The sequence below is a fragment of the Leucopleurus acutus genome, assembly GCF_964270905.1.
Source record: "Leucopleurus acutus genome assembly, chromosome: 14".
In the NCBI taxonomy this organism is placed as follows: domain Eukaryota; kingdom Metazoa; phylum Chordata; class Mammalia; order Artiodactyla; family Delphinidae; genus Leucopleurus; species Leucopleurus acutus.
The window spans coordinates 62056435-62128523 of record NC_139156.1 but is presented as its reverse complement, the minus strand read 5'-3'; the positions used below and the strand labels follow the sequence as shown (position 1 = coordinate 62128523).

Genomic DNA, 72089 nt, shown 5'->3' with positions numbered 1-72089 from the left:
CAGGCCTGGTGTTAACGTTCCATGGACATCACTTCATTTAGCCCTCACAGCTGCCCTATGAACTAGGCACTGGTATTATCTCCATTTTGGATGGTGCATTTGAGGCCCAGAGAGATTGAGTAATTTCTCAAGGTCACACAATTAGTGGCAGGAGCCAGGGCAAACATTCTCAGCATTTTCCTTTACTGCCTCATTTGATACCAACAATCCTGTCAGGTGGGGGGGCAGACATGATGCGATTTCATCCCTCTGGGTCCCTGTTTACATAAATGCCAGCACTTCTATAACTCTTACTACGCGGCAGGCTGTTCCAAGACTTTACATGTCATGGGAAAGCAGCTTAGACAGATGCAACAAATTGCCCAAGATTACACAGGGGCTTCCTACTACACACTGCAGGGGTAGCTCCCAGCAGACCTGTTGCATTCCCTAGGACCAAGAGTATGTGGGGGTAGGTGGAGGGGTAAGGAATTGGGGACCACACGCAGAGGAAAATTCTCATCATCAGTCTTCCCTATAAAGTCATGGCTGTCCAGGTGGCTGCCAGAGGGGACTCTATGGCAAAGCCGGGCTGGGTTAACCTCGGGAGTTCAATAGAGGCATTTGGAAAGGTCTGGGCTGAGAGGCTGAGCCAGGGACAGAACAACAGGCATTAACCCAAGGAGCATTAACACCAAGGCGCAAACACCAAGTCTTTGCTCTGGCCTAAGTCAAGCACCTGGGACTACAGAAGAAACAGAACATGTATTAGAAAACCAAGCCAGGAAGCCAAGGCTGCTGTCTCCACTGTCACAGCAAGTCAAAGTAAAGGAGGGTAAGAGTGCTCACCCTGCAGAGAGGGAACAAATGACTGTCTGAAGTCCCAACCTGGCTGCCAAGAGCACTCAATGATTGTTCAAAATATACTTGCCTGGCCCCCACTCCCACATTCTAATTAGGTGGAACCGCGTATCTGTTCATTTTGATCCAGAAGGGAAGTTCTGGTTAAGATCTAAGAGATAAATCAAGTAAGAGTAACAGGCTCCTCTCCTAACCCAGGAGGGTAGCATCCTGGGCCCCTGGGGCTTCACTACGGCATTCAGGGGAAAGAGGGCAGGGTTAGGAAGACTCTGTTCAAGGGCCTCTGGTGTGTGGGTGCAAGGATGAGACAGAGAAGTTGCCCAGAAGGAATTCAGACTGGGAGGGGGAGCTAAAAGATGCCTAGCCAGGGATGCTGGACCACCCCACAGTTCCCCAGAGTTGCTTGTCATCTTGCCCAAGCCCCATTCACCCCTTGCCAGGAGGTCCAGAACCCCCTACTCTGGGGTTCTGGGTGCCAAGGATGAGGGGAGGGTCCCAGGTCTCTAACCACACTGCATCACCAAGCATTGAGCCTGAGACCAGAAGGCCTCCATAATCCTCAGGATTATGACCTGAGACCTGGGATCCAGATATGACAGCTGGTGAGGGAGTGGAGTGGGGGCAACCTTGTGGGCCTTACTTGGGGGTGGTGGAGCGCACCAGGACCTTGGCCGCCTCCCGAGGGGCCACGTGCCGACAGGTCACCACGAGGCGGGGTGCCACGACCACTCCGGAGCCCCAAACGGAACCGCACTCCACCAGCACGGCCGCAGCTGCCCAGGGGGGTCCGGGGTCTCGGAGGGGCAGGCCCCACGGGGAGCCCATCTCATGTGGTAGGAAGGCGGCCAGGGCGGCGGCGCCGGGGTGCAGGCGGCAGAGGGCCGCTCGGGCGGCGCAGAGGAGAGGGGCGGCGGCGCAGAGCAGCGTGAGGCCCACCCACTCGCGGGCCTTCCAGCAGAGGGGCGCCGCCACCAGCGCCACCAGCGCCCCCGCAGGTCGCGCCTCGAACACGCCGCCACCCTCGGTGCCTGGCAGGCAGCGCGCGTCGGTGAGCAGCAGAGGGCCGGCCGAGTTGCTGAGGACGCCGCAGCTGAGCGTGTTGAGAAAGATGTCGGGGCAGAAGGCCCCGAACGGGGAGCCGCAGGCCACCAGCGGCTCACCCTTGGGCACAGCCCCGAGAGGCGCCACGGCCAATACCGGCCCGCGCTCCTCCGCCTCCGCCTCCTTCTCCGGGTCCGGCCGCACGCGCAGCAGAGCGAACCAGCCCAGCGCTCTCAGCTGGTCTTCCTCCTCCTCCTCCGACACCTCGTCGTCCGGTGCGGCGCTCGCGAAGCTCCACTGCTTGGCCGCCTCGCCGCCGAAGAGGCGCGCGAAGTGGCCCCGGAAGGCCGGGCAGCTCAACAGCAGCAGCAGCTCGGCGGGGCGGGGGAGCTGCAGCGGCCGTCCGCGGAACCGGGCGGGCGGGCCGGGCTCCAGGCCGGCGCACTGGGGCGTGCACAGCCCCGGGCGGCCCCTCTCCGCGCGGCCTGCCGGACTCGCGGCCGTTGGGCCCCACTGCACGTGCAGGCGCAGGTCGTCGCCGCAACTGTCGCCGGGCAGGAAGACGGCGCCGGCCGCGGTCAGCGCCCCGCTGCCGGCCCTCAGGAAGGGGGTGAAGATGCCCCCGTGGCACAGCACCAGGCCCAGGCGGCGGCTCAGGATCACCCCGCTGCAGCTCCACGAGCCCGCCTCGGGCTGCCCAGCCCGGGTGGCGCTCACCACGCAGCCCGCCTGCTCGGCCGCCCTCATGGCTGGCCCCCACTGCCGCCCCATGGCCTCGGGGACGGCACACCAGGGGCTTCCCGGGGAACAAGCGAGCGAGCAAGGACCGCGGCCGGCACCAGCTGACCCCACGTAGCGCCACCCAAAGCTGGCAGCGAGAAGCGCAGGCACTATCCCAGGTCTTCCTCTTCCGGCCGGATTGGCTAAGCCCCAACTGGCCCGGCCCGATTGGCTGGGCTAAGGGCCGAGCCCTGATTGGCTGCCGAGGCTGACCCCGCCTTTCCGCGCCCTAGATGGTTCAGATCACCTGTGCGACGTTGAGGGCGAAGCGGGACCGGAGGAAGAGACACGGGAGGGTGACAGGAGTATGGCTTTACTGGGAGATAGGGGCGTTCTGGTCCCTCGGAGCCTAGTCTCGTCTCTGTTCGCTGAGCTTCAGGAAAGGGAACAGAAATGCGCCCTGAGGTGGCTAGACTTGCCCAGGCCTTGACAGGACCTGTCAGTATCTGCCCAGGTGTAGGAGACATCCGACCTCTGATCCCTGGGATAAGACGGGCAAAGAAGCCGTTCAGGGGATTTCCCTGGTGTCGCAGAGGTTAAGAATCTACCTGCCAATGCAGGGGACACGGGTTCGTGCCCTGGTCCGGGAAGATCCCACCTGCCGCGGAGCAACTATGCCTGTGCGCCATAACTACTGAGCCTGCGCTCTGGAGCCTGCGAGCCACAACTACTCAGCCCACGTGCCACAACTACTGAGCCCGCTCGCCTAGAGCCCGTGCTCCGCAACGAGAAGCCACCGCAATGAGAAGCCCGCGCACCGCAACGAAGGGTAGCCCCTGCTCGCAGCAACTCAAGGAAGCCCGCGTGCAGCAACAAAGACCCAACACAACCAATAATTAATTAATTAATAATTATAAAAAAGCTGTTCAGTATTTTGAAACTTTGTAAGTAAACCGTACAGTAATCCACTAGGGGGGATAATGGAGCTCGTAAGATTACACCTCTGGTCTTCTGATGCCAAAGCCACACCCTACATATCTCATGGAAACTGGATTTGCTCCAAAAATTGCATTTTAAAACTATGATAAACAGTAGCTGAAGTCAAAGTTTTAAATTACACAACCCTACAGTTTGCATTATGCACATTTCATATAATGATTTATAACCATCAGCCAGGATTTATCTAGATCAGGGGTCACTTTTTCTGTAAAAGGCCAGAGTGTAAATAAATAGCTGAGGTTTTGTGGGCCATACCTTCTTTGTCCTAAATACTCAGCTCTGCTGTTGTAGCATGCAAAAGCTAAAGAAATGGGGTGGCTGTGTTCCAATAAAATTTTACTTATGGGCCCTGAAATTTGCATTTTATATAATTGTGGCATGTCACAAAATTTCATTCTTTTTTTTTATTTTTCTCACAGGCCATACAGAAACAGGCAGCAGGCCAGATCTGGACCACGAGCTGTAGTTTGCCATCCCTGCTCTACCCTGACATAAAACATCCTTACTTTTCCAATGAAGTCACCGTGAGGACAGAGGAACATGAACAAGTATGTTTTGGGGGGCTGCAGGATATCCCTGAAGCAGTCACCACAAGCTAGACATTTTATGAAGGTCTATCACAATGTCAACTAAAGTAATTTTAATAAGATTATTTTAATACCTATTTATGTCAGCATTAATGAAAATATTCAATTACTACTTAAATTACATAGCCTTTCTGCCTCAAAATTTTGAATAAACTAACACTGCTTGGTGTATCCCAAGCACAACACAGGGTAATGCTCAATGCTCCCAGTGACACAAACCTGTTTGAGAAAGGAGAATGATGATCCATTATAGCATGAGGCAGGACTGAAATCAGCAGTCTTCCTATAGCAGGTACTGTCTTCTTTTGGTTCTGACATAGAAGATGGCTTGATCGCAGTAAAACCTATTAACTATCCAACTTCCTAGCAATTGCTTCTCTCTCTCTGGAGTCCAGTGATTCTCCCTTAATGACGCCCAAGCCTCCAGCATGAACTGTTTGCATGTTTTTCTGTTTACGGCACATCACAGTGGAGTCCCAAGTCACAGTCAACAGCCAAGGTGAGACCCCCTAGTGCTGGGCTCATTGACTCAGCCTTTAATTTTCATGTACTGCTCTGACTCAAATGACACAAACCCATATAAGCGTAAAACACATGGCATCATTCCACTGTGTTAGTTTCAATCTCGATGCCTCCAGTAATTTAATACTCAGTCAAAAAGAACCTGGTGCATTTTGCTTCCCATTCTGTTTTATTCCAGTACTTTAGTTTTAGAACCTCATTTGGGTTTTTTAAAAGCAAAGCTTCCTACAAGCCTAGTAAATGCACAAGCACAGGTTTCATTACTTCTATTTTGTCAAATGTAGCATTCAACCGGATTCTCTCCAATTTTGTATCAAATGATGAAACACAGCTAAACTGGACCCAGTCCTTGTTAGCATGTTAACAGATTTTGTTCAAAAGTCTGCCATGTCATTCCTGTTGCATAAATGATCACCAGTCCTGGGACCACTGCATGTTCCAAGGCTCTCAAACGGTACTAAATGTATTACTTCCAGTGGAATGTGTAAATTGGCCTGGCCTTTCCACCCATACCCCACGACCCCCCGTAGCAAAGTCTGTCTCTCACACCCATTGTAAATATTTCTTCTCATAAGTATGGAAGAACTTTTGCCACACCCCCCACAACAAATGTCATGCTATGTTCATACTCAGAACAAACCAATGCCAAAAAAAGGAGCAAGATACCAAATTTGTTTTAACTTTTTATTAAAACACTTAGGATACAGATTGACTTTCTTTTGTAAATGACTGTTTTACTTTTCCTGAAATAGGACATATATGCACTCTGATAAAACAGAATGAAAAGTCTCAATTCATGGGAGTTCCAGTACAAAGCTCTGACCCTAACTGTCGAGCCAAGTTCCTCACAGCGGCTTCTTTCCTCTATATTATTTCTGTGGGACAAGAAATAGACTGCTGCCACTTGATTTTTCAATCCCGACTCTTTCTCCAGTGGCCAAAATAAACCACCTTCACAAAGAGCTGCCCTGTGTAGAATCCAGTTTTCTAGCTTGCTAAAAAGTGATTAGGGACAAATATAAAAAAAAAACACCAAAAACCAGAAAACTAACACTGAAGCAATCATACCTCTCGTATCTCTGGAGAGAGAAGTATGGGTTACCTTTAGCCAAAGAAAATTAGAAGTATGCAAGTTAACTACCTAGTTCATTCACTGTTAGCTAGATTTGTTTACTTAAGGCTTTAACCCCTTTCCAAACCAGCTATGCTTGCTAATAAATGAAAGGCATGCTCTTCCCAGCTTTATACTTCACTGAGCCTCTGCATTTGGTACCTAGCAGTGAAAAAGCATGCTTTCCCAACAGGTGAGTACTGAAGAATGGGAAACATTCTTCAGTACTCACCTGGGAAATCCAACTAAAGAACGATACTCTCTCACCCCAGGAATACATTATCCACACCTTCCCCACCCTCATATTAGAAGCAACAATCCACTGAATTTAGTTCAGGCCTCTGCAAATACACCTCAGAATTACAATTTTCAGTTTTGAGGAAAATACCTCTTATCTTTCATTAAAGGAAAAATGAATGAAGATATCCTCCCACATGGAGACCATCTCCTATCCCTTCATCCTTTATTACAAGGGTAAAATATTGGTTAAGATCATGATAATCCAATTTCACACGTGGCATTAGGAAAATGGAATGCTATAAAAATAATCCTCATCACACTACTGGGGATGCTGAGGCTTTTACACCAGGTGCTTACTGACAAGTGATGCTGGCCCAAAAGAACAGCTCAACACAAAGTTCTTGGCTTAGAGTTTCCCCAGATTATTTCTGGACTGGAGAAAGGCAATTTCCTAACACCCCCCACCCCACCCCAAAAAATCTGGAAAAGCTACAGATGTTAACCTTTAACATCAAAAATAAGTTGATAACCAATTTAAAAAAATAGAGCTCATGAAGAGTCCAATAAAGGAACCAAATTCTGCAAGTGGAAATTTTAAAGCCCAATGAATGAATCTTTCCTAGATTCAAACAAATGCTACAATACCAGATTTTTAAGTTCTCAACTCACAGAATTAAGAGCCTTAAGCTGCTAACTTCATCCTGTGTGACTCTCCTATTCAGAAAAATTTCCCCTAGAATCTGCAAAAATGGCTGAGACACACCTGCAGTGTGTGACAACAAGGAATGTGTTCTCAAGTCTTTCATGAGGCAAAAGTCACTTTTACGACTGAAAATGAAAAAGGTGCTACAGAGGGAAATGAAATTTCACAACTACATAAAAGTAAAGACTGGCTAAAATTTGTAACTTTATGAGTAAAAATAATAACAACCCACTCTACAATTAACTCCTCCACAGTGAACAATCTGCTATGCATGCTGGGATGAGGAATGACGGTAGCCCGAGACTGTGGGAACTGGCCTTAACTGCACGGCCGGGGTTCTGCCCTTTCCTAGTGCTCTGTGCACAAGGTGGTGCCACCTACTACAAGGCAGTTAGTGAGAGGGGAGCCTCTCTCACCAGCCTGCTGTTCATTTGACTGAGCTCTGGCCTCCAACGTGTATCTGTGCATAATTTTATGAAGTATCTAAATGCCATTCACTAGTTAAAAAAAAAAAAAGCAAACTCTGGACCAAGTAAATTGTGAACTCAAAAAGTTATTAGGAGGGTCACCAATTACACTAATAACACTTTCTTTAAAAAATAGAATCACTTTCTTTTGAAATCAACCACAGTGGTGAGACGTGTTTTTCTTTCCAGGTGCTCCATGATGGCACACAGCTCTACCTGGCAAATCCTGCCACTTCCAAGTCCCGGGGTGCTGACCTGCACCAGCACGTGGGGCAGCGTTACCTCCCAACAGTGTGGAGAAGAGCACATGTCACCACTGGGCGATGAGAGAGCTGACAGAGACTCTTGGCTTCTCAACGCCAGACATGGTTGGAGAGCTTTCCTTGTTCTATTAGAAAAGTTCATGAGGAAGCTGTGAATAGGATCAGTCCAGAGAAGTAAAACTCTTTTATTTTCACTGTCCAAACATCAGTCAATATACTGGGAGAGCCAACGGAAGCCCTCGCCATAGCCTTGCCTCTTGAGCACACTGCACATGAACACTTCCATAGGGCGGGCATTCAGCTCCTTCAGGGTCACATTCCCCTAGGGGAGGCAAGATCAAGAAAGGTCCATTAGCGTCTCCATGTGGAAAAGCTTGAAAGGGTGACAACAAAAATCACTTTCTCTTTCCCTCAAAAGAAATCTGAGTAGGGATTAATTACAGAAATGTGGTCAAGGCCATTGGGGTTTGTGCTTTCAGGACAGATAAGCAGCCCAGTCCTATTACCAGGTTCTCCCTCTCATTGTGAAGAGCCTTTGCTTTGAACACACCAACATGCATCTGGAAAGCTATGGCAGCAAACCAAGAAAAAGGCCACTGGGACCCACAGAACCAGCAGGCTCTTTCATGGACAAAAGAAATCCAGGACTTCTTAGACATAAGGACATCCTCATTAACACAAGCATTCAGAAATATACACTAATGACAGGTTACATTAAGAAAATTAAAAATTCATGTGCCTGTAAGAGGGAAAACTTAATTAATTAAAGGAAGCATTTCTAGAAAGAACTAGATAACCAAGAAGAGGCAAGACTAAGGAGCCATGCAAAAAAGTCAGGAAGTTAAAGATCCCAGAAAAGGACATTTAAAAAAATTAAATATGCCAAAACCCCAAGCCCAAAAGACCAGATTCCTGTAATTATGGCTGTTCTAGATTTTTCTCTCCCAAGCATACTTTTCTGCAACAGGGTTCTCCTTCCTACTGGAAACAGCATAACCTACTGACCTGGAAGACTTGGGTTCTATTCCTGATTTCATCACTGACTTGCTGTGTAGACCTGAGCCAATAACTCTCAGAGTTTCCTCATCTTCAAAATAGAGGTAACAGTCCTACCTCTTTCAGCAAGGAGCACTGAGGATAACCCAGTGCTGATTTCAATGCTTGGAAAGTGATATAAATGATCACTCTTCATAATCTGAAATTTCCAGTGGAAAAAAATTTCTAAGGAGGGCTTTCAAAATTGATTTCTCAGAACTGGATTTGAAAGACAGTCAGAAAATTCTTAAAATGACAAGTTTGCTTTTTCTACCATTTCCTTCATCCTTATATACCCGAGGAAACTCTCATTAGAAAACAGTTAAAAAAAGAACATGCTCCTGCCTTGAGAGAATCTAAAATCACCTCTAGTTAAACAAATACTAAGCCCAGTTACTTTTGAAAGACAAGTAAAATCTAGATAGCACAACATGAATGTTTCACAAGCTGTGAATTTCCTTTATAATATGTCCCCTGAAGATTCTTCTCTTGCCTTTCCTGTGGTCTGTCCATAAAGCCCAAATATCTCACGCAGTTTTTCTTCACTGATTGCATCTGTTCTGTCAATTTTGTTACCCAAGATAAGGATTGGCACGTTGGATATTGTTTCATCAGTCATTAAAGCCTAAAGACAAGATAAAAAATGGGTTGAGTGAGGAATCTATAAAAGCCCACCAAATAATGAAAACAACTTTGACTTTCACTTGTCTATAAGGTATCAAATGTAAAGTGAAAATCTGACCATATTTATACCTGAGTGATTAACTAAAAGTTAATCTTGACATTATAGCCCCTAAAAATTACCTTGACATTAGTTAGAAATCCCCTAACAGCTGCAAAACAATTATAATGTAAAGCTGTGTCTATTTGCAAGGCAGCAAAACTGCCCAACCTTAACTCTGAGCTAAATCACTCAGCCACAAGCCATCCTCAGCTCTCCCCTGAGCACTGTCCCAGAAGAACAAGGCTCTGGCTACAGAGCCTCAAAGATGACTACCAGAGTCCCCAGATATACACTAGATGTCCCATGTGCACAAAGCACTATCTCCGACACTGAGAGGAAGACAAAAGGAAAGGTAAGGGGCTTCCCTGGTGACACAGTGGTTGAGAATTTGCCTGCCAATGCAGGGGACACGGGTTCGAGCCCTGGTCTGGGAAGATCCCACATGCCACGGAGCACTGGGTCTGTGAGCCACAACTACTGAGCCTGCGCATCTGGAGCCTGTGCTCCACGAGAGAGGCCGCGATAGTGAGAGGCCCGCGCACTGCGATGAAGAGTGGCCCCTGCTTGCCGCAACTAGAGAAAGCCCTCGCACAGAAACGAAGACCCAACACGGCCATAAATAAATAAATAAAATTTAAAAAAAAAAGGAAAGGTAAGACATATCCCTGGCTCAAGAAATCCTCACTCTATATTCATCTGTCAGCAAAGCAAGGCAAGTGGATGATTAAGTGTGGCAATGAATAGGAAGAGAATATAAATATTAAAAGACGTTCAGGAAAATAAAATGGCAATGTGGGCTTGAGGAAAGTCTTAGTGAAGATGTGGAAACTAAACTGGACTCTGAAGGAGGGGCAGCGTGTGGACAGGCAGAATCCAAAGAAGGAAGAATATAAGCAATGGCTTTACGGCAGGAAAAGAATTCAGGAAGCCACATGGAGTATCACCTGGCTGGATTAAAGCATTTATGGTGACATGTGTTGACAGAGTAAATGGGTTGGGAAGGGATGACAAGCATTATAGTGCCAGTCTGAGAAGTCAGCTACAAGAGATCCCAAAGACCCCCAATCCAGAAATTATTAGATAGAATCTACCCTTTTAGTACAATGAATTTGCAAATAGTATCTACCTGTGGTGCTCAGGTAAGGGATGATGATCTAACCTAAGCTAGCAGCATGTAATGAATAGTGCAGCAGGCATTCTGGAGAAAAAAGTGAAGAGACTGATATCTAAATGATAAGACAGATAACACAGGAGTCGAAGCTGGCAGAGATTTCAAGCCTGGGAATCTATTTCACTGACAGGAAAAGCTAGGAAAGAAGAGCAGAGTTGAAGAGAAACCTACTTTGAACATCTCAAGTTCCAGGAAATGTTACACAAAATCAGAGTAAGAATGTCATTCATTCATTAAATACTAACAAAGTGCGTATTATGTGCCCGAGGCTTTACTAGGTACAGGGGTTTCACAAAGAAATAAGACAAGGTCCCTACCATCTAAGTTCACAGTCCGATGGGAGAGTCCTAAAAGAAAATCAGCAAAGACAACAGACACTGAGAAGATGGAGAGTTTAACAGTCTGAGAGGTCAGAGAAGGTTTCCCAGAAGCAGTCATACCTGAACTCTGAAATCTCTTAAAAGGACATTTAGAAATTTACCAGCAAAATGGGGTAAGGGTCAGGTGAGAAAACCAGGCAGAGACAGTTACTTCTGCATACGCAAGGGAAAACAAGTTGTTATCTATGTTTGGAATGTAGATCAAGGTAGGTAATAGAGAGAAAAGCTGAAGAAATAAACGAGGAAAGATCATGAAAGATCTTATGTGCTAAGCAAAAGATCTGTGGATTTTATCACCAAAGTGGTAAGAGACCTATTCAAGAATATTAAGTAGGGCAAAGACAAGTCTGAGTAAGTTCCTTCCAGCATTAGTATATGGCAGGGTGGTGGTGGAATCTACAGTAATTCACTGCATGTCCACGTAGATGAGGGAAAATGAACAGTTCCATTCTGGGAGAACAGAAATGGTAGGTAGAGTTTCTAATAAGTAGCATTATGTATGAGGCTGGAGCACAAGAGAGGTTTAAACAAGAGAAATCCATCACTGGCATGTGGGTTGCAGATGAAGGAATGGGAGAAGCCTGGACCAGCCTGGGAAAGCACCAAGACTTAAGGGCTAAGCAGGGGAACGGGTGCTTGTGAAAGAGTCTGAGAAGTATCAGCCAGAGAGAAAGCACCAAAACCAAGAATGTGAAGGGGAATTTAGAGAGAGAATGACCAGTGCCAAGGGGTCAAGTAAGGGAAGGACTGCCCTGTAGGCGATTCTCCATGAGACTAGAGCTTCAGATTCAACAAACATACTTAAACCTGAGAGGTTCAAATTGCCAGGAACAAAAATGCAGAGAGAGAGTTGTAAATCAAAGAGAAGGACTAAGGCACAGGGTAACACAGTAGGCATTACAAAGGCAACACTACAGAAATTATCAAGCCAAGAAAATGCAATGTTGAGAAAGGAAGAAACTTGAGGTGAGTCCTAGTTAGTATCAAACACTGCACGTGACTGAAACTGAAGACAGAACAGACTATTAAGGTCTGACAAGTCACTCAGTGCAAGAGTGGGCAGGCACAACCTGAGAACACAGATTCAAAAACGCAAAGAACACTAATATCTCCTTTAAGGTTTCACTATGCCAACACTTCATAAACAGTGAACATATGTGATATGTGAAAGGGAAAGACATTAATTATGCTGGGAAAACAGGCATTAACTGAGGAGTGTCCTGAGCAAACTGCACAAAGAGTCACCCTATGATAGATATAAGCAAAGTTAATTTACTCGTGTTCAAGCCAAGTTTCCTCAGAACATCGAAAAGCAATGTCTTAGATTTTAAAACACTTTCTTCCTGTAACTAGGACTTTTACCAAATGTTAACTGGAATGATTAAGTATTAGCACTACTGAGCTGTATTTCTTAAACAGAGGCCAAGAAAGGAAAAAATATAAACATACATTAAGCTCAACTTTGGATTCCATGAGTCGAGGATGATCTGCACAGTCCACCAGAAAGACAATCCCATTAATTGCGGGGAGATAATTTTTCCAAACTCGACGGGCTAAAAGACAAAGTTTGCAGTTACATCAATTTAAAAACATATGTACTGAAAATGAATAACCTAATGGTCTATAAAGTAGACAAATCCTGGCCAGGTTTCAATAGCATTAGACTCTGTATAGATTCTCCAAACCCTAGCCAATATTAAGTCAGAACAGAGGATATAAACTGATGGTCCATGAACTGAATCTGATTTTTTAAAATCTGAAAATCAGGGTTTTCTGCCTGACTTTCTGAAAAAGTGCAACATCTGGCAATCCCATGCCTATCTATCCACATGCTGGATGGATAATAATCAGCCGGAACTGAGTGGTGGCTACCCCTTTAGATGAGGTCTCAGTTCTTCAGTCTGAAAAAGTTACCACCACTCCCTACTTACTCCCAATTTCACTCACTTAAATGACCTACCTCACCCCTGGAGCCATTTTAGTTTGCAACCTCTGAGTTAAAATATCAGGATGCAAATTACTTTTCAATATAACTTTCGTCCTAAGTAACCAATGTGTTCCTAAGTAACCAATGTGTAAGCGTACTGACACATTCATCCACGCAGCCCATAGGGAGACTAGGCTTGACAGGTGGTTGAAGTTCCCAGGCCAATTACCTCAGTTTCCTTATTTAACCCAGTGTGCCCTATAAATTTTATTTTTTTGTTTATGACATGAAATGATAATGGTCTGGGAAGTAATACTTTAATTGTATTATAATTTCTAAGCCATTCGTTTCTGGTCCTTTCAATGGGATGATTAAGGAAGCATCTCTAGGTGTCTAAAATCATCAAACATTTAACAATGGTTACCTCTGAAGAGTGGGACTGGGAAGGGGAGGTTGGGGAATTTCACTTATACCTCCCATATTTGAATACTGATTGTATACTGAATTTGTGACATTGAGCCTGGACTACTTGCATAAGTTAAAATTTTTAAGTTATACCAAAAAAAAAGGAAACCTCCAAATGTATAGCATTTTAGTAATTTGTGTAAAATGGTGGCTAGGTTATCATGAAAAAGTGTTTCTGTTAAGTAAATTTTCCTCAAACAAAACAGAACTATGTACAGATTTTTCTTGACTAACAATGGGGTTATGTCCCGATAAATCGATCGTAAATTGAAAATCTCATAAGTCGAAAATGCATTTAATATACCTACCAAACAGAGCTTAGCCCAGCCTACCTTAAAAGTGCTCAGAACACTTACATCAGCCTACAGTTGGGCAAAATCATCTAACACAAAACCTATTTTATAATGTGTTGAATCTCTCATGTGATTTATTGAACATTGTACTGAAAGTGGAAAAGAGAATGGTTGCATTGGTACAGAATGGTTGTAAGTATATCAGTTGTTTACCCTCAGGATCACATGGCTGACTGGGAACTGCCCAGCATGATGAGAGACTATGTATGGTACAATACCATACGTGGCTAGCCTGGGAAAAGATCAAAATTCAAAATCTGAAGTACAGTTTCTACTGAATACGTATCACTTTTGCATCACGATAAAGTCAAAAAATCTTAAGTCGAGCCATCATTAAGTTGGGGACCATCTGTACAAAAACGCATTTCCCTTCTCTATCAAAACCTGAAAGCTAAATTTATCACACCAAATAATACACAATTCCCAGTTCAGGTGTCTAAAAACACCTACTCCTTCTGCATTCTCCAGATGGTCTCAGTTCAGCTTATAACCGTGTTATTTCTGAATTTAAATTTGTAAGCAGTTACAAATACTTTTGAAAGCAGCAGAAAAGAGACCATACACCCATCCCTACCCAAATGGAAATAATACAAGCTCATTAAAGAAAAAAAGGAAACAAGATAATCTATAATCCTCCATCAATACACAGCCACTGCTAATGTTTCTGTGTACTTTCTTTCAATCTTTCTTCTGTATAGGTATTTTATGTGATGGTGCTCATACTACATAAATGATTTTGTAGGATGTAAATAATAAATGAATAAAATAAATGTAATTACACGTTAATGAAATCACTGACTATAAAATTATTTGGATCTCTTCTCAGCCTTCTAGCTAAAATTATCTGACTTTACATTTACAATTACCAATATTCTACTTTTTTTAAACTACACTTTTAAAAAAACTGTATTAGATTCAACCTAATAACATAATGCTCCAAAAGGAGACATCTCAACTCAATTTAATAACAAATGAGTAAACCTGACAGAATCTCAATAGGTTCTTTCTTCTACCTTCCCAGAATATTTATTCCCACATCTTAAATGTTTTACTCCTAAGCCTAGAGTCTTGCCAAATGTAAAGTGGGCATTGATCGGATAAAGATGCCCCATTCTGCATATCTCCAAAACACCTGACAAGAACTGGGAACCAAATGGAGAGCAAGAAGGCAGAAGAAAATGTTCCACCAACGGCCCCAAATGGGGAGAGTATACAAAAAATCAATTCAGATCACGGTGGTCACAAATAGTCACTGTATTATTTTTGCAACTTTTGACAAATTTAAAATTACTTACAAACAACTTAATTTCCTACATACTTTAACTCCATTGAATAACAGATACAAGAAAGACATGATTAAATTCAATATGTGATACTGTAATGGATCTTGCATAAGAGGAAAAATGCTATAAAGGAGATTATTAGAACAAATGACAAAAAAAGGGAATATACACTATAGAGTAGACAAATAAAGCTTCCTGGGTCTGATAATTATTATGATTATATAAGGGAATATTCTTGTTATTAGGAAACATGCATTAAAGTATTTAAGGAGTAAAAGAACATGATGAACTCACAAAAGGGTCAAGAAAAATAAATATTAACATGTTTTACACAGAGAGGGAGACTAATAAATTTGGGCAAAAGTTATAAAGGAGGGGAGTTCTCTGTATTATTTATGCACCTTTTGGCAAGTTTGAAATTACTTAAAAATAAGTGAATAAAACAACTTCATTAAGTAAGATCTCAAGCAATTTAAAAGGTATATATGACACACTGCTTTAAAAAAGGGGAACAAAATGAACCAGAAGTCAACCACCCTTCCACTGAATCATCTCTTACCTTGTTCATGCCCACCAAGATCAAAAGTTGTAAAAGTCATTCCAGCAATTGTCAGCTCTTCTGATGCTGAAAAATAAAGGAAGGAAATAAACTTCTCCATCCAACAAGGCCCAACTACCAGTATTCTAATCCAATACAAATGCAAAACCTAATGAAGCTTTCACTATGTAAAGAAAAGGATACAATGGTGAAAACATTCTTAAATAATCCTAAAAAGCCAACAAGTCTCTTTTCCTCCAAGGTGTTTGCTGCCCCTTAGAAGTAGATATGGGAGATGTGTCCCATTGCAGGACTAGTGAGAACAGATAGTGACAAAGTTCCAGAGGTTTAGATTTATGGGTATTTGACCTGAGTGTATACTATAAGGAATTTTTTTAAAGTAAGCTGTCTTTTGGGGCTTCAGTTAATAACAGAACTGAATCAACTTGGGATTCATCCTACAGCCCTGACACTGACCCTCAAATATCAAAAGGTCACCGGGTATTTTCAAACCTACTCGGATGTAATGTTGGAACATGTTGGCCCAATCTGTCATCTTTGAGCATGTGTAGAAGAGTGGTTTTGCCTGCATTGTCTAAACCCAAGAATACAAGTTTTCCAGATTTCTTGTAGAGTCCTAAAAAAGAAAAACCAAAAGTTAACATAATTTGCTCTCTACACACCAAAGCCTACTTGTATCAACATTTAAATGGTTACAGGAAATACACATAGTTTGAAACCTATGATATATTTCAAGGAAATGGCTTTACCTAGGAACTGGAGCACACTGCTGAAGCCATTGTAGAGCCACTCAAAGATGAAAGACATTATTAATGCTTACTACCTGTATAAAATAGGAAAGCAGCAAACATTAGCTTTCTGAATGCTAGTATATTTCTGGAGAAGTTAACTCTCATTCACTGGCCCTGATGCATGTTTACAGTCCCATGTTTTGGGGCATAAGAAAACAAAGGATTGTGCACTCTGGAGGGAAGTCTCTGGGGTCCTAAGATCTGCACAAACTTCTGGTTTTCTAAGTTTCCAATCTATGATACTCAGAAGACTAGGAGTTAAAGATACTTTCCTCTTTTGCTGTGTGATTCACTCCTCCAGGCAGCTGCTCATTCGCATTCCCTAGATACACCACTGCTGTCTACCAGTTAGCAAAACTTCTAGGAAATCAGCCCCATCAATAATCTGGATCAAAATGTCACAATGATGCACTAAGTAGAAAATAAGAATAAAGGCATATTAACCTGAATGAAAAGCATATTAACCCATCCTTGCAAACAACTCTAAAAAACAAGGTCACCAAAATCCTACTGGCTGGCACAATTTGCACTGCTCCATTTACCAATGCTATCTCTTCTTAATATTTGTTTAACCCCTCTTATAATATGTATCTCAACTTAAAAAAAGATGATATCACTATAATGGAGAGCCATGAAGAGATGAGAGAATCCGATCATAATGTGAATAATCAACACCTACCTAACCCATTTTACAAATATGGACTTTCTTAAAATAACAATACTCATTCAGGGCATAGAGGTAGGTTCCTAGCCAAGTACATACCTCAATACTGATATTAACACCACTTTTTCTACTGTTTCGCATAAGCCTAGACAAAACAGAAGATGACCCGAAGCTCCTAAAAGGTCTACATACACTGGGGAATAAGCAAGAGGACCTCTGAATGTTAAGAGGGTAGGATCTAGAGCTAATGGTGGGTGTTAAGGTTTCTCAGAGTCAGCATGTCCTGATCACACTGAACTTCTGCCTCAGTATCTCAGATTTGGTGCAGAAAAAAGGATGATCCCTCATTTTCACTCCTCTCCATCAGCAAGAACACCTGAACACAAGGTGGCCAACTGTTATCAAACAAATTTGCTGAAGTTTTGTTTTTAAAAAAAAGTAAACAGGGCTTCCCTGGTGGCGCAGTGGTTGAGAGTCCGCCTGCCGACGCAGGGGACACGGGTTCGTGCCCTGGTCCGGGAGGATCCCACATGCCGCGAAGCAGCTGGGCCCGTGAGCCATGGCCGCTGAGCCTGCGTGTCCAGAGCCTGTGCTCCGCAACAGGAGAGGCCACAACAGTGAGAGGCCCGTGTACCACAAAAAAAAAAAGTAAACAGAAGTTTACTGTAAAAGGGTTAGCCACAAAAACCCACCTATATTCTTCATTCAAAGAATGCTAGATGAAGAAGAAATTGAAAAATGGAGACAGTGTGTGTTAATTTTCTTTTTCGTCCAATTACTGCGTTTTTTTAAAATCAGGCCTGTGGCCTGACATGTAAACTTTAGGGACTGCTTTAGTGCTTATCTTCTATGGTTCTTACCATAGAAGGGCCGAATGAAGCTTGGGAGTTTGGGTGGGATGGAGACTGAAGGAAAAAGATTTTATAGAAAGATCCTAGAATTTCCCCAGTGGTCCAGTGGTTAAGACTCCGTACTTCCACTGCAGGGGCACGGGTTCAATCCCTGTTCAGGGAAATTCTGCATGCCGCGCAGTGCGGCCAAAACCAAAAAAGGATACTAAGTAAGGTTTTTTTTCCCTCTTCAGTAACATCAAAATATATTTTGGCAGAAAAACCAAATTTAGTATGTTAAATAATAGTTTTGTCCAGAAACCTTGTCTCTACTTTAAGAAGTCCAATGACTTAAATATACTTACAAAGTTCCTGTGCTTAAGTTTCCACTGCAGGTTAAGTAAAAGAACAATGTGCCTCTCCTCTGCAATCCCACCAAACCAGTCATCCTTCCCTATTTTCTCTGTCTACTACTTGGAGAAGCAGGGCTCACCTTTAGAGAGCACCTCTCATTAAGGTCACTCCCAATGATTACGACTTTAAAACCCAACACTTATATATTCATTTATATTACACTGGTTTGCAATCATTACTTTCTAGATAGTTTGTAAAGTTTTACTACATCATTTTAGAAGTATTCCCAACTAGATAAATTCTCCCAAGGTGACAAGGGGAACAGCCCATTTTAGGGAATTTTTCACGGTTAACTGAACTACTTTGACTTTCCAATTTATTTTCCCTTGACATCCTTGCTTTAAAAGTCCCATAATTCTTCCCTCCAAAATGATCTACGGAAAGTACTTGAAGAAACTCTTCAGGTGATGTTAAAAAATAATAAAACCCCTTACTGGACCCAAAGAGTTGCACTGTATTGTTACCCAAAGTTAAGGAAATGTCTCTGATGGCTCCTCCATCCTTGAGATCTTAGGCTTTGTACCCCCTCGTGAGTAGTTTTTAAGTTTATACAGTGCCTGCACATATATCTCATTTCAGCCTCACACCAGCCCTATGAGGTAGGAATCCTTAGCCTCATTTAACAAGATGAGGATGCTGATGGTCCTAGATTAGCTAGCTTAACCAAGACTGCTCAGCTGAAAAAGTAACAATGCCAGGACTTAAACCCTCCTCTTTTAATGCCAAAGCCAAAGCTCTTCCTGTTAATATCACATAAAATTCCAATGCAAATCACAAAAATGCTTTAAAAAACATAAAGCTTCCTTAAACCACCAACTACACAGATGATAACCTGCTGTTTTCTTCCTTACAACTCATCACAACTTCTGAACGATATATTAATAACTAGCATTTTATTCCTTTTCTATCCTTGATCCACTTTACCACCTTATGGCACCTTATGGCAAATTAGACTACAATCTAAGGGCTCTAACTACCAACAAAAGCACTGCCAACGTACCTAAAACTAACATTTGCAAATTTCAGGACTAACTGATTCAAATAAATAAAAAGGAGGAGCACTAGACTGACAATTAACCAATAAAAAATCTATGCATCACTTCTTATACATACTCATTACTTCTTATTCATGCTCAGAGCAACCTGAAGACACCGTTTCAGACAGATCTGGGGGTAGCAAGCCGCTGGTTTTTAGCTAAGAAACTCTGCTTGGCTGCAGAGTAAACGTCAAAGGTCGGCCCCATTGCAAAACTCTGTAAAGCCCCCTGTCAAAACCTAAGCAGATGCACCGCGGTAAAGGAGAAAAGACGAGAACAAGGGAGAATACTAACAGATTTTTTTCCATGCACTGAAGAGAGAGGGGAAAAAGGGGGAAGTGGAAGAAGAAAACACGGGGTTCGACCCAGGACAGCAGCAGATGATACACACAGCTGAAGTGGGGGTGGGGAGAGCCCTGGACTAGGAGCCAGGAGATCTAGTTCGAACGCTCACACTTGCTATCTGCGGGGCCTTGGGCAATTCACTGTGCCTCAACGAGCCTTAGTCCCCGAATCTGTAAAATAAAAATAAAATTTAAAAAAAAAGGATAATCATCAAGGACTTCAATCCACCCCACCGAGGGCTGAAGCTCATCCGAGACGGGATATGAAGCCGATTCGTAAACCAGAGCGCACCGTACCGACAGGAAAACTGTTATCCTGCCCAGCAGCTGCAAAACCCCCGAGCGGAATGCTGATGGACCCGATACCCGAGAGGCCGGCAGGGGACCGAGCAGACCTGAACAAGCCGGCCCGTCCCCGCCCAGAACGAGTCCCGCGGCCCCACAGAACCGCCTGCGTGTCACTTCCCCCCCCAAAATCCCGCCTGCGCCGGCCTCCGCCCCGACCCTCTCCGCCGGCCACCCCAGCCCCTCCGGCCCCGGCTCCCTCCTTCGCCGCGGTCCCCGACTCACGGCCTAAGGGGCTCCTCCGGCGGCGGCGGGCGGCTTGGACCCTCCCTCAGAGCACAGAGCCCAGAAGCACCCTGGACCGCCACCTACTCGCCGGATATACGTAACACCCCCTCCCCCGGGACTTCCGGGCGCGTGCTCGCCCCCGCCCCTTCGCAGCGTCACGTCGCTCTGACACCCGGTGCCGCCCTACCAGCGACTGGGACCGCGGAGGGGCGGGCCTCAGGCGAGACGAATGCCCTCGGGGGCGGGCCCGACTTGGTCCCGCCTCCTCCCGTAGGGAGTGCAGGAATCGCGAGACGTGGCAGCGCCGTGACCCGGAGGGTGGGGGCGTCGTCCTGGAGTCTCGCGGGGGACCTAGACGGCTTCAAATCCGACCGAGTGCGTTCCCAGACGCTGGGGGAAAATCAGAAGTGGCGACCGGCAGGTAGGTAGGTTATCGGAAGGAAGAGTTGACCTCAGAGCCCTCGACCTAAGATGGATCCCAGCGAGCTTCTGCGTTAAATCGCAGTTCCCTGGGATAGCCTGTTTTCTAGAAGAACAGCTAATATTTATTGAGTACTTATGTTCGAGTGCACTGAGTACTTTGCAGGCCTCATTTCATTTGACCCTTTCATTACGGCCCTGTGAAGCAGATACTATTGTTATCCCCAGTTTACAAATGAGAACCGAAGTTCAGAATACTGTGGTAACGAAGCCCGAGTTCATACCCTAGAAAGTGGCAAATCACTTCCAAACCAAATCATTGGTTCCTTCACCTGCATTTTCTCATTTAATTCTGAGGACAGCCCTATGAGATTAGTATTATTACTCCGATTTTACAGATAAGAAAACTGAGTCAAATGGAAAGATGAATGATGCTTTTGGATGGGAAGACTCTATCATAAAGATCTCAATTTTCTGTAAGTAAAATTACAAATTTAACCTGATTCCTATAAAAGAACTAATAGGATTAATTATTATGTGTGTGTTTTTATTACAGTTTGTTTCCTCTGACAGGTTACGAGACAAACACCCCGTTTACTTGAGTTTTAAAAGGGTATTTCCTTTGCCCCACTTGAATGACCAATAAAGACATAAGTCCAGTTGGCAAAGTGAAAGGGGAGTGTTATGTGTGTGTTTTCTAAACTACCCTGTTTGTTCCTAAAATTCAAATGGAAAAATAAACAAGAATAGTCAGAAAACAGGCTCTGAAGAAGCAGAACAATGAGAGGGATCTAGCACTATCAGATATTAAAACATTATAGATCCTCAGTAATTAAAAGTTTGGTACTAGTGCACAAAAAGGCACACAAACCAATGGAACGAAGTACAGATATAAACTCAAATACATGCAGAAATAAAATTAAAGTGACACCTGGGTAGGGGGAGGGATAAACTGGGAGATTGGGATTGACATATACACACTACTATATATAAAATAGATAACTAATATGGACCTACTGTATAGCACAGGGAACTCTACTCAATACTCTGTAATGACCTATATGGGAATAGAATCTAAAAAAGACAGGATACATGTATATATATAACTGATTCACTTTGCTGTACAGCAGAAACACAGCATTGTAAATCAACTATATTCCAATAAAAGTTAATTTTATTTATTTTTTTATTTTTTGCCCACTCTGCGTGGCATGTGGGATCTTAGTTCCCCAGCCAGGGATCGAAGCTGCGCCCCCTGCATCGGAAGCAACGAGTCTTAACCACTGGACCACCGGGGAAGTCCCCAAAAGTTAATTTTAAACAATAAAATTTTAAAAAGATAAAATGGCACCTGGCAACTCCAACAATACTCAGAGGGGGCTGGATAGGCAAGCTCTCCACCTTCCCCCTCCTTTCATCTTGTGGGTCTTCTGCATTGAGTGTGAATCCTGCCCAGACACATTTGAAAGGGGTCAGGCTATGTTCTGAGGCCTCTCACCAGCTTTGACTAAACCAGGGGAACTATGTCCAGAGGGCTTGGAACCCCGGTGTGCACACCTGGAGGCACAAGTTGGCCCCGGTGCAAGTTAATGATGCAAGTTAATGCGTTGGACTACCGGGCCTTGTTAGAAGCCTGGCTGTAAGGTAAGAGGCTTCCAAACCACAAGGATGACTTGGGGGACTCAGGAGGAGGGAGGGAGCACACAGGCAGATTCTCAGGAGAGCTGCAAATTTCATTTACCAGCTGGGAAGCCTTGGTCAAGTTGACAAATGCCCCAAACTACAGTGTACCCACCTCTAAAATGGGTGAAAGAGGCATTGTCATGCACGTAAGCAATTTTTTCAGAGTACGTTTTTAAGAAGTGTTTCAATTATGTGCTTAAAATAAATAATAAAAGGGTTGGGACAGTTGGGTTGTCAAGAAAACCTAAAAGTTGAATTTATAAGTCACATGCCACATCAAGTAAGTTCCAAATGATTCAAAAATATATATATTTAAAAATGACACCATAAAAGTACTAGAAAAATTTTAAAAAAGCATGGATGAATTCCTTATAATCCTGGAATAGAGAAGGCCTTTCTGGCTATGATTGAAAATCCAGAAGCCATAAAAGAAAAGATTGATAAATTTAACCACAGAAAAATAAAAATATTTTATATGGCAAAACAGCAACAGTGATAACACCGTAAACTCAAGACAGATGACGAGAAAAAATGTGTGTAATCACATCATAGGCAAGTGAAAAATTAACATGAAAAAGACTTGTTAAAAAAAATAGACAAGGAGAGAATCACAATTATCAGGAAAGGAAATACACATGGCTTTTAATCATAATAAACTCATAATAGAAATATAATAAATACAGAAAATAACAAAAGTTAATAAATTTAAAACTCACTGAGATACCATTTTCACTCATCAGGTTGGCAAAAGTCGACCCGTTTATTGGTGGCGAGGCTGTTGTTGAGAGTAGTCAAGGAAGGCCCCACCAAGGTGCCATTTGGACAGGACCTGAAGGACATCTGGGGGTAACATGTTCCAGGCTGACAGCACAGCATGTGCAGAGGCCTCAAGGAGGAGTGTTCATGGCAGCTTCCAGGAACAGCTGGGAGGCCAGCGTAGCCAGGCAGGGTGAAAAGGTAAGTAGTAGCAGGAGGTGAGGTGAGAAAGGTGTGGGGTAGGTGGTTAAGAATTGGGAAGGTTCTGAGAGTTTACCTAATGAGTTAGCCAGGCACACTTCCATGGATACTGGCAAACACGAGACTCCTGGGGCAGAGACAAAGGATTTTATTACCTCAAAGCCTGAGCTTCATGTTTGTGTATTTTGCACTTGCCCCCCAACAAGTACTCTGCAGTGATGCAGAGCAGCCCAGGTGGATTCTGCCCATAGAGTGGATTTGCATCACAGCTGAAGAACCCAGAGCTTAGGGAACCCCAGTCTTTCATAATGGACTGCAGGCAAACCTGGCTGACTTTTGACCCAGATGGAGACAGTATTACACTGGACAGCAGACAAAACTATCCCCTGCCTCAGATGGAGAGTCTCTTCCAAGGCTGTTCTTTATATAAACGTCCTTGAAAAGATAGTCGAAATAAAGGCCTCCAGTACCTCTGCTCCAAGAAGTGCAGAAATATAAGAGATTCATAGAGAATTGTCTCCCAACAGGGGCAAATCTTTAGAGCCTTGTAGGCCACTGTGAGGACTTTGGACTTTCTTGTGAGTGGTCTGGAGATGGAGGGTTTGAGCAGAGAAGTTTTATGTAATTCTTCTCCCCACTCTATTCTTATTCCCCTATGCATGCTCAACATTAGGTCGACAGGCACTCAGAAACTGAAATGGAGACTGAAAAGCAACTGTGTTAGGGTTCTCCAGAGAAAGAGAACCAATAGGATACATAGATTTGTATAAGAGGAGATACATGAAGGAATTGGCTCACTCAGTGATGGAGGCCGAGAAGTCCGACGAGCTTCGATCTGCAAGCTAAAGAGCAAAAAAGTCGGTGGAATAGTTCAGTCTGACTCTGAAGGCCCGAGAATCAGAGGGCTGGTGGTGTAAGTCCTAGAGTCTGAAGGTCCTAGAGCAAGGAACTCTGATGTCCAAAGGCAGGAAGGTGGATGTCCCAGCTCAAGAAGAGAGAGAATTTGCCCTTTGTGTTTTTTTTGTTCCATTTGGGCCTTCAACGGATTGGATGATGCCCGTCGACGTTGGTGAGGGGCACATCTCTTTACTTAGTGTACTGAAGCAAATGCTAACCTCTTCCAGAAACACAAGACACACCCAGAAATAATGTTTCACCAGCTATCTGGGTGTTTTTTATTCCAGTCAAGTTGACCCATAAAATTAACCACCTATTGGAATTGTCAACATGGGGGCCATGGGGACCCCCATGCAGTTTCAGAGGAGTAATGGGGATGGATGCTGGACTGGAGTGACCTAAGGAGAGACCATGAGAGGAGGAAAGGGGGCAGTGACCCTGGCCAGTGCCGTTAGAAATGTGGCTGTGAAGGAGAGGAGAGACCAGGGAGCCGAAAGGGCATGGATGCTGAAAATTAATGATCCCTTGCTGCATTGAGCACGGTAAAAACTGGAACACCATCTGTGTTAATACATAAAAATTCATTCAATTCTTGAGAAGAATGTAAATGTTTAGCCTTTTATCACCTAGAGGATTTCATAAAATGTTGATTAGAAAAATCATTCTGAAAAGCAATCCATCTAAAATTTGAAGAGGTAAAAGTCTTAAGATTTCTAAATGTTTTCCCTTTGACATAATCTAGAGTGCAATTAGGAAAAAAACCTTAATTCTTCTTAAACTAATTGTATGTTTCCTAGTCTGTGCACTGTTGGTGGGAATGTAAAATGGTGCAGCCCCTATGGAAATCAATACAGAGGTTGCTCAAAAATAGGAAATAGAATTATCATATGATCCAGCAATAATTCTGGGTATATAACCCACAGAATTGAAAACAGGGTCTCAGAGAGATATTTGTATACTGATGTTCACAGCAGCAATGTTCACAACAGCCAAGAGGTGGAAGCAACCCATGTGTCCATCAATGGATAAACAAAATGTGATATACACATACAATGGATATTACCCAGCCTTAAAAAGGAAGGAAATTCTGATACATGCTACAACATGAATGAGCTTGGGGGACATGCTAAGTGGAAGAAGCCAGTCACAAAAAGACAAATACTATATAATTCCACTTATACTAGGTACCTAGAGTTCTCAGCTTCCTAGAGACAGAAAGTAGAATGGTGCTTGCCATGGCCTGGGAGGGGGCAGAAATGGGGAATTGTTTAATGGTTATAAAGTTTCAGTTCTGCAAGATGAAAAGAATTTTGGAGATCTGTTGCACAACACTGTGAATGTACTTAACACTACTAAACTATACAGTACACTTAAAAATGGTTAAGATGGTAAATTTATGTTATGTGTATTTTACGACAATTAAAAAAAACAGGGGACTTCCCTGGCGGTCCAGTGGTTAAGAATCCGCCTTCCAATGTAGGGGACGCGGGTTCCATCCCTGGTCAGGGAACTAAGATCCCACGTGCTGCGGGGCAACTAAGCCCACGTGCCGCAACTACTGAGCCCGCACACCACAACAAAAGAGCCCGTGTGCCGCAACAAAGATCCGGAGTGTTGCAACTAAGACCTGATGCAGCCAAATAAATAAAAATAAATATTAAAAAAATTTTTTTAAAAAAACAAAACAGTTTTTGGTTTCACTTGGCACCTCCAGCACCTTCATCTTTCTGTGCCTGGTGTATTTTGGCATTTCCATTTTCTGCAGGGTTATTCCCATCCTTGCCAACATCGACTTTTCCCCTTTTCTCTCTCTCTTTTTAAAAAAAGTATTTATTTATTTATTTGGGTGCGCCAGGTCTTAGTTGCAGCACGCAGGATCTTCATTGCCACGTGTGGGATCTTCATTGCGGCACGTGGGATCTTCAGTTGCAGCATGCATATGGGATCTAGTTTCCTGACCAGGGATCAAACCTGGACCCCCTGCATTGGGAGCGTGGAGTCTTAGCCACTGTGCCATCAGGGAAGTCCCTCCACTTTTCTGTTTGGGTCCCTGCTCTCCCTTCTTTACAGGGGTCTTTTCAGGCTTGGGCTCTGGCTTTGGAGGCACAGGTTTAGCAGCTACTCTTGTATCTATTCATATTACAGGGTTAACCCAGCACCCACAACATACTCCCTTAATATTAGTAGAATAATTAATAATAGTTCTTAATTTAAAAACATTGGTCGAGGTCCCCAAGAAGCATTAAGGATGCAACAAAATAAAGATTCTTTCCTTACATTGCAGAAATTCCAGCCCCCTCCATATGTGCAAAAAAGGAAAAGAAAAGAAGCCTGAATGTGGAAGCTTTACAAAATTTTTGACTACTTTGAATATTGAATTAGAGTTCTCAGGGAAGTCCAAAAATATACATTTTAGTTTGTGGATACCCAATTATAGTCATATTTTGCTACATATTTATTTCCCTTTAGGAAGCAATGAAAGAATTTGTATTTTTTAGATTAATTCATTCAATATTTATGAAGTACATGCTATATGTGAGGACATATGCTAGGTGCTCAGAATACAGAGGGGAACAGAAGAGATAGGGTCCCTGTCCTCATGAGTCTTACAGTCTAGTGGTACTTGGAAATCATCTCCTAGATTTTTAATGGCCCCACTGGAGGGCGCTCTAGCACCTCCAGAGAGCCCTGGACCCTGCTTTGGAAACCACTACACCACTTCGTACTCCCCTCCACTGCCTCCTGTAGGGCCACCCAGCAAATGCTTGTGGAACATGTTCAAATGGCATATCACACCATGACCATTCCAGTATTTATAGAGGAGTCATGCATTCAATAAATATGCTTGGATATTTCCTAATGAGAAGGGTATGGCGGGGAGGGGGAGATATTATCAAACAGCATTGCAGATCATCAGGATTCCTTGAATACTTCTGTACCCATTACGGAAATAAGATAACAGTCCTTTCCAGTTTTAAAAACTGTTGGTGCCTCTCGAGGGCCTCCTAAAGTCCAGGGTCTCCTTAGCAAGCCCTGATCCTTGCCTACCTTTCTTGCCTGGCCCCCTTCTATTCTCCAACTTGTAATCAGCATCCCAGCTACCTACAACACATTAGATTTCAGGAACATGTCTCATAGAGTCGATTAAGAATATGTGTTCAACAATACATCTGTATTATCTTTACACCAGTTTAAAAGAATTAGGTAGCATCTATAAATAATAACACGAAATTTCAAAATGTATATAACTATGATCCCATACATACTTAAAAAATACTAAATTGTATATTTATATTCAGATAAATGTGTGTAAAAGCATAGAGAAAAATCAAGAAAGAGTCATACCGAACTGATAGTGGTCAATCTCTAAGAAGGGAGTAGGATTGACAGCAAGCAAGGAGGACTTTATCTGTAATTTTTGAATTTTTAACATATTAAAATTTGTGTATCTTCTTTGGAGAAATGTCTATTTAAGTCTTCCACCCATTTTTTGATTGGGTTATTTGTTTTTTTTTATATTTAGCTGCTTGTATATTTTGGAGATTAATCCTTTGTCAGTTGCTTCATTTGCAAATATTTTCTCCTCATGCACTGTTGGTGGGAATGTAAATTGATACAGCCACTGTGGAAAACAGTATAGAGGTTCCTTAAAAAACTAAAAATAGAACTACCATATGACCCAGCAATCCCACTCGTGGGCATATACCCAGAGAAAACCATAATTCAAAAAGACACACGCACCCCAATGTTCATAGCAGCATTATTTACAATAACCAGGACATGGAAGCAACCTAAATGTCCACCAACAGAGGAATCAATAAAGATGTGGCACATATAACAATGGAACATTAGTCAGCCATAAAAAGGAACGAAATTGGGTCATTTGTAGAGACGTGTATGGACCTAGAGAGTGTCATACAGAGTGAAGTAAGTCAGAAAGAGAAAAACAAATATCGTATATTAACGCATATATGTGGAATCTAGAAAAATGGTATAGATGATCTTATTTGCAAAGCAAATAGAGAACAAATGTATGGATACCAAGGGGGAAGAGGGAATGGAAGGAATGGGAGATTAGGACTGACACATGTACACTATTGATAGAGAACAAATGTATGGATACCAAGGGGGAAGAGGGAATGGAAGGAATTGGGAGATTAGGACTGACACATGTACACTATTGATACTATGTATAAAATAGATAACTAATGAGACCATACTGTATAGCACAGGGAACTCTACTTAATGCACTTTGGTGACCTAAATGGGAAGGAAATCTAAAAAAGAGGGGATATATATATATGTATAGCTGATTCATTTTGCTGTATGGTAGAAACTAATACAACATTGTAAAGCAATTATACTCCAAAAAATTTAATTTTAAAAATGTTGTGTAATTTTAAAAATAAATAAAATACATTAAATCAACAATACATTAAAAGGATCATACACCATGACCAAGTGGGATTTATCCCTGGGATGCAAGATGGTTCAACATCCACAAATCAGTCAGTGTGATGCACCACATTAACAAATTACAGAATGAAAATCATACGATCGTCTCAATAGACGCAGAAAAAGCTTTTGACAAAATTAAACATCCATTTATGACAAAAATTCTCAACAAAGTCGGTATACAGTGAACATAATAAAGGCCATATATGATAAACCTACGGCCAACATCTGTAGGTTTATCTGAACATAATAAAGGCCATATATGATAAACCTACAGCCGACATTAAACTCACTGGTGAAAAGCTGAAAGCATATCCTCTAAGATGAGGGACAGGACAAGGATACCCACGAGATGAAGCACATAGAGCCTGTAGCATAGGGCCTGACACTTAGGAAGTGTTCACAAATGGGAGCTATTATCATTTGCTGCTGTTGCTGTGATAGATGTTTGCTGGATTATCTCATGCTGATCATAACTACAACCACATGAGAAATTTTTCCTGATCTCTGAAATTTACGACTAGAGCAGTGGTTTCAAACATAGGCGATGTTAGAATCACCTGGGGAACTGGTTAAAAATTAGATTCCAGGGCTCAGTCCCTCCCAGTCCTTATTCTGTATCTGAAGTATATATATAATATATATATACATATAAGTATATATAATATATATCCACGTGTATATCCATATATAAGTATATATCATATATATGTTACATATATATGATATATGTTACATATATCATATATGTAACATATATAGATATATAATATATTACATATATACACATATGTATACATATATATAGAGAGAGAGAGAGAAAGAGAAGCCCCCGACACTAGCTGTGCTGAGCACTGTCCACTGGTATCCTTCTCCTACTTCAGTTGATTTTCTTTAAAAAAATTTAAAATTTTATACATGCTTTTAGAAAAACAATTCAAAGAGCATAGAAGCTTACAGGCTTCCCTGATGGCGCAGTGGTTAAGAATCCGCCTGCCACTGCAGAGGACATGGTTTCGAGCCCTGGTCCGGGAGGATCCCACATGCTGCGGAGCAACTAAGCCCATGTGCCACAACTACTGAGCCTGCGCTCTAGAGCCTGCGAGCCACAACCACTGACCCCTTTGCCACAACTACTGAAGCCCTCGCGCCTAGAGCCCATGCTTCACAACAATAAAAGCCACCACAATGAGAAGCCTGGGCACTGCAGCGAAGAGTAGCCCGCGCTCGCCTCAACTAGAGAAAGCCCGCACACAGCAACGAAGACCCAACACAGCCAAAAGAAAAACAAATAAGAGAGCATAGGAGCTTACAAAGTGGAAAGAAACTCCATGGGCCTGACCTCTTCTGCACGTAACTCATTCCCACTCCCTGAGATAACCATTGTTGGCTGTGGTTTATTTTTGTTTGTTTGTCCCCAGAAATTGTCTATACCCATACAAGCATATCCATTAATGTGTCTCTTTCCCCACAGTGCTCCCTTTGTAAAAACATAAATAGGATCATAGGACAGAGCGGGGATTGGCAAATGGTTTTGGTAAAGGGTCAAATAGTAAATATTTTTGACTTTGCAGGTCATGTGGTCTCTATCCCAACTACTAAATTCTGTTTTCATTGTAGCTGGAAGGCAGTCACAGCAATTCATAAATGAAAGGGTGACTGTGTTCCAATAAAGGGTTTTTACCAAACCTCTGGCAGGCTGGATTTGGCCCACAGGCCATAGCTGGCAGCTATAGAGTACTACAACTTTTTCTCTTTTCACTTAGGTATTTTGAACATCTTTTCCATATCAGCCCATGCAGTGACTTCATTGACTGCTACATGTACGAATATTTAGCCATTCCTCAACTGGACTGCTAGATATTTTTCCAGGTTTTGCTATACTTAACAAAGCTGCCATAGGCTGTGTGCCCGGTTGACTATTCTTAGTCAACTAGAATGAAGTCTTAGAGCAGAATTGCTGACTCAAAGTATAAAGACAAATTTAAAATTTTGATAGAGATTGCCAAATTGCTCTCAGGCTTTTTTTTTTTTTTTGCTCTTAGCCTTTTTAAAAAATTCAGATTGCCACATACCCTTGTGGTGTTCATTGCTTAATCTTATTTCTGGCGAATATTTTCTGTTAATTTAAAGGTTTTGTAATAACTAAGGGAAAGATCCCAAAGAGAGACAGAGGGAGCAATAAACTCTGTGGCAATCGACTCGAGTTAACAACTCTTCAATAAATACTTGTCATCATGAAGCAATTCGCACAGCACTCTTGTCGGTGTAAAGGCAAATTCCCTTTGGCCTAGACTCCCAGAAAGCAGTAAAGGCAGCTGTTCTAAATGTAAAGAACATTCTGTGCAGAAGCACAATATAAGCTCTTGCGTAGCAAATATGCTGATTAGATAGGACATAATCGCCATTACAGCTGCAGCACATGCAGGCCTGGGCTCAGGGATGGTGAAAATGAATTTTGAATTTCTCATTGGAGTTCTCATTCGGACCCTTTATACAACTGGGCCAACGCTTCAGATTGCCTTACCTGAAAAACTGCATTGATCATGCAGTGTTGCTGAGATTACATTTAAAAATTTTTTTTAATTTAATTTTTATTTTATATTGGAGTGTAGTTGATTTACAATGTTGTGTTCATTTCAGGTGTACAGCAAAGTGATTCAGTTATACATATATCCATTCTTTTTCAGATTATTTTCCCCTATAGGTTATTACAGAATACTGAGTAGAGTTTCCTGTGCTGTACAGTAGGTCATTGTTGATTATCTGTTTTATATATAATTGTGTGTATATGTTAATCCCAAACCCCTAATTTATCCCTCCCCTCCACCTTTCCCCTTTGGTAACCATAAGTTTGTTTTCCAAGTCTGTGAGTCTGTTTCTGTTTTGTAAATAAGTTCATTTGTATCATTTTTTTAGATTCCACATATAAGTGATAACATATGATGTTTGTTTTCTCTGTCTGACTTACCTTACTTAGTATGATAATCTGTAGGTCCATCCATGTTGCTGCAAATGGCATTATTTCATTCCTTTTTATGGCTGAGTAATATTCCATTGTATAAATGTACCACATCTTCTTTATCCATTCCTCTGTCAATGGACATTTAGGTTGCTTCCATATCTTGGCTATTATAAATAGTGCTGCAATGAACACTGGGGTGCATGTATCTTTTTTTTTAAAGGAAGAACCATTGTGTTGTATACTTTATTTTATTTATTTATTTTATTTTATTTTTCAATTTATTTATTTTTTAAAATTTTTGGCTGCGTTGGGTCTTCATTGCTGCGCACGGGCTTTCTCTAGCTGTGGCGAGTGGGGGCTACTCTTTGTTGCAGTGGGTGGGCTTCTTGTGGAGCACAGGCTCTAGGCGCGCGGGCTTCAGTAGTTGCAGCACGTGCGCTCAGTAGTTGTGGCTCGCGGGCTCTAGAGCGCAGCCTCAGTAGTTGTGGTGCACGGGCTCAGTTGCTTCGTGGCATGTGGGATCTTCCTGGACCAGGGCTCGAACCCGTGTCCCCTGAATTTGCAGGCGGATCCTTAACCACTGCACTACCAGGGAAGCCCTGACTGATGTTCGTATTTTTTTCTTTTTGGCCGTGCCACACAGCCTGTGGTTCCCGAACTAGGGATTGAATCCAGGCCCATGGCAGTGAAAGCACAGTCCTAACCGCTGGATCCCAGGGAATTCTTTCCCCTGATGTCCTTATAAGGGGAAATTTGGAAACAAGCACACAGGGAGAACACCTTGTGTACATTAGGGTTATGCTGCCACAAGCCAGGAACTATCAAAAGCAGGGAGAGGCCTGGAACAGATCCTTCCCAATAGTCTTCAGAGGGAGCATGGGCCTGCTGATACCTGGATCTCGGACTTCTAGCTTCCAGAACAGTGAGGCAATACATTTCTCTTGTTTAGCCCATCCAGTTTGTGGTACTTGGTTATGGTAGCCTAGCAAGTGAATACAAGAGTATTTTACATTCCTTACCTGAACAGAGGAGTGGAAGCTTTCTACAGGGGATCTCATACAGGAGAACTATTGCTGACATTTCTTCTGACTAGTGTTCTATCCCCTTTCCTTTCCATAAATTTGGGCAGATGATTCCTATTTATTGGACTAATACTTGTGAAGTCCCCCACTTTGTATAGTCTTTCATTAGAAAACGTATTTCTTATCGTAACAAATCACTTCAGAAATCACATATTACAATGACTGAGGCAGCATTTAAAAACAGAACTTACAAAAGGAATAAGAGAAATATTACTAAAATCTGAATGCTGATGTTTCTGGTCCTGGACCAGACAAGAAGGCATAGACCTGTTTTTCTCTACTTCTCCTGCTAAGCACAGCTATAGACCCTGGAGATGACAAGACACAACCAAGAACTCTGAAAGGTGCTAAGAAGGCAAGCTGGTTTGGGCCCCCAGGACCAGAGAACAGCAGTGACAGGGCACATGCATTCCTACCACCACCAGGAGGAGGAGAAGAGTCCTTCCCAACCCCTAACCTAGCAACAGAAGGCAGTCCAGATAGGCTCATTCCTCCACCTCCCCCATAGGGAATGGGGGTCCCTCTGGTGGGCATGACACTACCTGGCAAGGGGGCTCATTGGGAGCCCAGGCAGAAATAAACAACCAGGGAGGCACTCTCCTTCCACACAAGGCCTGAGACTCCCCTTTTCCACCAAGAGTTACCTAGGTAGGCGGGTGAGCTGAGCCTGAGGGAGAAATCCAGCTATAATGGGTAGACCAGTTCAGGAAGCTTCTTTATCCCTGTAGCCTAAGACTCTCCTCTTCCACCACGAGATACTCAGCCCCCTCAGGCAGCACCAGCAGGAACCAACAGAAGCCCCAGTGGCACCAGATAAACCAAGCTGACCAAAATAACACTGCAAAGCTGCTGAAAATTAAACTGCCATTGAAACCACAGTCCACAAAAGCAGGCCAAGACCCATGTGCTAACCCTAAATAGGGTGATGCCTGCTAAAAGATTTAAATGGATCCTAGTGTCTCCTAACATAACAGACAAAATGTCTAGGATATTATTAACAATCACCCATCATAACAACAACCAAGAAAATCACAACTTGATTGAGAAAACAGTCAGTGGATGCCAACACTGACCTGAGATTATAGAGCTAAATAAGTAGACGGGCTAGGATTAAAAACTCAGGTCTGCACAGCTCCAAAGCCACGAATTTAATCACAAAACTATCTTGGCTGATGGCTCACAATGGGATGATAGGAATTAGGTAAGAGTATAGTATCAAGACTGATGTAAATATAAGGGATTTCATTTTCAGGAGCCTACAAATAAAGTCAGTTTTAGTCTAATAAATAAAAGTGAATTATAAGATCATTCACAGAAAACAAATACCAAACAGCACCCAAGCCTGCTTGGTAGTGTTAGGCTTCAGATTAAAATAAAAATATCATAAACCAAGTTTCAATAAAATAATTTTATTTCCTAACACATGGCAAACATATACATCCAATACGTACTTATCTTGGACATTTATTCACAGATGACTTCCAAACTACAACTGTCTTGATATTTAAGCAGGAACTAAGTTATCTTAGTTGATATGAAAGATGCTTTTAGATGGATAACAGTATGGATATATTGGATTGGTCACAGCAGAATTTGATTGATTAGTTCTATAAATTTAAAGCTTGGAAAAGTTACTACTTTTGCATCTAATGCTTTCAGACGAAAAGGATGCAGCAGTATCAGCTTGTATTCCAGAGAAATTTCCTTAGTTTTTCTGGTGATGGAACCACTTATCCACTGTAGTCAGGGAAAAGAAAAAATTAGAATCCCTATTAGGAATCAAAATTATACCCAACATATAACAATGAATAATATATTTGCTTTAATGTATCCTCCTATGGATTACATTAAAACAAACCTACGTACATGCAAAGCTTCACTACAGCAAAAACAGGTAATTTACCAGTGTTTTCTTTTGGGCTGCTTTACTCTTGATGCTGATCCTATGGACATGCAATTCTCACAAGAAGAACCTTACAGAGAATTCTAACATCTAAAGGTGGAAAGAACTGTTTCCTGGGTGAAGCAGCCTGGGGCCAGATGGGGACGAAGAGCCCAGCCTGCTCCAACCTCCACAAGGCATCTACCAGGAACTCCGAGAACAGTGGGTCATGGTCATGCTGTCACAGCGGTGGCCCTAAATGTGGTAGGTACAGCCATTTTTCTTCCCACATATGCTACAGAACTCTAAAAAGCTTCTTCTCCCTGTCCTTCTCTTTCTCTGTATGTATGTGGTATGTAAGACTTATCTATAGATACAGATGTAATTTTCCACACATATGCATAATGTTGAACGTAATTTTACTAGATACAGATCTTACCATCTGTTGGTATTGTGCAGGCAGGTTCATGTGGTGGTAACTAAAATAAAATGTTAAAATGTATTAGTCTAATCCCAGAAAAAGAATAAGCTAAAAAAGTATACTGATACAAAAATTAAAAGGAATCTGAACAGAAGACAACTATCCCAATTTTTAGGTCCTAAAAATAATTTACAATAGATAGTAACAATGCAGAGCTTGCTCTACTGCTAAGAAATGCTAACAGATTCAAACCTCTTACCTTTTAATGACATACAGGAGAATAAATAAAAATAAATTTGTTACAGCAGAAACTAACACAACATTGTAAAGCAACTATACTCCAATTTAAAAAAAACCTACTTTTTGAAATAAAGAATTAAAAAACCAACATATGTATATATAAAGGTTTTATATATACACACATATATATAAAATGTAGGCAGAATGTTCTCATTGAAAAGTTATGATTGTTAACCAATGGCTTATCCCTTCCAATTTATCTTATTCATCTCAACTTTGTCAAAATTCATATATAAATAAAATAAATCTAAATGTATTGGCTTCATCATTAAATTGTCCTTTTCCCTTGTATTACCCTGTTTACAAGGCTGTAAAGTCAGACCTCATTTTCATTTGTTTTCCTTATTTAATATTGTAAATGAGAATAACTTTAGACAATCTTCAGTCTTCAGGTTAATACAAATCAGATCATTAAAAATAATACAAAAACAAAATTATTTCTTTGATGGACAGTTTACTTCCTCACATGAAATTCTCCTCTAGGACTATAAACCACTCCTGCAATGGTACCTGAAATTTGGTAACTTTTTCATTCCTTGCTATGACCAAGTCAAATAAGTTCCCATTGGTACTTTTGTGAAAAATGGCTTATGATAAGTACTCAGGCACTTGGGTTACTTAGAACATTCTGGAGTCATTTTGATTTTTACAAATTGTCCTACTTTGTTATCTGCCCAATATAGTGTTGGCTAGGACCCTCCTCAGGTTTCCCCTCAGTCAAATGTCTACTTGTATTTATGGTTTGTAATTTCAAGATCTTACATTGTAATATGTGTACAGGACATCCTCAAATATTTATTGAAGGTACTTTCCCTCCCCATTCAACACCCCATTTTTTGGCCACCAGGCGTGTTCTTTTTCAAGGAAACCTTTACTTACAGCTTCCACAATGGCTTTGGCAGCATCAGGATCACACTGGAAGGGGCTCTCAAACACTGTGGTATTCATGCTATTGAACAAAGGAAAATTGTCATGAGTCACAGTAACAAAAACTTCTCTCTTATTAAAACTCTCTCTTGTTAAAAATAACAAGATGAAGGTGGTAGGCCAGATGAGATTCAAGTCTGGCTTAGTTGAAAGCTTTCTCACCTATATTAAATATTCTAATTATTTAATATACAGCTATTCTTGTGGTCAATTTTACTCAAATCCCTTAACAAGTTCAGATTTTAAAGTATGTGATTGAATGCAGTGTAATTCTCAATGAAAGAGCTAAGATGCAAATGAAAATGACAAACATATCTTTCCTAATTAGATAAAATGAAAAAAACAAAAAACAAAAAAATCCAGTTTCTGTCAGTGTTGACATCTGAGATAGACACTCCTGGCAGGAGTAACACCTGGTTCAATATTCCTGAAAAATAATCTGGTAAAATGTGTCCACAACAAAATAAAAAAAGAAAAAGTAAGAGACAAAAAGCAAACAAAAAAATGTGTCTAAAACCTTTTAAAACCTTTTAAAAAGCACATACTCTTTGATAGATAAATTCCACACCTCAGAACTCAGAGATTTAAACTATGATGTACAAAGATGTTCAACATACACGATTTCACTACTGGTAAGAGTGAAAACTTGGAAGTAACCAAAATGTCCAACAACAGGGATGATTAAAAATGATTTATCCATGAGATGGAATATTACACAGATGGAATGTTATATAGTAGGAAAGTATTATATTCTTAATGACATGAGAAATGCTTATGGTGTTAACTTTTTTAAACCATAAAACAAATTTTATATACAATATGATCCTAATTATTTTTGAAAATATTATACTTATACACAAAGGACTGTAAAAAGAAAAAACTCTAAATGTTAATAAGAGTATCTATGGGAAAACTGTGATTAAAATGATTTTTTAAAAACTTTTTTTGGTTAACTATAGTTCAAAATTTCCTATGTATTAAATTATTGTGTATTATTATAACATGGGTATGATCAGAAATATTCTGTTAAAATGAAAAATAAATATCTTCAGTTACCTGCCACTTAACATGCATTAAGCCCATTTCCATAGAAATAATAGGACACCACAAAATAGAGAAGTTATTAAAAGCAAAGTCTCATGATTGTACATTTTCACACAAATGTGTAAGTGTGCTCAGTTTTTCTTGTTTGTGGAGAGACACTGTTTGCATTTTACAGGACATTATTCTGACTTACAGAACAGAAGATTCCTGAGAATTATTTTTACATTAGGATTTTCTCATAATCAGAAAAAAATCTTACTACCCAGATAAACTGACATGTATAAAAAAAAGTAATACACATATATAGTTAGAAAATTCAGAAAGTCACAAATTGAAAGCCTCTCTCCCTCCCATCTCCAAATGGTTGTCTCCAAAGGCAATCATTATCTATAGCTCTTGTTTCCCTCCAGAAAAAAAAATTTAAATATAAACAGATGCTGGGGTGTGTGTGTGTATCTCACCTTGCATAAATGGGATCATACTAAATATACTACTATGGACTTTGCTTTTCTCACTTAATATATTTTGGTTGTCTTTCCTTATCAACATAGAGAGAACTTTTTTTTTTTTTTTCTGTGACATATACCGTTCTATTATATGGATGTGCTTAACCATTACATTTTGGTTGTTTCTAACTTTTTGCTATTATAAATGACACTGCAATGAACATCCTTATACATAAATCTTTTGGGACTATATCTATAGGATACATTCCTAGTAGTGGTTCTACAAAGAAATACATGCATTAAAAATTTTGGGCTGAATATTGTCAAATTGCCCTTCACAAAGGTTGTACCCATTTAAACTCTCACCAACCATATAGACAGATAGATAGATAGATAGATAGACAGATAGATAGATATAGATATAGATATTCTTGCCATCCCAGCTATCATTTAATTTTTTAAAATTTTGCAAAGCTACTGGGGGATAACACTATCTTTCTGAGCTGCATTTTAAATTATAAAATGAGGACTTCTCTGGTGGCACAATGGTTAAGAATCCGCCTGCCAATGCAGCGGACACAGGTTCAATCTCTGGTCTGGGAAGATCCCACATGCTGCGGAGCAACTAAGCCCATGTGCTACAACTACTGAGCCTGCACTCTAGAGCCCACGTGCTGCACCTACTGAGCCCGCGTGCTGCAACTACTGAAGCCCGCACGCCTAGAGCCCATGCTCTGCAACAAGAGAAGCCACCTCAATGGAAAGCCTGTGCACCGCAACGAACAGTAGCCCCCGCTCACCACAACTAGAGAAAGCCCGCGCACAGCAACAAAGACCCAACACGGCCAAAAAAAAAAAGAATAAACTAATTCCACTACGAATGAAATAAACAAATCCTGAAAGAATTTATTAAAAAAATTATAACATGAGACTGTACATCTTCTTATCTGTAAATTTTCTTTTTTTACCTGTTCCTCTCCTTCTATTGAATTATTCTTTTTCTTATCAATTAGAATAAGCTATTTATAAATTAAGGAATTTAGCCCTTTGTCGTGTTGTTTAAGCAGAAACTGGGAAAAATTGTCTCCTGATACATAAAAAAATAATACCACAAGTAAATCTTTCTTCTATGGAGTTTGAGTTTGTCTTCTGTTTGGAAAGGTCTTCCCTATTACAAGCTAATGAATAAATTCACCTATACTTTTTCTAGAATTTTCTCACATTACAATTTATCTGTCTGTAATTAAATGCTGATGTAAGACTAGGGTTACAAACCCTAGTTTGCAGCCAGCACCCAGTTAACATGTGGATATAAAGTAGTTGGAGGTAAGAACACTGGTGCTGGGTTGCTTGCACAGGGCACTTGTGGAGCACCTGCCTGGTTACAGCACCTTTCCAAAATGAAACGGCCACAGCCATGAGGGTGGTTGCCAGTGTGTATATCTGGCGTAAGGAATGTAAGGAGTGAGATAGAGATCTAGTCTTATTTTCTTCCTAAACAGTGGTTGGTCCAAACCACTCATTTAAAACACCTTCTTTATTATAAATTGAATTCCCATACATCTTTAGATCTACTTTAGGTCTATCAAACTCTAACAGAACTGAATAATTTGACTTTCTTCGTCAGTACCAAATTCTTAGTAAAACAATATTACTAAACAGTACCAAAATAATTAACACTCTTCCTCACCACCACTACCCTTACTTTTTTCAGAACTTCCCTTGTTATTCTGAGATGCAGATTTTTTCTAGATGAAACTGAATGTTATTCATGAATATATACCTTTCTATTTAACATCTTTTATATTTCTCAGTAGAGTCAAACTTTTCTTCTTCTGGGTCCTTCAGGTTTCTTATTTATACTGTGTTTTTTTTTAAATACTATTCTACATGAGATCTTTTCCTCCATTATAGTTTCTGTTACACTTCATATAGAAAGCTAGCCATGTACGTATATACTCATTTTGTAATTATTCACCTTGCTGAGTTCTTTTTTCTAGGGTTTTCTGGGTACACAATCATATCATCTGCAACAATTTGCTCCCCCTTTTCCAATATTCCTGCATCTTCTTTCTCTTATTTACTTCATCAACTAGTATTTCCAGAACAACACTAGTTAAGTGGTTATGGTGGGCATTCCTTTATAAGCTTTAAAAGAGGAAGTACTGTACTAAAAATGATCTGGGGCCAGACAGACTTGGATGCGAGTCCTAACTCCAAAATGCTTACTGTGGTATGACTTTGGTTAAGTTTAATCTCCCTGCATCTGTGTTGCAGGCTTGGCAAATATTAACTGCTCAGTCATATTAGCTATTATTAGTAGTAGTAGTTAATTCAGTGTGCATAGTAGATCCTGGTTTAGTTGTAATGAACCTTACATATTCACATCAGAGAACACCAACCCTTGAACTCAACCTGATTATACCCATCCCATTCTGAGCACCCTGATGCTAGGCAGGTTTTCCCGATTAGCCTTACAAAGCTCTGATCTCACTGCGCCCTTTATAGTTTTAGTTTGTACTTATTCAGAGAGTATCTTGTGGCATTTTTCAGTTGTTTATATAGTTACCTTCTGTAAAGAAAAAAAATGTTGCCTGCCATTCCAGTTCTACAAGGATCAAGCCATTAGCCACTACAGTCACCCATGGACAGTGAGCCCTGAGGGGAATTCAGGATGAAGAAAACCAGGAAACATTTGGGTATATTGGCCCCTAGATAGTTAACATGCATTTCTAAGAAAAAATTTCACATGACCCCAGATTCTTGCCTCTTCCCATACATAGAAAAACACTAAAATCATTAACTCAAGAGGTCTCTTCTTTATGAATAGCAGTAATCTTTTTATGCTTGACTACATGTTTTCCCGGCAAAAAAGTTCATATATATCCTGGCTCCTCCCTTATCTCTCCAGAGCAGTTCCTCAGAGCTATCTGAGAGGCTATCTTCCGGGCTACAGTCCTCGAATAAAACTTAACTCACAACCTTCCCGTTGTGTAGTTTTTCTTTCAGTCTACACTTCCTACTGACTTAATAAGCATTGACAAAACCAGTCTCTTTCCCTAAGTGAATGTAACGGTGGAGTATGTTAAGGTAATTAAAACCTCTGGAGTAAGCTAGTCTGCTTTGTGTGTTAAACATGCAGAAAAGAGTTAATGCTTACCAACTGATTCCTTTTCCATCAGTTTTCTTAGTCACTAATGCTCTCCAATAGTCATGAGTGCTTTTAATAATATCAATTGCAAAGTCCTATAATTTGAAGAGATATACGTTAGAATAACAGAAACGTGTTCTTTTCTTATTCTCGATATTTTCCCAAAGCCTGATAACTTAGTCTCTTTTGAATCACTTCTTTCTATCAAAAATGGAAGAAATCATTTAAATGAATAAATCAACATCAAGCCTGTCGTGTGTCTTTAGACATCTGTTTTATGATGATATTGTCTTTAGATGGTAACAATATGGTTAAATTATAAGTCTCAATACAAATAGGCCTAAAGCTACAGTTCTGAGTGACACATTACCTTATCTTTAAATTCTGCATCGAAAGCAAACTGGTTCTCAGGTTTTCCATCAGGAACCTTGTACCTTCTAAACCAGTCCACAGTAGCTTCCAGGTAGCCAGGTTTCAGCCGCTTGACATCATTAATATCTAAGAAGAGAATAAGATTCTCTTCTCAGATTGCAAGATGTGTATGTAATTATTTATGCATTCAATAAAAATATCAAGTGCGTACTTTGAAAGAGCTACGGGATGGATTATCAAAAACTTTCAAGACAATGTTAGAGCTAACACCTTGTTGAGAAGAGAACACATACACACATTAAAAGGAAATCATCGGGGCTTCCCTGGTGGCGCAGTGGTTAAGAATCCACCTGCCAGTGCAGGGGACACAGGTTTGAGCCCTGATCTGGGAAGATCCCACATGCCACAGAGCAACTAAGCCCCTGCGCCACAACTACTGAGCCTGCGCCCTAGAGCCCTTGAGCCACAACTGCTGAGCCCTTGCACCACAACTACTGAAGCCTGCGCGCCTAGAGCCCATGCTCTGCAACAAGAGAAGCCACCACAGTGAGAAGCCTGGGCACTGCAGCGAAGAGTAGCTCCCGCTCGCCTCAACTAGAGAAAGCCCGCGAAGCAACTAAGACCCAACGCAGCCAAAAATAAATTAAATAAATAAATAAAAGGAAATCATCTAGTGTCTTAAAATAGCTCTGACATTAAGTATACTAAGAGAACAATCAGTACCATAGTGACTCCTACTAGATAAGAGAAGGGAGAAATAACTGGCAGCGACATAATGAGAATAGTTCGGCAGGTGCACATAACTTCTAAGAGACGGACAGAAGATACCAAAAGACAGGTTGAGGCTGTATTCGAGGATCACACCCCAATTACATACAAAAAGGCAAGAAAAATGCATTATACATATTCATTGATAGGTTACATATTAAATGTGAATAGGCTTTTCTCACTCTACAGTATAGGCATTCAGTATCACAATACTTTAGTTCTGGCCAACAAAAAAAAAGTGTCCTGTGTAAAAAAACTTTTAAAAGTTTCTGTACAGCCATTAACAGTGCCTAGCCTCAATGTCATCAAACTCAAGTTTAAATGACTGAACTGCTTCTCCATGCAAACAAATATTAGATACATGTGCAAAAAAAAAAAAAAAATTCCACCAGGAAAATTGTAATTGGAAGGAGGAATACATTCAACAACAGCTTATTTATATTTCTATAAAATAACTTTGCTTAAGCCTAGTTTATAATCTACATAGTTAAAGAATACCATGCATTTTATTATCAGGGTACCACTAAAAGTATGGAAAGGTTACAAACTGAACTGGGAAATGTTTAAACACTGATAAATTTCAAGGAACTTAGAATTTATATAAAACATATCACCTGATACAGAAATAGTTTGAAAATCCAGAAATCCAAAATACAAGTGTAGGGTATCTTCCAACAAATTTTCCATCCAGTTCTATTCCTTAGGAATACCAACTGGGTGTCCGACAATTCAATTATGACACTATCTAACTGGAGTTAGCATCAATTCCCACAGTCAGAGGGTTCAGTTCCACAAGACTGATCCCACTTCAGACGCTGGTCACCAAGTCCCAGGCCACCCATACTTCTGACCAACAGCTGTAAATCAGAGTTCCCTACAACTCTCTCCTCAGGTTTGATAATTTGCTAGAACGACTCACAAAACTCAAGAAAACACTGTGCTATGTTTACTGGTTTAGTATAAAGGATACAACTCAGAAACAGTCCAATGGAGGAGATGCATAGGGCACAGTATGCAGGGTGCATAGTTTCCATGCCCTCTGGTGGGGAGGCGTGCCACCCTCCCAGCAATTCAGTGTGTTCACCAACTTACAAGTGCTCTACATCTCGTGACTCCAGACTTTTTATGGAGCCTCCCCTCCCGATCCCAGAGGTCAGTGGTTGGGGCTGGAGGTTCCCACCCTCTAATCATTCAGTTTTTCTGTTGACTGAACTGGTCTGAGGCTAGCTAGGACCGTAAGTCACCGTAAGTCACCTTATTAGCATAAGTCACCGTAAGTCACCTTATTAGCATAAACTCAGGGGTGATGAAAGGGGCTCATTATGAATAAAAAAGACACTCGTCACTCAGGAAAGTCCAAGTGTTTTAGGAGTTCCTTGCCAGGTACTGGAGACAAAGATCAAACATATTTTTGTATTACATTGCAGCAAGGAAAAATATAACAGTTGATTAACTCACTGACTGTGAACCAGGTATTGAAAGGTATGCTGGATCCTGACTAGGGAACTGTGAACACCAGACCCAGAGGAAAAAAGTAGGAGAAAAGAACTCAGTCAATTTTTGTTCCTCCAGTTGTACATTGTACAGGTACAGACAAAGCCAGTGGTCTGCAGAGCTCCCTGAACTGCCTGCCACATCAAGATCCTACCAAAGACAAGGACTCCCCTGGCAGTCCAGTGGTTAGGACTCCGTGCTTTCATTGCCAAGGGCCCGGGTTCACTCCCTGGTCAGGGAACTAAGATCTCACAAACCACATGGCAAAAAAACCCAAACAAAAAAACCCCCCAGGATTAAAATATAAAAATAGCCCCCCCAAAAGTCACTGGATTTCAGAATAAAATAAATTAAAAAAAAAAAAAAGATCCTACCAAAGACAGCACCAGTTCTGTGCTGTTCCCTGGATTCAGCCTCTAACCAGCATGCAACCATGTGCATAAAATGCTCAATTTCCTGATGCCCACAATTGAGGCAGAAGGGTCACTGGCTGTCGTGGGCTCACAATAACAAAGGGGATCAACATGGCCAACTTGGTTGCTTTACTGGGTAGGCCATCCTCTTCCATGGCTCTGTGTGTATCCCTCCCAAAGTTGTGGCTTGTCAAGAGTTCTACTCTTAGTTAGTTCTACCTAATACCCTTCCAGTTATAACTGATGATGGACATTGCCTTAGGCTGACATTTAAGGAAAGCTGCATACTGCTTGCATCATGGGGCCAACCCCCCAGAGAAAATTTTAGGGTCCTAATAACCTCTACTGCAGGGAAATGACACCCAGAAAATTGTGCTGATGTAATGATGGCGTGGCTTCATTAACTGTGGCCAAAGCACGCTATTTAGCATGTGCACTCTTGTGTAAATAGCACATCTGAAAATGGACACACATTCCTACATTTAGAATCAGAGCTAAATGTCGGAATGCATTCTCATCGTACAAAATTTAGTCAATACAGAAGTATCTGAAACAAAAAGTCAGACTCTTTCATCTTTCTTCCCAATGTACTATTAAAGGTTGGCGTTAAAAAAAAAAAAAAAAGGTTGGCGTTGAGTCCTTTTTAAATGAGTTTGCATATAATTTGCATATATTTAAATATATATGAGATCGTACTCTGTAAAACAGCAGAAAGAAATAATGTAAGTGCTATATTTATAAAATTCTTAGAAGGAAACATAACTAAGTCTTTGTGACCTTGGATTAGGCAATGGTTTCTTAGATAATGATACCAAAAGCACAAGCAATAAAAGAATAGACTACATCAAAACGAAAAACTTGAGTGCTTCAAAGGATACCATTAAGAAAACTAAAGGACAGGGCTTCCCTGGTGGCGCAGTGGTTGAGAGTCCGCCTGCTGATGCAGGGGACGCGGGTTTGTGCCCCGGTCCGGGAGGATCCCGCGTGCCGCGCGGCGGCTGGGCCCATGAGCCATGGCCGCTGAGCCTGTACTCCGCAACGGAAGAGGCCACAACAGTGAGAGGCCCACGTACCGCAAAAAAAAAAAAAAAAAAGAAAAAAAGAAAATGAAAGGACAAATCCACAAAATGTAAGAAAATACAGACAAATCATATATCTGATAAAGGTTTAGTATCCAAAACATGTAAGTACTCTTATAACTCAAAAATAAAAAGACACACCCCACTAGAAGGGTTATAATTTAAAAAGATAAATAACAACTAGTGCTGGCAAAGAAGTAGAAAAATCGGAACCTTATGCACTGCTGGCAGGACTGTAAGATGGTGCAGCCGCTTTGGTAAAAAGTTTGGCAGTTTCTCAAGAGGCTAAACATAAGAGTTACCATATGACTCAGGAACTCCACTCCTAGGTATATACACCCAAGAGGATTAAAAACACACGTCCACACAAAAACTTGTACAGGAATGTTCATAGCAGCTGCATTATTCCTAATAGCCAAAAACAACCCAAATGTCCATCAACAGATGAATGGACAAACAAAATGTGATATATATCTATATAATAGAATATAACTCAGCCATTAAAAAAATGAGTACTGATACATGCTACAACATGGATGAACCTAGAAAACCTTATGCTAAGTAAAAGAAACCTGACACAAAAAGGCCACATACTTTACAATTCCATGTATATGAAATATCCAGAATAGGCAAATTCATGGACACAGAAAGCAGATTAGTGGTTGTCGGGTCCTGGGAGGAGGAGGGAACAGGGAGTGACTACTAAAAGGTACAGAGTTTCTCTTTGGGGTGATGTAAATGTTCTAGAATGAGATGAGTGGTGAGTTGCACAACACTGTGAATGTACTAAATGCCACTGAATTGTACACTTTAAAATAGTTCAAATGGTGAATTTTATGTTATGTTAATTTCACCACCGAAAAAAAAAGGGAATGAAGTACTGATACACGTTACAATGTGGATGAACCTTGAAACCAGTATGCTAGCTGAAAGAAGCCGGATATCATGTGACCCCATTTATGTGAAATTTTCAGAATAGGAAAATCCATAAAGACAGACAATAGACTGGTAGTCGTCAGGGACTGAGCGATGTGGGGATAGGGGGTGACTGCTAATGGATATGGGGCTTCCTGTCAGAGTGGTGAAAATGTTCTGGAATTAGATAGTGGTGATGGTTAACAGACTAGTGTATGTATCAAAACCCATAGAACTGTACACTTTAAGATGGTGAATTTTATGGCATGTGGATTATATCTCAGTTTTCAAATTTTTAAAAATAAATAAATACAGCAACTAAGTGTTAGCATGTGGGGAAGGAAAGAAGAAAACAGGAAATACAAACTACCAGATTTGCTCTTTCCTGGAATGAAGGAGAAAGTTTACTTAGTTAACCACAGAAGTTCAGTAGTAGAAATAACAATGCTTTGTTAAATGTTTTGCTCCTCCATTCTTTAACAGTTTGAAGGCATGGGCTTACAACTCTGTCATTACAGGTTAAGTTTGGTGCTGGGTAAGATTTAGGTATAAAGACTTCAGACCCTACAAATATTTCTTACCGTTATAATTGGCTGCATCAGGATCATCCACGTTAATGGCAATGACTTTCCAGTCGGTTTCCCCTTCATCGATCATAGCCAGTATGCCCAGAACTTTCACCCTGATTATTTCCCCTCTTGCACATACCTGAAAGTCAAAAAACACAGCCAGATCAATACTACAGAATGAAACTTTGGAAGAAAAGTTTTACTTGGTGGATAATAGGAAATGAGGAAGACGCCAAATTTCTGCAAACTTAAGATTGTTCCTTTAAGCAATTTTTAAAAAGCTAGGAGGGACCTTCAAGATGGAGGAGGAGTAATATGTGGAGATCCACCTTCCACCCCACAAATACATCAAAAATACACCTACATGTGGAACAACTCCTACAGAACACCTACTGAATGCTGGCAGAAGACCTCAGACTTCCCCAGAGGGTCTTGGTGCTCCAGCCAGGTGTCAGGCCAGAGCCTCTGAGGTGGGAGAGGCGAATTCAGGACACTGGATCACCAGAGACCTCCTGGCCCCACGTAATATCAATCAGCGAGAGCTCTCCCAGAGATCTCTGTCTCAAAGCTAAGACCCAGCTCCATTCAATGACCAGCAAGCTCCAGTGCTGGATACACCATGACAAACAACAAGCAAGACAGGAAAACAACCCCACCCATTAGCAGAGAGGCTGTCTAAAATCATACTAAGTTCACAGACACTCCAAAACACGCCACCGGATGCGATCCTGCCCACCAGAAAGACAAGATCCAGCCTCATCCACCAGACCACAGGCACCAGTCCCCCCAACCAGGAAGCCTACACAAGCCACTGAACCAACCTTACCCACTGGGCACAGACACCAAAAATAATAGGAACTACGAACCTGCAGCCTGTGAAAAGGACACCCCAAACACTGTAAGTTAAGCAAAATGAGAAGACAGAGAAATATGCAGCAGATGAAGGAGCAAGGTAAAAACCCACCAGACCAAACAAATGAAGAGGAAATAGGCAGTCTACCCGGAAAAGAATTGAGAGTAATGATAGTAAAGATGATCCAAAATCCTGGAACTAGAATGGAGAAAATAAAGAAACGTTTAACAAGAACCTAGAAGAACTAAAGAGCAAACAAACAATGACAAACAACACAATAAATGAAATTAAAAATTCTCTAGAAGGAGTCAACGGCAGAATAATGGAGGCAGAAGAACGAATAAGTGACCTGGAAGATAAAATAGTGGAAATAACTACCGCAGAGCAGAATAAAGAAAAAAGAATGAAAAGAATTGAGGAAAGTTTCGGAGACCTCTGGGACAACATTAAATGCACCAACATTCGAATTATAGGGGTCCCAGAAGAAGAAGAGAAAAAGAAAGGGACTGAGAAAATACTTGAAGAGATTATAATTGAAAATTTCCCTAATATGGGAAAGGAGAGAGTCTATCAAGTCCAGGGAAGAACAGAGAGTCCCATACAGGAAAAATCCAAGGAGAAACACACCAAGACACATATTAATCAAACTATCAAAAATTAAATACAAAGAAAAAATATTAAAAGAAGCAAGGGAGGGCTTCTCTGGTGGTGTAGTGGTTAAGAATCCCCTTGCCAATGCAGGAGACACGGGTTCGAGCCCTGGTCCAGGAAGATCTCACATGCTGCAGAGCAACTAAAGCCCGTGCACCAAAACTACTGAGCCTGCGCTCTAGAGCCTTCAAGCCAAGCTACTGAAGTCCGCGTGCCTAGAGCCCATGCTCCGCAACAACAGAAGCCACCACAATGAGAAGCCCGCGCACCGCAACAAAGAGTAGCCCCTGCTCACCGCAACTAGAGAAAGCCTGCACACAGCAACGAAGACCCAACGCAGCCCAAAATAAATAAATTTATTTTTAAAAAAAGCAGCAAGGGGAAAGCAACAAATAACATACAAAGAAATTCCCATAAGGTTAACAGCTGATCTTTCAGCAGAAACTCTGCAAGCCAGAAGGGAGTGGCAGGACACATTTAAAGTGATGAAAGGGAAAAACCTACAATGAAGATTACTCTACCCAGCAAGGATCTCAACCAGATTCGAAGGAGAAATTAAAACCTTTACAGACAAGCAAAAGCTAAGAGAATTCAGCACCACCAAACCAGCTTTACAACAAATGCTAAAGGAAATTCTCTAGGCAGGAAACACAACAGAAGGAAAAGGCCTACAATAACAAACCCAAAACAATTAAGAAAATGGTAATAGGACCATACATATGGATAATTACCTTAAATGTAAATGGATTAAATGCTCCCACCAAAAGACATAGACTGGCTGAATGGATACAAAAACAAGACCCATATATATGCTGTCTGCAAGAGACCCATTTCAGACCTAGGGACCCATGCAGACTGAAAGTGAGGGGATGGAAAAAGATATTCCATGCAAATGGAAATCAAAAGAAAGCTGGAGTAGTAATTCTCATATCAGACAAAATAGAGTTTAAAATAAAGACTATTACAAGAGATGAAGAAGGATACTACATAATGATCAAGGGATCAGACCAAGAGTATATAACAATTGTAAATATTTATGCACCCAACATAGAAGCACCTCAATACATAAGGCAAATGCTAACAGCCATAAAAGGGGAAATTGACAGTAACACAATAATAGTAGGGGACTTTAACACCCCACTTTCACCAATGGACAGATCATCCAAAATGAAAATAAATAAGGAAACAAGCTTTTAATGATACATTAAACAAGATGGACTTAACTGATATTTATAGGACATTCCATCCAAAAACAACAGAATACACTTTCTTCTCAAGTGTTCACAGAAGATTCTCCAGGATAGATCATACCTTGGGTTACAAATCAAGCTTTAAATTTAAGAAAATTGAAAATGTATCAAGTACCTTTTCTGACCACAATGCTATGTGACTAGATATCAGTTACAGGAAAAAAACTGTAAAAAATACAAACACATGGAGGCTAAACAATATGCTACTAAATAACCAAGAAATCACTGAAGAAATCAAAGAGGAAATTAAAAAACACCTAGAAACAAATGACAATGAAAACACAATGACCCAAAACCTATGCAATGCAGCAAAAGCAGTTCTAAGAGGGAAGTTTATAGCAATACAATCCTACCTCAAGAAACAAGAAAAATCTCAAATAAACAATCTAACCTTACACCTAAAGCAATTAGAGAATGAAGAACAAAAAAACCCCCAAAGTTAGCAGAAGGAAAGAAATCATAAAGATCAGATCAGAAATAAATGAAAAAGAAATGAAGGAAACGATAGCAAAGATCAATAAAACTAAAAGCTGGTTCTTTGAGAAGATAAACAAAATTGATAAACCATCAGCCAGACTCATCAAAAAAAAAAAGGGGAGAAGACTCAAATCAACAGAATTAGAAATGAAAAAGGAGAAGTAACAACTGACACTGCAGAAATACAAAGGATCATGAGAGATTACTACAAGCAACTCTATGCCAATAAAATGGACAACCTGGAAGAAATGGGCAAATTCTTAGAAAAGTACAACCTTCCAAGACTGAACTAGGAAGAAATAGAAAACATGAACAGACCAATCACAAGCACTGAAATTGAAACAGTGATTAAAAATCTTCCAACAAACAAAAATCCAGGACCAGATGGCTTCACAGGCGAATTCTATCAAACATTTAGAGAAGAGCTAACACCTATACTTCTCAAACTCTTCCAAAATATAGCAGAGGGTGGAATACTCCCAAACTCATTCTACGAGGCCACCATCACTCTGATACCAAAACCAGACAAAGATGTTACAAAAAAAGAAAACTACAGGCCAGTATCACTGATGAACATAGATGCAAAAATCCTCAACAAAAGACTAGCAAAATGAATCCAGCAGCACATTAAAAGGATCATACACCATGATCAAGTGGGGTTTATCCCAGGAATGCAAGGATTCTTCAATATACGCAAATCAGTCAATGTGATACACCATATTAACAAATTGAAGGATAAAAACCATATGATAATCTCAATAGATGCAGAAAAACCTTCTGACAAAATTCAACACCCATTTATGATAAAAGCCCTCCAGAAAGTAGGCATAGAGGGAACTTATCTCAACACAATAAAGGCCATATATGACAAACCCACAGCCAACATCGTTCTCAATGGTGAAAAACTGAAACCATTTCCACTAAGATCAGGAACAAGACAAGGATGTCCACTCTCACCACTATTATTCAACATAGTTTTGGAAGTTTTAGTCACAGCAATCAGAGAACAAAAAGAAATAAAAGGAATCCAAATCAGAAAAGAAGTAAAGCTGTCACTGCTTGCAGATGACATGATACTATACATAGAGAATCCTAAAGATGCTACCAGAAAACTACTAGAGCTAATCAATGTATTTGGTAAAGCAGCAGGATACAAAATTAATGCACAGAAATTTCTTGCATTCCTGTACACTAATGATGAAAAATCTGAAAGAGAAATTAAGGAAACACTCCCATTTACCATTGCAACAAAAAGAAAAAAATACCTAGGAATAAACCTACCTGAGGAGACAAACGACCTGTATGTAAGGCACTGTAAGGCACTGATGAAGGCACTGTAAAGCACTGATGAAAACTGTAAGGCACTGATGAAAGAAATTAAAGATGATACAAAGAGATGGAGAGATAGACCATGTTCCTGGATTGGAAGAATCAACATTGTGAAAATGACTATACTACCCAAAGCAATCTACAGATTAAATGCAATCCCTATCAAACTACCAATGGCATTTTTCACAGAACTAGAACAAAAAGTTTCACAATTTGTGTGGAAACACAAAAGACCCCGAATAGCCAAAGCAATATTAAGAAAGAAAAATGGAGCTGGAGGAATCAGGCTCCCTGACTTCAGACTATACTACAAAGCTACAGTAATCAAGACAGTATGGTACTGGCACAAAAACAGAAATATAGATCAGTGGAACAGGATAGAAAGCCCTGAGAAAAACCCATGCACATATGGTCACCTTATCTTTAATAAAGGAGGCAAGAATATGCAATAGAGAAAAGACAGCCTCTTAAATAAGTGGTGCTGGGAAAACTGGACAGCTACATGAAAAGAATGAAATTAGAACACTCCCTAACACCATACACAAAAATAAACTCAAAATGGATTAAAGATCTAAATGTAAGGCCAGATACTATAAAACTCTTAGAGGAAAACATAGGCAGAACACTCTATGACATAAATCACAGCAAGATCCTTTTTGACCCACCACCTAGAGAAATGGAGATAAAAACAAAAATAAACAAATGGGACCTAATGAAACTTAAAAGCTTTTGCACAGCAAAGGAAACCATAAACTAGACGAAAAGATAACCCTCAGAATGGGAGAAAGTATTTGCAAATGAAGCAGCTGACAAAGGATTAACCTCCAAAATATAAAAGCAGCTCATGCAGCTCAATATCAAAAAAACAAACAACTCAATCCAAAACTGGGCAGAAGACCTAAATAGACATTTCTCCAAAGATATGCAGAATGCCAACAAACACATGAAAGGATGCTCAACATCACTAATAATTAGAGAAATGCAAATCCAAACTAAAATAAGGTATCACTTCACACTGGTCAGAATGGCCATCATCAAAAAATCTACAAACAATAAATACTGGAGAGGGTGTGGAGAAAAGGGAACCCTCTTGCACTGTTGGTAGGAATGTAAATTGATACAGCCACTATGGAGAACAGTATGGAGGTTCCTTAAAAAACTAAAAATAGAACTACCATATGACCCAGCAATCCCACTACTGGGCATATATCCTGAGAAAATCATAATTCAAAAAGAGTCATGTACCACAATGTTCACTGCAGCACTATTTACAATAGCCAGGACATGGAACCAACCTAAGTGTCCATCGACAGATGAATGGATAAAGATGATGTGCCACATATATACAATGGAATATTACTCAGCCATAAAAAGAAACGAAATTGAGTTATTTGAAGTGAGGTGGATGGACCTAGAGTCTGTCATACAGAGTGACGTAAGTCAGAAAGAGAAAAACAAATACCGTATGCTAACATATATATATGGAATCAAAAAAAAAATGGTTCTGAAGAACCTAGGGACAGGACAGGAATAAAGATGCAGATGTAGAGAATGGACTTGAGGACAAAGGGAGGGGGAAGGGTAAGCTGAGACAAAGTAAGAGAGTGGCATTGACATACATACACTATCGAATGTAAAACAGATAGCTAGTGGGAAGCAGCTGCATAGCACAGGAAGATCAGCTTGGTGCTTTGTGACCATCTAGAGGGGTGGGATAGGGAGGGATAGAGGGAGACACAAGAGGGAAGGGATATGGGGATATATGTATACATATAGCTGATTCACATTGTTATACAGCAGAAACTAACAGAACAATGTAAAGCAATTATCAATAAAGATGTTTAAAAAAAAAAGCTAAACAAGTGTCCATTAGTCCCATCAGAGTTGAGGGTAATTAATGTTTTTAATCTGTCATCGATGGTGCTGAAGAAAAAGTCCTCCATAATTTATTTCAAATACCTATTTTAATGTACTTTCTTTACCTTTTATTTTATAGAAGTCATTGAGTTAGGCAAGTCATACAATATGCCTGAACTTGATGAGTTAAGCAACTGAATGACAACTTTCTTTTCAGTCGCTTAAGATTTTCTTGAGGCTGGGAAAGATCATAAAGAAAATAACTATAGTCAGAGTCTTAGAGCAACCCTACTTGAGAGAGGAATCCCTACCATAAATCTCCAACTCATGAGGTTACCTGGTTTGGGCCAATTCACTGGTCATTCCAAATCCTTAGGCAAGGTTTGCCTTGTTGCCTCCTGGTAGCCTTCATCTATTGACTACTTCATCTATTGATCTGCCTTCTAAAGCAATGCAGAACATGTACAGTTCTTCCACACACATGCATACAATACACATTTTTTTCTAGGCTAGGTTTAAATGTACAAATTATAATGTAGAAATGCTTAGAATGGAATGGAAGCTTTTGTCACCCAAAGAGACCCATCATAACTTCACTAATATTCATATATGTTATTTACAATATTTTTAAAAGTATGAAGTTTGTATATTTCATTGATATCATCTCAACTCTACAGAAAAATATTTCAGATTCCGTTACCTTGCTTCCAATTTCACACACATCAATTGGGTCATTGTCACCACAGCAGCCGGTGTGTTCATCGTTGTGTCTTGGGTCTTCCCAAGTCTAAAAAAAAAAAATAAGATACAGTATATCATTCCTGTATATGCTAATGACAAAGTGGATCATGTTGGCATTAAAAGATAACATCCCATGATCTTTCTGCAAAAATATGAATCTTCAGCTATTTATTCTCATTAAAAAGATCTTTTTTAAAAATAATTCTTTATTCACGTCTAAGAATCTTAACTACACACAATAATCTTAACTAAATGCTGGGCTCCTATTAAGTGCATAATGCGGAACTAAATTTAATCTTTAAAATGGATAATGATGCTATTTTAAACAAACAAAACCCAACTATCTAATAACTGAGACAATATGCAAACACAAATGTAGAGCCAGATGTTCACTTAAAAAATATAGTAAAAGAAAACTGCTTTGATGAACTTTTAGTACTTACTATCTTCTACTAACCAGATTTTCTTTAAAATAAATCTCCAAGCAGAGATGGATAGGTGGTAATATTAAGATGGAAATGACGTGTGCTGGTGGCAAAAAGTCATCGCTGACCAGGAGCCAAGAATAAAAAGTTTAATCAGGATTTGCTGAAGCTTTAAATTGCTGGGTTTCTTCCCTGCTAAACTGCAAGACAGAGTCCTTGCAGAGCAGCTCACAGAAGAAGTGATGGCCTGTGCCTGCCAGGAAGTTCAGTTTAAAGTGTAGCTGTTGTTTTGGTTCTTTTCCCTCCCAATCCGGAACATATTTCTTGGATTTGTTTGCTTACTCAGCTGGAGTAAAGGCAGAGAGATAAAAGTAAAGGGGGAAAAGGAAGACTGGACCCAACAAAGCCAAATCCAACCTACAGAAGTGTAAGTATTTCAGCAATGTGTTCCCAGAGGGATGATATTTCAAGGCTAAATGGTGAATCAACTGAAGCACAAGGTGAAGTGCTGTAACGAAAGCAAACGACTTTGTGACTACCTAGCAAGCTAGATGGGTTTGACCTATGGTTTTAGTAACTTACAGATCGTTTCACAGTAGATTCCACTTAATAGACTTAATGGTTAATAAAAACAAACCATTTATCAACAGGAAGAAAATAAATTGAATATTTCATTTAAAGATCCTAAGTGCCACAGCATTAGCTTAACCAAACCAGAATTAAATATACATTATTTACTCATAGTGGACATGATGCTAGTGATTCTTCATTCAAATATTAAATAAGAGCCTACTACACACTGGTATTGTGCTGGGGATAAATTGGTAAACAATGCAGATATCCCCCCTCCTCAAAGCTTTGACTGTTTAGGAAACAGAATCCCATTATTACTTTACCACAAATAGCTTGGCACAAAGAAAGTAATCAGGACTATAGAGATACAAGTCAGCAGCTGTGAGAACTTACATGTGCCAGGTACTAAGTGCTTCATTCCTCAAAGAGACACACAGCTATGTACTAGGAATATCCCAGGAGAAAATATTAACATCTCAGGGAGGAAGAAGCAGAGGCAAGTTAGATAAGCTTTCGTAGACAGTTTAGATTTATTTTCAGTTTTAGTGAGGGCCACTGGTAGGTTTTAAGCAGGGACATGATAATGAATCTGATTTACGCTTTAGAAGGCTGCAACTGGGACTTCCCTGGCAGTCCAGTGGTTAAGACTTTGCCTCCCAACGCAGGGGGTGCGGGTTCGATGGGGGAGTTAAGATCCCACATGCCTCCCGGCCAGAAAACCAAAACATAAAACAGAAGGAATACTGTAACAAATTCAATAAAGACTTTTAAAATGGTCCACATCAAAAAAAATCTAAAAAAAAAAAGTAAGTGGCCGACTTGGAATTTGCACCCTCATCTGTGTGGTGCCGTAAGATCAGTGCTTTTAAGCACTAGTCTACACGGCCTCTCTCAATAGATACGCCACTCGTTCTGTAAAGAAGGAATTTGTGTAGTTTATAACCAGTCCATATAAAAAAAATTTCAGAAAAGAGCAAACTTTCAAATGTGAATTCAAACATTGTAAATATTTACCTTTTAGTTCATCTTGAAAATAAGTTACTTAAGGAAGTATTAAAATGAGTTAATTACCCCTTATGTTTTTATAATCTACTATAGCAAAACTTTTTGAAGGTGTTTAAATCTTTTTTACTAACAGTAGTAGGTTAAATTTTTGTAAGCTAAAAAGTACATTTCTAGCAAGTGCACAGAGACATACCTGAGGGATGGCACCATAGTTCCAGATATATCCTTTATAAGGGAACAAATTTGCAACATAACGGAGTTTTCCTTTTTTCACATCTTGTTTAATTGGGTTTAAAGGATCCTTTGTAGCAATCTGAAATAAAAAATTTCAAATCATTGTATATTTGTATGTGAAATACTATTCAAATAGGGATTTAAGGAAATGAATTATGAAATGCACTAGTTCCACTTTAATGATATATTTTTACCCCTAACACTTTTATAATTTGAAATAAGTTTCTCCATAATCAGCCTTTAAGTGGAAAACATTTGAGGTATACAGGAACTATCACAAAGGGAAAAAGAACATTTACTAATTCCAGAAAGCAAAAATTAGCTGGAATAAATCCTAACATTTGAGAAAATATCTAACTTCAGCTTTCCTTTAAAACATTTAAAATTATTCAAATATTTGGCTGTCTATTACATGTGAAGTGTTGTTACTGTCAGAAAGCATTATTAAGTGACAGAAAATGTTACAAATATCCATAATGAAAAGTCAAATCTATTAGGTATCATCAGAAAAAAATTAACAGGGACTTCCCTGGTGGCGCAGTGGTTAAGAATCCACCTGCCAATGCAGGGGACGCGGGTTCGAGCCCTGGTCCAGGAAGATCCCACAGCCTGTGCTCTAAAACTACTGAGCCCTCGTGCCACAACTACTGAAGCCCACGCACCTAGAGCCTGTGCTCTGGAACAGGAGAAGCCACCGCAATGAGAAGCCCGCGCACCGCAACGAAGACCCAACGCAGCCAAAAATAAATAAATATATAAAAATTTTTAAAAAGAAATAAATTAACAAAATGTGACAAAAATTCCAATAAAATCATTTATAGCTGGAGTGACTGAAGCAAGCCTGTTGACTACATGGAGGAGTCAACGATGGAATTAAAGGGAAGAAGACAGAAGAGAAAAAGGTAATTCTAGGCTTTGGGAATGACAGAAGGAAAGTCTGTAGCATATTTGTAAATAGCAAATGGTTGAGTTTAGTTGGAGCACAGAGGGAAGACTGGCAGGCAATGGGAGATACAGCTGGAAGATAGATTGGGACTAGAAAGAGGACAACCTTGGACATTAGTTGTTTAACCCTTGAGCAAATCGGTGCAACTAGATCAAAACTAATATCCAACATCTGACTAGCAAAGGTGAAACATACCTCCATTTTTGCATTCGACCAGCGTGGTACTTCAACCACCATGTGGAACACATCCTGAAAAACACAGAGAAGGTGAGATGGTCACAGGAGTTCATTTATTCTATTACTTCAATGAGTATGCCCCAGTCCTTCCAAAGTTAAACTGTTCATTGTATCAAATCTTTGAAGTCATGGACTTTCAACAAAATGCATCAAAAAATAAGGCAGACTGATGGATGAAGAGATAAAGCAAATACAGCAAAATAATTGTAGAATCAAAGTAGTGGGTGTATGATTGTTCACTGTATTTTTCTTTAAAGTTTTTGTTTGTTATAATAAACATAGTAAATTTTTCATAATAAAATGTTGAGAGGGTGGGGTGGAAAGAATTTTCCTATAAAGAACGGAAACAGTTTTAAACATAGCAGAACTTGTATCTCTGAGGAGGGCCATCTTCACAGCAACTGTCTCCATAGGCTATGCATATCCTCCAGTGACAGTGCAATTACTCAAAATGTTTTTGGAACTTCTATTTCAGAGGTGGTTTATAAGACAAACCCCAAATCAGAAAATTTATTTGTCATACTTTAGTTTTAGCCTCAAACAAAATCAATCAGCTTGATTACCCACATTATTCTCCCAATTAGGCTGTTTTTAAAAATCAGGTACTCCTCAAAAACACAAGAAGTTTGATACTGAAGATAAAATATTATGTTCCAAAAATATTTTAATCAATGGCAGTTCTATTGTAATTAGTTTACAGCCTTAAATGGACTACTTGAAATTGGATGACATATTAAAAGATTCTCCGATGCTTAACTGCTTAAAAACCCAATTAATGAAAAATCACACGTTGTCATCTCCTTTGCACACCAGAGTCAAATACCAAGTTGAAATACATTTTGTAATTAAAACTGAGCTTTAAATAGTCAGAAAATTATTTTTGCCAAGGCATAAAACTAAGTTCAGTTTTTCAATTTAAAACCTCTACAAAGGGCACACATGAAGCCAACTCTGCCATTACTCTTATAAAATGCATATTTTAAACAGTTGATTTAAAATGAAAATCACTTAGTTACAAACTTGCTAGAATTACTTCTTTGCTACTTTGCATCAAAAAGCAGGTACTGGTCTTCCCTGGTGGAGCAGTGGTTGAGAGTCCGCCTGCCTATGCAGGGGACACGAGTTCGTGCCCTGGTCCGGGAAGATCCCACATGCCGCAAAGCGGCTGGGCCCACGAGCCATGGCCGCTGAGCCTGCGCGTCCGGAGCCTGTGCTCCGCAACAGGAGAGGCCACAAGAGTGAGAGGCCCGCGTACCGCAAAAAACAAAAACAAAAACAAAAAAACAAACAAACAGGTACTGATAAGCTATTGAATACAAGGGAATAAGTCAAAGATTTCTAGACAATAATTAGCTTCTTGCTATTTTAGCCAAGCAGAAAGCTCCACAGATTTGCATTCAAGAGCCGAAAATTTCTGTCACTTACTGAGGGACACTAAAGTATTCCATAGTTTCTGCTCCAAGCCTCCTGACGTCTGCCTACTCTATACAATATAAAAACCACAATGAATGGAGACATTGTTTAAATCCAGGACTGCATAAACTGCTCTATCCCTGTAAAGTCATAACTGGATAGTTTTAGAAAAAGTAACACATTGTTCATGGGTAGGAAACCTCAGTCCCAATCTTCGATTACATTTCATTCTACTCATTGTAAGCGAGACCTGTGTCTATCTAGCACCACCCCTACGCCTCAGGTGTTAAAATGAAAAATCTGCAGGTCCAACACCAAGTCAAACTTAAAAGTGTACAGCAGTAATACCCTAAAGGTCCACAAGATAGAGCTGTTACTACATGAAAGATCACCTGAGAAGAGAAAACCAAAGAAACTGGCTAGTTTTTTAAAAGAAAATATTACCAAATGAATAAATTGCCTCAAGACAAAAAGTAGAAAATACAGCTAAAATCACTGATTCAAAGTTTGGAAACTATACTGAACACTTTAATGGAATTAAATGATAAATACATAGAGATCCTCAAAAACCACATTACCTAATATTACAAACCTACGTAATAGGAAAGCAGAAGAAAAGAAGAGAGAGAAGAAAGAGCCAACATTACAGGAAAGAAAACATCTTTCAGGAAAAGACTCTACTGCAAACAGAAGAACTCCGAAAGCCTGAGGGTTTGGTACTTTTTAGAAATTAGCTGGGCCAAAAATAGCAAGGAGTATCCTGCAAGGAGCCTCAGAGACAATTCATTCATTTTTGCCAACATATATTTACTTAGCACCACTGTTTTGTGCCAGATACTAGCAGTGAACAGAATTAAAGCGCTTTTAACTCCCTAAGAGTTGGATCGCCAAACCAGGTCATTTCAGCTTGCAGGCCTCAGGCTGTAGCCTGGGGTCCACAAATCTAGGCGAGGGACTAGTCTGTAAAATGAATGTTTAGCATATTTTCAAGTGTATGTAGATACCGTAGTGATTACTGGATCTTTTAAAAAATTAATTATTTTTGGCTGGTTGGGTCATCGTTGCTGCACGTGGGCGTTCTCTAGGTGTGGCGAGTGGAGGCTACTCTTCATTGTGGTGCACGGCCTTCTCATGGCAGTGGCTTCTCTTGTTGCAGAGCACGGGCTCTAGAGCGCAGGCTCATTAGTTGTGGTGCACGGGCTTAGTTGCTCCGCAGCATGTGGGATCTTCCCGGACCAGGGCTTGAACCCATGTCCCCTGCATTGGCAGGCAGATTCTTAACCCCTGTGCCACCGGGGAAGTCCCTGTATCTTTTTTTAAGGCAATGAATGTGTAGTAATTTTGTCACTACTTGCCCCATCAATCATTATCTAAACAGAGGGTTTTTTTTTGATTATTTTGATATTAAAAAGGGCAGACTTCTTATTCTTTAGAAGGAACTACTAGTAAAGAACAGTTTATTTCTCCTAGACACCATGGCTACAATTCAGGGTGTTGCCACTAGGTACAGAATGATACTTAGGATTTTCAGGGCAACTGACATGAGAATTTCAACCAATCACTCCATTGCTACTAGAAAAAAACACTTTTACTGTTAAAACATTAAGCATTCTATTTGGAACTCTTGTGCACTGTTGGTAGGAATGTAAAATGGTATAGCCACTGTGGAAAACAGTATGATGGTTCCTCAAAAAATTAAAAATAGAATTACCATATGATCCAGCAACTCCACTTCTGGGTATATACCCCCCAAAATTGAAAGCAGGGTCTTGAAGAGATATCTGTACACCCATGTTCATGGAAACATTATTCAAAATAGCTAAAATGCAGAAGCAACCCAAGTGTCCATCAAAGGATGAATGGATAAGCAAAATGTGGTATGTACATATAATGGAATATTATTCAGCCTTAAAAAGGAAATTCTGACATGTAGTACAACATGGATGAACCTTGAGGACATTATGCTAAGTGAAATAAGCCAGTCACAAAAAGACAAATGACTATATGATTCCACTTACATGAGGGATCTAGAGAAGTCGAATTCATAGCGACAGAAAGCACAATGGTGGTTGCCAGGGAACTGGGGAATTAATGTTTAATGAGTATGGAATGTAAGTTTTCCAAGATGAAAGGAGCTCTGGAGATGAAGGGTGGTAATGGTTGCACAACAATATGAATGTACTTAATACCTCCAAACTGTATGCTTTAAAATAGTTAGAACGGTAGATTTTATGCTTTATGTATTTTACATTAAAAAACTGGAAAAAATTATGCATTCTAATATTTCCAATGTTTATGGCATTTAAAAGAATGAGACAAGATTTTAGGAAGTTTAGTACTACCTAGTTAAAAATTCATGCCTTCTTTCTCTAATCCTAACTGGTTTAAACTATTACTTAGCTCAATCCTGGATTTAGTTTCTTATTATTCCCATTGTTAGGACTTCTCAGAACTGTTCTCCACTTCTGCTATGCTCTGGATTCTCAATCCCTGCTCTGGAACCAAGCTTTCAGCTCCGTTTACAGTTTCAGAGAAAGGAAGGAAGACGTTGGTACCCCTAGTAGGATGATGCTGACAAGGCTGTAGGAGGCAGGGGAAAGGCAAAGCATAGCTCTAAGCTCTGACTTCCAAAGTCAGAGACATAGCAATCAGTCTGACTTCCCAGATTTACAGTCATTTCAACAGGAAGACAAGAATGTTAATGTTATAGATATCCAGATTCTAAGGAGATTAGAAACTTAAGTCTAAATCATAGCATTCCACTAATCAAAAAGATTTAAAATAAAATTGTTTTACAGATAGAAGAAATAGAACCTATATATTGATCGGGCTTTTATTGATGAAACAGGAGTATCACAGTAGTACAGTGATCATAGGTCTCATCTCCAAACTGGTTAGTTTTCTTGTCGATCAAGTCAGTAGTCTGACAAGTCATTTACTAATGAATAGGCTATGGCTACTTGGTAGGCTATTATGTCTAATACCATTAAGCACGTATACAGGGAACATACTCTTAATTACATCCCATCTCTGAATCTTAGTAGTAAAGTTAAATGTGTCTTTATTGGGAGACTTACGAACACCTCATGACTTATGATCTTTTCCCAACACTGGATCTGAAGCCTAGTGAACATGACTTACTGTACTGCAAAACTGCATAAGTGACTTAAATTAGCATTTAAGTTGACTCTTCATGTGTTTCTCTAGATAACTTCAGAAACCAAGTACAATAAATACCAGACTTACGAAGAAATACAAAATCATCCTGATTTCACCATTCTTTCTTTTATTTTTCCATTTTGCAATAAAATTTGGAGAAAAACAATGGTGGTAGAGAGGATTTTCTTCTAAATTTATCTAGAGATTAGATATAAAACAAGAGGCTAATAGAAAACAAGGGCAGTTTGCTTTTTTTTTTTTTATCTCTAGAGTATTTTTGGAGAATAAAATTCCTATCAGAAGAGCTCATGTAGTTAGTAAGGAAATGCTCTACTCCCATAACGGTGCTTCTGTAAAGGTTTAACAGATTTCATCATTTCCAAGAGTATTTTTATCCTATTAAGTGCTCACCAAGTAACACTTGGTTTTAAGTTTTGGCTTCAAAGCCAGTTCTGTGATTACAGGATATACTCTAAGTTCTTAAAAGTAAATGGGTTCCTCCTGTGCAGTATCAATGGGATTGTAAATTGGTGCACCATTATGGAAAACAGCATGGCAGTTCCTCAAAACACAAAATAAGAACTACCATATGATCCAGCAATCCCACTTCTGGGTATTTATCCAAAAGAAATTAAATCAGAATCTCTAAGAAATATCTGTACTGCCATGTTCACTGCAGCATTATTCACAATAGCCAAGATACAGAAACAACCTAAGTGTCTATCAATGGATGAGTGGATAAAGAAGACGTGATACATACATACACACACACACACACACACACACACACACACACACACGCGCACACACACTGGAATATTCAGCCTTTTTAAAAAAAAAAAGGAAACCGTGCCATTGTGACAACACGGATGAATGTGGAAGATATTATGCTAAGTGAAATAAGTCAGACAGAGAAAGACAAATACTACATAAACTTACTTGTATGTGGAATCTAAAACAGTTGAACTTATAGAAAGAGAAAGTAGAAAAATTGTTGCCAAAGGCTGGACGGGTGGGAGATATGAGGGGATGTTGATCAAAGGGTACAAACTTTCAGTTATAAGTGATAAGTTCTGGAAACCTAATGTATAGTATGGCTCTATGGAAGTTGCTAAGAGAGTAGATCTTAAGTGTTCTCACCGTACACACAACCAAAATAAATAGGTGAGGTGATAGAGGTTAACTAATGTGATTAGTGGGGTCATTTCACAATGTATACATATATCAAAACATCACACTGAACACCTTAAATACAATGACTATTTGTCAATCATACCTTAATAAAGCTGAAAAATAAATTTTTAAAAAATTTTAAGGAAAAAATAAATGGGCTCCTGACTTCTTTCAGTGACAAGTGACAAATATCTATTGGAGAAGCTGACACAGAAGAAATATGATGACCGAAGTTCACACTGTGTGCTTCTTATTCATTTAGAATTATAACTTCACAAAGGAAAACATGATTTATACCAACCCCCCAAAAAATTGCTCAACAAATTGTTGAGCAGGGGAGATAGTTAAAAAACAAACACCTTTCAGTAATGCTCATTTGTTTTCCAATCACACAGATGTTCTACTCATAGCAGTTTCAACAAACTATTGTATTTGGTAATGCATACTGCCATATGCCTCATACACAGAAAGTAATAAAACTTAATTGACACGTCATAACTAAGAATAAGCTCCTATTTTTCCCCTCAGATGAGCTTTAAGATGACTCAACTTTGAAAACAGATATTCTAACCATAATCTGTTTACTTTCTTATCTTTGTAAAATCAAGCAAGAGTCTGCATTTCCAGCTGTCAACATCTTCTATGATCTGCAATGACTAAGAATTTTCACCATAGAACCTTTTCCAAGAAAAATGCACATTTACACCAAATTGCAATTTCAGACAGAACTCAGAACCTCAGAAACCCATCGATGAGTATTCCAGGGTCTCAGGGCCACCAAGAATTCCTGGACTAGAAGACTTTATAGCTTTCCCGAATGAAGGAAGTTCTTACTCATTTCCCTTGAATTCTCAGCGTAAAAAAAAAAAAATTAAGCAAGCCTTTTATTCTGCTTTTTTTCTTTGTAAATATCAAAGAGATAGTTACTGTAGAAAATTTGGAAAATACCAAAAAGCACAAAGTAAAATCCACCACCCTTTATCACTCGAGGCAGTGTGGCTCAGTGGCTAACACCACAGGTTCTGAACAAGAATGCCTGGGTCTGAATCCTGCCACTACCGCTTATGAATTCTAGTTGGTAATCCTGGACAATTAAGTTACTGAAAGAACCCAGCTCACAGATTGAAATGATGGCTAAAGGAGAAAATCCACATAAGGGCTTTAGCATAGTGCTAAATGTAATCTAAAACACCCACTAAGACCAACAGTGCTCAGAGGTAAAGCAACTTGCTCAATATGGCAAAGCCAGTTAGTGGTAAAACCAGGACTAAAACCAAGGTTTCTTACTTCCAGTTCAGTGATCTTTACTCTACACAGCAGAGCTCCGAAAGGCTTCAGACATAACCAGTCATTGCAGTTAACATCATCATCCTATTGTGGGGTTTTGGGGGGTTTTTTGGTTTTTGTATATTGAGACTTTATAAGCCAGGCATTGTGACTGCACATTACATGCATATTTAATCAACACAACTTTTTTTTGTAGTCAAAGCTATCTAAAAAACTTTTGTCCTTTTACTTTTTGTGTGTGTGTGTGTTTGGTACGCGGGCCTCTCACTGCTGCGGCCCTTCCCGCTGCGGAGCACAGGCTCCGGACGCGCAGGCCCAGCGGCCACAGCCCACGGGCCCAGCCGCTTCGCGGCACGCGGGATCCCCCCCGGAACCGGGGCACGAACCCGTGTCCCCTGCATCGGCAGGCGGACTCCCAACCACTGTGCCACCAGGGAAGCCCTTTTTACTTTTTTTTTGATTGAAGTATAATTGACTTAAAATATTATACAAGTTTCAGCTGTACCACATGGTGATTTGATATTTCTATACATTACAGAATCATCACTACAGTAAGTCGTTACCATCTATCACCATACAAAGTTACTACAATATTGACTATACTCCCCACGCTGTACACTACATCCCCATGACTTATTTTATAACTGGAAGATTTACCTCTTAATCTCCCACACCTATTTCCCTCATCCCCGCCTCTGGCAACCACCAGTTTGTTCTCTTTACGTATGTCTGTTTCTGTTTTGTTAAGTTTGTTTTACAACTTTATCTTTTGACAAAATTGTTAAACCACAGATATTATGGTTAGAATATCTGTTTTCAAAATTTAGTCACCTTAAAGCTCATCTGAAGGGAAAAAACAGGAGTTTATTCTTAGTTATGACATGCCAATTAAGTCTGTTATCAGTTTTCATCTATGCTGCCAGTTCTAACTTCGGTTTGGAAAACATAAAACAAAACCCCAACCATTCTATATACATATAAAGTTGGAGAAGACCAACAGTATTTAAATGATTAATTTGGTGACATTTTTTTAAGTTCCATTTATAGAACTATCTACAAAAAGAAACAGAAAATTCAAAACAAAGCAAACCCTGTAGGGAAGTGAGTACTGCTGACCCTTGAACAACACAGGTATGAACTGTGTGGGTCCACTTATATGTGGATTTTTTTCAATAGTAAATACTACAGAACTACACAATCTGTCGGTTGAATCTCCAGATACGGAGGAATCTCAGATACAGGAGGCCAACTATAAATTATATGCTAGTCAGGGCCCCTAACCCCGGCATTGTTCAAGGTTCAACTATAATTTTAAAAGCATCCACTTGGGTGGCCTATCTCCTCTAAAAGTTTCAGGTACAGTAAGATAGTATCTTTAAAAATTTAAGAATGATACACAATGCCAAAGATATCCTATTCAATTTCTGAAGCACCCACCTATTTGACTAGTAGCTTGACTTTTTTTTAGAGGAGAAAAGTTCCATACTTATATATTCTCCCAACAATCAGCTGAAGAACATTATAGAAGCCTATATTGTTAGAACTAGTATTTAACATGGAAGTTTAAGATATAGAATAGAAAATACCAAACTTCTAAAATGAGAACGTCAAGTCATGATACTTGAGTACTCTAAGATTTAGATAAAGCTTTTAATCTACCCAGTGTTTCACACTGTTTATGCCGATTATGTTCTGGATTGTTAAGTTTTCTGTTATCTCAGAAGTTTTATGTCAGAAGACACTTTGAGCTACAGGTGTTTTTATATTTGATTCCAAAATAGACCCAAAGCAAAGAACAGCCCTACAATATATACACATCCAGTGAGTCCTTGCCTTTGCCTTCTTTTACCCAGTGGATTTGGAAATAACCCAAGTAGGGTATCTGAGTCACAAGGATTTCCAGAACTGGCTGGCTGGATTACCTAATGACACATATACTAAATCAAATGCTGTCGACGTCGAAAGGTCCTGCTGTGGAGTAGAATATAAGCCTTTGGGCATTTTTTCCTTATAGAGCTGAGCTGTGTTAAAGGCACATTCCCTCATTATCACCCCTCAAATGACTGACCATATTAGGGATAAAGTCGATGGCTACCCACACAAAAATGTATTTACATAAACTTAATCACATTGAAAATTTTTTTTTTCAAAAACCATACTCTTCTGTAACCAACGGAATTAATCAGATCTTTTGTTTAGGCTAGAATCCAAAATAGGTTATGTGTACCACACCCTTATTTGTGCTTTGTATAAACTAGACTTCCTTAAAAACAAAACAAAAAGAACTCTTTCCTGCCTCTGAGGCAGGAATCTGAAGTGCTGAAGTTCACTGAGGTCTGGACCAGTGGTGAAATCCAGAGTCTTTGCAAGAGCTTGTACTTTTGAGCCAGCCCAATGTGGTACAAAAGGCAGATTCTTCATTTGAGTAATCCCAGATTACAGATACAACCAGTCCTGTAAAAAACTTCAAGGAGTTGCAGAGTAACCTGAGTGAAGATGTTTTACATGACACCAAAATGTAGTCTCAGCTTCCTATTTGGGGGTAACTTGCAGCAGCAGCAAGATTAGGCACCATAACTGCTATGATTCTTCTGGTCCTTGGCTAGAATATTGTCCAATAACTTAAGGCTATGGTCTGAATGTTTGTGTCCCTCCAAAACTCATATGTTGGAATCCTAACCCTCAAAGGTGATGTATAGTAGGTGGGACTTTTAGGAAATGCTTAAGACATGAGGGTGGAACCCTCATAAATGGGATGAGTGCCTTATAAAAGAGGCTCCAGGGAGATCGCTAGCCCCTTCCGCCACATAAGGAAACAGCTAGAAGTCTGCAACCAGAAGAGGGCCCTTACCCAACCATGCTGGCACCCTGATCTCAGAGTTCCAGCCTCCAGAACTGTAAGCAGTACATTTCTGCTGTTTATAAGCTACCCAGTCTATAGTATTTTGTTATAGCAGCCCAAACAGGCTAAGACACTTATGAACGCAAAGAAACCCAGCTACAGGTCAAGAAAATGTTTCCTTTCCCTAGTACATCTGTATGCCAAGGTACCATCAGTAAACTTAGGGTCATCATTTTATACCTCTTCATCATTCAAAATGGTCTGAGATGTTACTGCAAAGTACTTTGATATACATACTAATTATACAACAGCTAATTTAAACCAACCAAATGATGCCAATTCAAGAGGAAGGAAGGACTCTGCAGTTCTTGTCAACTCCCAGGGAATCAGATGTAACAAATTAAAAGTTTCTGAATAAATACAGCTTTGAGAATCCCACAGGAGAACACATGCCAATTAGAGGTCTCTCCTGTAACTGTGGGACATAACTGCCCTTGAGCTGTTTGCTCCACTGTCTCCAGCTAGAGCCCAGCTCAGGCAGGCTGCTCAGAAGCAACACTCAGGTTAGATTTTCTGCCAGTGTCCAAGTGTCAGTGCAGAACTGTAGCAATCTTCCTGGTAGAAGTATATGAATTTATCTAATTATGATAGTCAAGCACAGAAAAAAAGTAAGACAGCACACACAAGGATAAAATTTCATCTTTATTATTCTAGACATGCACTGGAATGTGATATTCACATGTATTATGTATTGACATCTAGCTAAGGAAGATCAATAACCTATGAAGCTTTTACGACTCAAAAAGATTTGTACTCAGTGTGTATCCTTCTTGGTTGAATGAAAAAAAAATTTAAGGTATAAAAAAGAATCAGACATTTGTCCTTGTGTCAGTTCCTAAATACAGCACAAACTTCTCTTATTGGGAGGGAGTCTAAAACAAGCAATGGCTTTTTTAAAAAATAGCTATTTAAATTTGCACAAACAATGCATGCTCTTTGTAAAAAAAAATAGGAAATGTAAAAAGGCAAAAATGAAAATAAAAACAAAAAGAGTTACCAGCAATTCTGGTGATTTTTTTTTAACCAAGGCAGCTTTAAAACATTTGTTTCTGTTCCTCTACTCCTTCTCCAAATTATAGTTGCTTCTTCTAACCAAATAATCTAGATTTAAGACTGTCTCCTTATTTAGTCAATGCACCTTTAACTCACAGCACAATGAGGCATTTTAAGCACTTGTTAAGACATATAAGAAAATCCGTACGTGGAACTAACTGATCTGAGCAATGAGACTACGGTCAGAGAAGGATGTCTTACCTTATCTGCATAAATTGGAATATCATGAAATGGAGATATATATTGTCCTCTTTCATTTTCTGCAAAATTAATTAGAAAAAGTTATTGCTTTTATTGGTTAATTATATTTCCAGATGCATGAAGTACACATTTTTTAAGACTTTTTTTTAAAGAGAATTTTTAGGCTTACAATAAAATTGAGAAGGTACCAAGATTTCCCACATACCCTCTCTCTTCCCATTCTCAACACCACTCACCAGATTTTATTCCCACCCCAGAAAAACTGGCTATATACTTCACCTTCCTGACTGCTCCAAGATCAGGTTAGGTTTTCATCCTACATGTTCCTTAGGGGTCTAAAAGGTACTAACCTCTATGGTGAGGGTGGGGACTGCCTTACAAGCCTTTGTATCACAGAGCCTAGCAGTGCCTGGTATACAAAAGGCAATCAAATTGTTTGATTTTATACCAGTTAACAGTTAACAGAGCTAATGAAATACTTGGGCTCTGGGAGAAGGCAGGGGACCAATTTGCCAAATTATAAACCATGTTGCTTTAAATGGTGTTCCAGGGAGACAGAGCCATCTTAGATTAGGATTTTTCTTAAGGATAATCTAGCTGTAACAGCACTTTCACAGGTAATTTCTGTATTCTAGAGACCTAACTACCATATCCAAAAAGTAATTTTAAAACTTCCTTACTATTCTTTAGAAAACCTTAAGGGTCAGTCCACATTGCATCCCTTCACGATTAAAAATCAAAGTGGAGGGCTTCCCTGGTGGCGCAGTGGTTGAGAGTCCGCCTGCCGATGCAGGGGACACGGGAGCGGCTGGGCCCATGAGCCATGGCCGCTGAGCCTGCGCGTCCGGAGCCTTGCTCTGCAACGGGAGAGGCCACGACAGTGAGAGGCCCGCGTACCGCAAAAAAATAAAAAATATAAAAAATCAAAGTGGAGGGAATTCCCTGGCAGTCAGTGGTTAGGACTCTGTGCTCTCACTGTGAAGGGGCCGGGTTCGATTCCTGGTTGGGGAACTAAGATCCTGCACGCCACATGGCGTGGCCCAAAAAAAAAAAAAAAAAGGACAAAAAACTCAAAGTGGAATAGGCAAAATTGATCTGTGACCATCCCCAATGGCATACTGGTCCCTTCAGTGTCAATAGTGACTTGCGATCCAACCCACCACTGGCAAATGTAACATTATAGAGGTAAAAATCTTCTCCTATTAAGGAAGGATATTAAGAAATCTATGATTTTTTAAATTAAAATTATATAGTACTCACTACCAATACATAATCTAAGTAAAAACTGTATTTGTTCTGCAAATATAGCTTGAAAACAATTACCCTAATCATCCCCCCCCCCCCCACCTACAAACTAGAGGGTCACCTCTCTAAATCCCTCCTGCAGAGAAATTCTGGAGCCAACACCAACTCCAGAAAAACAGTTCAGGGAACTATTTGTTAAAAGTTCCTGCACTGCCCTTGTTGCTGAATTCTGAAATTAAATAAAATGGGTGGAAGAGGTCCCACACGTCACTGGATTTTACATGGCAATCTAAACTTCAGTTGTGTAACTTTACAGTTCACTTTCCTTTTCCTCTCACACCAGGCTATTTTTTGCTAGGAGCTTTGTTCTTTCAGTATTACCATTCATCCCCTCCTCCTCTCTCTTTACTGCCCTTCATACACCGGAACTCATAGAATTCAAGGCACCTGCCTATTTCCTTGGGAACAAAATTGTAAAGAAGTTAAAATAGAAACGCCTCCGTTATCTCTAATAATCTTTTGGGGGCGGGGGGGCGGGGAGGTGGGGAGATGGTAAGAGGATAAAGATAAACCCGAGGTAGCTTTCCCCCACCTACAAGGCTAAAGGTGGTGCACCAAGGAAAGCAGCGCCTGCGGCCTCCTCGGCTCTAAACACAGACTTGGGGGAGGTACCCCTTAGACGCGATCCGCTGCACAGGGGCCAAAATTTGGCACTTTCTTACTCATGCTTCCCAGATTGACGTCACCTGTTTGGAGGGGAACAGATTTCTGTCTCACAAGGCGTTTTCCCAGCATCAGTGCTACTGGAAAGCACGCGTCAGGGAGGCAGGAGCGCTACTGGGGCCCCAGAGGGTTGGGTCCAGTCATCCACTGATCGCTCCAGATCTGGGCCTCAGCTTCCCCGTCTGTCGGACGAGGGCCTGTACTTGACCCCGCTACGTGCCCACAATCTGAGCTATAGTGGAGGAATTAAGGTCTTAGGGAGTCACCACCATCACCTCCTCCCCCTCGCCACGCCGTTCCTCCAAACTGAATAATCCTCTTACGGGGATTAGTTTACCCCCAGACACCTTTTCTAGGGTGACTCAGTGGTTTCCTTTTCCCATCAGACACTGCCCGAGCCGGACACCTGCAAAACTAGCCTGGCCCAGGTTCAGGTCCAATCGAGCATGTGAAAGAGGAACGCCGACCCACGCCGTCCTGGCCGCGAGCGGGACGTGTGAAATGAGAGGGCCAGGCCCGCCCAGGCCCCCGGGACCGGCCCGAGGAGCCCGGCCGGCGCCCGGGACAAGGTGCCGAGCGCGGGCCGCAGCCGCCAGGGCGGGAGGGGAGGCGAGGCCCAGGAATGAATGGGCGGGCGGGCAGGGAGGGGCCGCGGGCCTCCGACACTCACTGAGGAAGACTCGGTACTCGAGGGTGAAGGGCGCGGCGCGCTCCTCGCTGCTGAAGCCGCTCATGATGCCGGAGACCAGCCGCCGCTGCCGCCGCTGCTACAAAGCCTCTAGCCAGCACGCGACGCCGACTGACAAGGAGTAAGCTCTGCGCCTGCGCACTGCCGTGACTGGACCGGCTAGCAGGGCGGGGAGCAGCCTTTAACGCTGCTGGCGCTCTCGAGCCCACGCCGCGCGCAGGCGCACTCCGTAGGGCCCGCGAGTCCCAGCGCCCCAGCCCCGCCCCCTCGGGCCGCGCCTCCGCGGACCTCCCCTCAGCTCCCAGGCTGGGCCACGTGGCTGGCGGCAGGCTCTGGCTGAGTGATCCTCTGGGCTGGCGGGCTTTGGGGCACTGACGGAGGTTGTTAACACGTTCTCAGCTTCGACCGGCTAAGAATTGACCGTCGACCTTTCGCCTCTCACGTACACTGGAAATTCACCTTTGACTCACACACCCTTCTCCGCAGAGTAATTCCTTATCTCAAAAGACGTTTAGGAGTCAGCTGCTTTACCTGGCAATCCCTGCCAAGCAGTCTTAAAGGTGAGCGGTTTTCTGATCCTTTTAAACAAAGTTAAGACATATTACTGACACGTGTAATGGCTACCAGCTGGGTAGCAGCTCCATCACTTTCTAGTGTATGACATGGAGCAAACTGCTGTTAACCTCTGTGACTCAGTTTCTCACCTGGGAAATGGAGATGTTAATAGTAACGATTTCAGGGGTTGCTGGGATGATGAACTGAGTTGATACACGTCAAGAGCTGGAGGAAGAGCCTGGCTTGTTGTAAGCGCTCGGGAAGTGTAAATTGTTATTCCCACTCTCCCCAGTGGAGGATTCAGTCTGCTCCCCCGGCTTGCCCAACCCTCCCCACGTCCCCTAGGACTTCAGATGGAAGCAGTGGGATAGTCCAGGCGTGAGCTCAGAGTCCCCTGAGGACATTTCCTCAGGTGCAAGCTCCTTGAAACTTGTTTTTATACCACTGTTTCATGGTGTCAGGCCAGACCCCAAAAGCTAAAGTCAGTTGAGGTTGTGGGCAGATATTTGCATCACTTGCTTCCCCAGTTGTATGTGGGTTTTTTTTTTTTTTTTACTGTATATTTCAGAATCCTCAAATTAGGCAATTATTATTCACCAATTTGATTACAAAATTATTTCGAAGAATGCCTAGTTTCATTTAAAATTTTTGATGGGCTGGTCTTCTTTAAATGATCTTGATTTTCTAGAGCATTAAAGATAATGTGCCTCTATGACATTTTGACTTAAACTCTTTTTTTTTCAAATCAATATCTATTATATAAATGAGGTGCTCCCTGTAGTAAATGAAAACATAGTAAGATAATTTTCCAGTTAGTGTTCCTCCCTTA

The 72089-nt window shown here is 40.6% G+C and overlaps 3 protein-coding genes and 1 long non-coding RNA gene across 6 annotated transcripts in view; 1 reads left to right on the top strand and 3 right to left on the bottom strand.

Moving 5' to 3' along the window:
- The window catches only part of TYSND1 (trypsin like peroxisomal matrix peptidase 1), a 6781-nt gene extending 4053 nt beyond the window's left edge, over positions 1-2728 (bottom strand). For both annotated transcript variants that reach the window (XM_082854553.1, XM_082854554.1), the window contains exon 1: positions 1481-2728. In XM_082854553.1, the coding sequence (XP_082710679.1) occupies positions 1481-2652 (1172 nt within the window). In that variant the 5' untranslated portion in view covers positions 2653-2728. The remainder of the gene's footprint in view (positions 1-1480) is intronic.
- A 4953-nt stretch (positions 2729-7681) lies between these two features.
- Positions 7682-20151, bottom strand: SAR1A (secretion associated Ras related GTPase 1A). 2 transcript variants are annotated; one of them, XM_082854036.1, is made up of 7 exons: positions 20041-20142; positions 16450-16592; positions 16140-16209; positions 15887-16006; positions 15391-15456; positions 12253-12356; positions 7682-9153 (listed from the first exon to the last, which is right to left on the bottom strand). In XM_082854036.1, the coding sequence occupies exons 3-7, from the start codon at positions 16195-16197 to the stop codon at positions 8989-8991; spliced, it is 513 nt and encodes a 170-aa protein (XP_082710162.1). In that variant the 5' UTR covers positions 16198-16209; positions 16450-16592; positions 20041-20142; the 3' UTR covers positions 7682-8988. The 2 variants fall into 2 exon arrangements, with proteins under 2 accessions (XP_082710162.1, XP_082710161.1); XM_082854035.1 differs by lacking the exon at positions 16450-16592 and having other exon boundaries at positions 16140-16213; positions 20041-20151.
- A 221-nt stretch (positions 20152-20372) lies between these two features.
- Positions 20373-21113, top strand: LOC309971293. The gene is made up of 3 exons (XR_014326730.1): positions 20373-20464; positions 20862-20939; positions 21037-21113. It is a non-coding gene; the product is annotated as an uncharacterized lncRNA (long non-coding RNA).
- A 12971-nt stretch (positions 21114-34084) lies between these two features.
- PPA1 (inorganic pyrophosphatase 1) lies at positions 34085-70871 on the bottom strand. Its single transcript, XM_082854153.1, has 11 exons — positions 70688-70871; positions 68050-68108; positions 56820-56873; positions 55638-55757; positions 53401-53487; positions 46296-46422; positions 41044-41171; positions 40683-40768; positions 35985-36054; positions 34824-34863; positions 34085-34239 (listed from the first exon to the last, which is right to left on the bottom strand). The coding sequence occupies exons 1-11, from the start codon at positions 70749-70751 to the stop codon at positions 34208-34210; spliced, it is 867 nt and encodes a 288-aa protein (XP_082710279.1). The 5' UTR covers positions 70752-70871; the 3' UTR covers positions 34085-34207.
- Positions 70872-72089: the final 1218 nt, after the last annotated feature.

What these genes read in the sequence shown, in the direction of transcription:
- SAR1A (XM_082854035.1), bottom strand. Translation starts at nt 16,197, where the DNA reads ATGTCTTTCATCTTTGAGTGGCTCTACAATGGCTTCAGCAGTGTGCTC. An exon ending in CAGTGTGCTCCAGTTCCTAG is followed by an intron (nt 16,007 to 16,139) that starts GTAAAGCCATTT and finishes TTTCTTTTTTAG; the next exon opens with GACTCTACAAGAAATCTGGA. An exon ending in TGTTCCAACATTACATCCGA is followed by an intron (nt 15,457 to 15,886) that starts GTAGGTTTGAAA and finishes TTTATTTTTCAG; the next exon opens with CATCAGAAGAGCTGACAATT.
- PPA1 (XM_082854153.1), bottom strand. Translation starts at nt 70,751, where the DNA reads ATGAGCGGCTTCAGCAGCGAGGAGCGCGCCGCGCCCTTCACCCTCGAG. An exon ending in TGATGCAGCCAATTATAACG is followed by an intron (nt 41,172 to 46,295) that starts GTAAGAAATATT and finishes TTCTCTTCTTAG; the next exon opens with ATATTAATGATGTCAAGCGG. An exon ending in ATGCAGAATTTAAAGATAAG is followed by an intron (nt 40,769 to 41,043) that starts GTAATGTGTCAC and finishes TTCAAATTATAG; the next exon opens with GACTTTGCAATTGATATTAT.